The sequence below is a fragment of the Mytilus galloprovincialis genome, chromosome 4 (assembly GCF_965363235.1).
Source record: "Mytilus galloprovincialis chromosome 4, xbMytGall1.hap1.1, whole genome shotgun sequence".
NCBI classification, from domain to species: domain Eukaryota; kingdom Metazoa; phylum Mollusca; class Bivalvia; order Mytilida; family Mytilidae; genus Mytilus; species Mytilus galloprovincialis.
In genome coordinates this window covers 82,957,780-83,018,727 of record NC_134841.1, presented here as the reverse complement: position 1 = coordinate 83,018,727, position 60,948 = coordinate 82,957,780, and the positions used below count along the sequence as shown (strand labels likewise).

Genomic DNA, 60,948 nt, shown 5'->3' with positions numbered 1-60,948 from the left:
CATGTTTTCAATTTGTTTCTTAATCCGTTATAAATCAAGAGGACTTGAGCGGCCAATCAATACACGTACAGTTTCATTCCCTGACATTCCTCATGTGTAAAATAAAGGTCATTTTCATTCTAAGATAGGTTGATGTGTGGGTAGAACCGCACTTACATTAAAATGTTTTTTCACAAGACGACGGGCGTATCATGCGCTCATGGCGCAGCTGTTTATTTAAATATTGATCCAGTCGAAATGCTATCTAAAACACTTACCACTCATTCAAAAAAGAAGGGTCTGACTTGTTTTTATCATACTGCTTTTATTACATTATAGATGTCTGTTTCCGTTGATTCCGTTAAATACCAATTCCTCAGAGCAATTGGTACTTTGCGGAACGGAACGGAACGGAAAAATAAATTAAAAAGTTTAAATCAGATTCAACTTGATCACTGTCTCTAATCATCGTCGGAACGGGCTGTTGAAGGCCTCTTTTTTATACGCCCGTCAAAATTTTGACGGGACGTATTATGGTATACAAATGTCCTGTGTCCGTCCGTCCGTCTGTCTGTCCGGCGTAAACATGTCGCACCGTAACTTGAGAACGACTTATCCAAATTTCATGAAACTTAACATGTTTCTTATGATGGTCAAATGATCTGTATACTTTTTGGTAAAAATAAGATTAAAACTTTTTAAGTTACGACACTTTGTAACTAAAACAGGGGTGTGTTTTTTTCACATGTCGCACCGTATCTCAAAAACGATTCTTGATTATGGCTTAAAACTTTAAACACTTCTTAGTTATATTAATCTTAATATCTGTATACTTTTTGGTGATGATTTAAAATTTTATTTTTGAGTTATAAGTATTTTGTAAAAAAGGGGGAGGTTTTTTTTACATGTCGCACCATATCTCATAAACGATTTATGATTATGTCTTAAAACTTTACACATGTCTTTGTTATATTAATCTAAAGATCTGTATACTTTTTGGTGATGATTCAAAATTTCATTTTTGAGTTATTGAGTATTTTGTAAAAAAAGGGGGAGGGTTTTTTTTTACATGTTGTGCCATATCTCAAAAACAATTTATGATTATTGCTTAAAACTTTACACACTTCTTTGTTATATTAATCTAAAGATCTGCATACTTTTTGTTGATGATTCAAAACTTTATTTTGGAGTTATTGAGTATTTTGTTAAACAGGGGAGGGTTTTTTTACGTGTCGCGCTGTATCTCAAAAATAATTTATTATTATTGCTTAAAACTTTACACACTTCTTTGTTATATTAATCTAAAGATCTGTATACTTTTTGGTTTTGATTCAAAATTTTATTGTAGTGATATTTAGTTTTTTGTAAAAAAAAATACAGGGTTGGGGGTTTCACATGTCCCGCCGTGTCTCAAAAACAATATATGGTTATTGCTTAAAACTTTCTCAGAAACTATTTATGATTATTGCATTAAACTTCCACACAAGACGTCGGGCGTATCATGCGCTCATGGCGCAGCTGTTTATTAAAATATAATTACCGATGGAAGGAGAAAGACTTTTTGTGTAACCTGCCTTTGTGTTAAATTTTGTATTATTGATCAAGTCGAAAATGCTATCTAAAACACATACCACTCATGCAAAAAGAGGTGTCAGACAATTTTTGTTATCATACTGCTTTAATTACATTAAAGATGTCTGTTTCCGTTTTTTCCGTTAAATACCAATTCCTCAGAGCAATTGGTACTTTGCGGAACGGAACGGAACGGAAAAATAAATTAAAAAGTTTAAATCAGATTCAATTTGATCACTGTCTCTAATCATCGTCGGAACAGGCTGTTGAAGTCCTCTTTTTTAAAATATAATTACCGATGGAAGGAGAAAGACTTTTTGTGTAACCTGCCTCTGTGTTAAATTTTTTATTATTGATCAAGTCGAAAATGCTATCTAAAACACATACCACTCATGCAAAAAGAGTGTCAGACAATTTTTGTTATCATACTGCTTTTATTACATTAAAGATGTCTGTTTCCGTTTTTTCCGTTAAATACCAATTCCTCAGAGCAATTGGTACTTTGCGGAACGGAACGGAACGGAAAAATAAATTAAAAGATTTAATAAAGATTCAACTTGATCACTGTCTCTAATCATCGTCGGAACGGGCTGTTGAAGGCCTCTTTTTTAAAATATAATTACCGATGGAAGGAGAAAGACTTTTTGTGTAACCTGCCTCTGTGTTAAATTTTTTATTATTGATCAAGTCGAAAATGCTATCTAAAACACATACCACTCATGCAAAAAGAGTGTCAGACAATTTTTGTTATCATACTGCTTTTATTACATTAAAGATGTCTGTTTCCGTTTTTTCCGTTAAATACCAATTCCTCAGAGCAATTGGTACTTTGCGGAACGGAACGGAACGGAAAAATAAATTAAAAGATTTAATAAAGATTCAACTTGATCACTGTCTCTAATCATCGTCGGAACGGGCTGTTGAAGGCCTCTTTTTTTAAAATATAATTACCGATGGAAGGCGAAAGACTTTTTGTGTAACCTGCCTTTGTGTTAAATTTTGTATTATTGATCAAGTCGAAAATGCTATCTAAAACACATACCACTCATGCAAAAAGAGGTGTCAGACAATTTTTGTTATCATACAGCTTTAATTACATTAAAGATGTCTGTTTCCGTTTTTTCCGTTAAATACCAATTCCTCAGAGCAATTGGTACTTTGCGGAACGGAACGGAACGGAAAAATAAATTAATAAGTTTAAATCAGATTCAACTTGATCACTGTCTCTAATCAAGGACGACGTGAGGTCAGTCTAGATATCATAATGCATGACTTGCAAATGCGTTAATTTCATGATAATTTATCAGGACAATCCGACATATTCATCTACAGAGTATTTCCCGATGTTATACATTATTACACATTTCACCTGTGAAGATGAGATTTAGTATACATTTGTGTTATTTGTATATGGAAAACCGTAAAACACAGAAATTTTAAAGTTTGTTTTGTTTTAAAGATTTTTCGAAATTTTGATAAATGCCCCCTTTGGATACCTTAAATGAAATTCTTTTCCGTTCCGTTCCGTTCCGTTCCGTTCCGTAAAGTACCAATAGCCCATTAAAACAATAAACTCAAAGCACCAAAATTAGACTACTAGTAGTTACGGTTATATCAACTGCAATTTATACAACAAATTGTTTATTTCAATTTTGGAATCCATAATGGTCATTGGTTTAAGAGAAAAATTTCCAAACCAGTTACTGGAAAATATTTATAATAGGAAAAGTGGGCTGAAACAATCAATTGAAAAAAGTTGGAATTGTATAAATAATTACCAGGCTCATGTGCTTTAATTTGAAGTTATTTTAAATTTATCAAGAAAACTATGTTTTTTCTCTAACTGAAAATAGTGCAAGTATTACATGTATTATTAGGAAACTTATTAACCAGATGACTAGAAATTAGATGTGGTATATGAGTGACAATGAGACAACTCTCAATGTATTGCAATGTGTAAAAAATATATATAGGTCAAGGTACGGTCTTCATCACGGAGGGTTGACTCACACTGAACAGTAAGCTATAAAGAATAAAAAAAAATGGCTATTGTAATACAATTGAGAATGGAAAATTCAAATGGGGAATGTGTCAAAGAGACAACAACCCGACCATAGAAAAACAACAGCAGAAGGTCACCAACAGGTCTTCAATGTAGCGAGAAATTCCCACACCCGGAGGCGTCCTTCATCGTCTTCAGGGCGATCAATTTTGGGAAATAGTTCAGAATAACAATATGCCATAATAATTTGAACTATTTCATACTGCTATATGAAATTTTGTTGCAATCCTCCAAAATTTTATTTAGTCTATTAACCTATTAACCGGTAATGAACAGAGCTTTGTTAACATATAATGTCTGCCGTTGTTTTTTGAAATTGATATTGAATATTGGTATGATTGGTCCGAAATATTGGTATGATTGCGATTTTTTCTACGACCGTGAGAACGGTTTTTACGAACAGGTTTAGAAACTATATCCAAAACTTTAACGGAATCGGTTCTTGATATATTACCAATTCCCATGATATTATCATTAAGACCGAGAGGGTAGACTGTCTGTAATTTTTTAATCCAATTAAATTCAATTATTTTCCGTGATCGTACAAATTTTGAATGAGATTCACCAGGTTGCTTGTTTACTACTTCTAAAGGTTGAACTGCTAAATATTTAATAGGATGATTGTGCTTCTTAAGGTGTTGATAAATGATACTTTTGAATTTAATGGGTCTTTTAAAACGATACAGATGTTCTTGAGTGCGTTTAGATAAATATCGTCCAGTTTCACTTACGTACTGAATACCACATCCCGGTTTGTTTCATGTGAGTAAATAAATAATACTGTTTGTTTTTCAAGTTATATCCGTTTCAAAATTTAAAGAAAATGTGCGACCATTAAACTTGGACCTTACCGTATTGTTGGTGGAAAGATGGGGACATGTAAGTCATTTTTCGGCACGACACTTACCGATAGAAGGACCGTAACCACGATTTTTATTGTTAAAAATGTTAGCGATGGTAGTATTTTTAGATAACCGATTTTGAAGGTTGAGACGTGAGATCATACCCTTTGAACGAGTTTAGTATTTAATATTTTTCCATTTCTGAGTCCAATTTTACCATTTTCCCATGTCTAAGTCCAATTTTACCAGGAGAACCAACGGTCTGACCTATATATATATATATATATATATATATATATATATATATATATATATATATATATATATATATATATATATGTAGGACTCAAATCTATGGTTGGTTCCAAATCTATGGCAGATTCCTAATCTATGGTAAATGTGACGTTATGCCACCCAAATCTATGGGAGATTTTTTACAATCCTAATCTATGGCAAGTTTTGTAATTTCCTAATCTATGGCGGATTTTTGTTGTTTCCAAATCTATGGCAGATTTTGTGCAAATGTAGAACAAGGCAGTGAATATACGATCACTAACTTGTCTTAAATAAATTGACATGTACAACAACCGGAGCATGTCTAAATCATTTGTGAAATAAAAATTCCATTATGGTCAACCAAATCGTGATGTCAAACATAAAAAAGTGTAAAAGTGATATACCATAATATCGAAATTAGGATTAAAATGATCTTTCCTGGGAAAATAAGCATTTCTTAATCTGTGCATTGTACCAGTTTAGTCCATTTATTAAAACAACTAGAAAAGAAGTCCATTAAAAGAGGGACGAAAGATACCAAAGGTACAGTCAAACTCATAAATCTAAAACAAACTGACAACGCCATGGCTAAAAATGAAAAGGACAAACAAACAAGAGCACACAAGAGACATTAACAAACAAGAAAGCAGTTTTTATATAAAAAAGAATTAAATAGTTTGACTTTTCACATAATATTTAATTTAACGTTAATCAATCGTTTTTAACTGGTGACGATTTGAGTTAACTTGGTGGTATCCTGTAATTTCATTTTCTCACATTTAAAAATAATTTGCTAGCCGTAGACGCTAAAATATTTACTATAAATCCATTCCCCAAATATCCACTACTAAAAAAGCTGTGCCTTTCTTCATCGCGGGATTCGGATGGTATATCAAATAATTATTATCCATTCTATAGATAAAAGATCACATCTTTCTTTAAATTATCGGCAAATTGTTCTAGATGGAAATTTTTAAACACAGGACTTCAGGAAAGTTTCTGAAGTCGGCGACGACTTATATATGGCGTTATTTTATTGTGACGTTATATTTTACTCTTTTTCCTGGAAAATTACGTAATTCATAAATCTGCCATAGATTAGGAGAAAACAAAAATCTACCATAGATTTGACGTTTGTAACGTCATATTTGCCATAGATTAGGAATCTGCCATAGATTTGGAACCCTCCATAGATTTGAGTCCTACATATATATACAATGTATATATATATAAAAAGAGAAATACTTATGAACCACATCAGCAAACGACAACCTCTGAACACCAGATTCAGATTCCTGACTGAAGCATTGATTTTCCAAAAAAAAAAAAAAAAAAAATGGGGTTCATGTATGATTAAAGTAGAAAAATATGTTTGTTCCACGTGAAAAGGGGGGGGGGGTGCACTCCAACGATGAAATATGAGATAAAAGGCTATAAATATCAACAGTTAACACATTGTTAATGTTCATGAACAATTAAAAAAAGAACACAAACAAAAATTAGGTTGCATATTAAAAAAAGTTATACAGATGTTCTTAATAAAAGACAATCATTAATATAATTTATGGTGATTTTTTTTTATGACTGGTAGACTGCTATTTAAAAGTACAGTCAAATGATTTAGTGTTATAGTGGACTGCAATTTAATAAAATTGAAATTAAGATTTTTATTAATATTTTGTATATAGGTATCCCTTAATGATTTATAGCATGGACAGATTGAGAAGAAATGGTATTCATCCTCAATTTCTTGTCTGTTACAGGATAAGCAAAATGCGTTTACTTCTTTCAATGTTGGTATAACGCCCTCTTTCAATTACTAGGGAATGCACACTTAGAGATTATAGAGAAAAAGGAATACAATCCATTCCTCTTAAAACAAAGGTTTCATATATACATGTCCCAAGATAACCCCGTAATCCATTCGATCTTCTGGATAAGAGATAAAAATAGAAAAGCTGAATGATGCAAAATATTGCAATCATTAATAAACAAGAAAATCCATTGATTATTTATAGAATATATAACATAACATATTACTGCGCCGATTTGTATTTCACAAATTGCCCTTTAACTCCTTATATTTCAGAACTGAATTTAATACTAATAATATATAAGTATTGGTCCGATTGTGGTGAGCAGATATTTATGTTTTGTCTTTTTCATTACATATATATTTGAGGATTACTTTCGGTCGTAACTATCCAAATGTTTCTTTAACTACCATCCGAGTTTCATTTTGTTGTGCAATCCCCTAAACCGAAAGTACACGCCTTCGTCACTAATCTTATAAAGAATGTGTGTTAAACTTCAAACACATTTAAAACGAGAATGAACACAAGAAATTAAAGCTATTTGGATCTTATTTTGTTAGTTATCTTATATAAAAGTTTTCGTACAAATTTTATTTAAAATGTCTGTAAGAGGAAGAGGTCGTGGTAGAGGAGGGTCAAATCGAGGCAGAGGAGGAAGAGGTCGTGGTAGAGGAGGGTCAAATCGTGGCCGAGGAGGTAGACGGGGTCGTGGAGGATTTGGTCGCCGAGCTTCAAGATCACATAATCGCGATAGGTCGCGATCCCCATTACCTGTCGCTACGACAGAAGTGACAGAACCTTCGATGGATAATGTGAAGTCGTTTTTTATGGGGAAAGTATCTTTTGAGCAGCACTATCAAGGACAAGAGGAAAATAGAGATAAATATGCTGCTGCTATATCTACAATGATGAACAGTGGTGTAGATGTTGTACAAAGTAAGTAAAATTATATTTTTAATTATTTCTCATTAATATTTTTATGAAGACATTAAACATGTTTAATAATGACTTGTACCTGACCAACTTTTGATTTTTATATATCAAACTCATTCTTAAATTCTCAGTTTACTTGAATTTTTTGGATGAAATTCTAGAGTACGCTTTCCGAAAAATTGATTCTGAAAACACTCGCAAGTATCCGAAAAAGTAGCAAGTGGTATGAAAAAGGTTTGTCCCCTTAATTCTCCCAAAGAACAATGTACCTACCTTTACTTAAATCATATTAAAACAATATTTATTGCTAGCATAGGCGGATCCAGTGAGTGCCCGGCCCCCCTTTCGTGGGAAAAATTAAGTTGATATATGGAATCACTTAAGTGTGACTGGAGCCCTCTCCCCCGTTACAAAAAGTTCGTGAGCCGTCACTGGCCAGTAGAATAATGATATGCTATAAATGACACCGGTGGGGGGATTTCTGAAACATGAGCATGAAGGGACGCAATTGGAAACAAGCTTTAGACCTTTCATGGGTTATCCCTGATAAAATATCAGCAAATTTGTTCATACTGCACTCATAATAATGCCAATATATTTTACCATATATGTGTTAGTATTGTCTTTATATATCGTATATATTGTGTATTGTAATTATAAATATGCTTGATATTTTTATATTGAATAAAATATTATTAGGTCTTTCCACTTTTCTGTAAACGAATACTTTTCTTTGTAGGAGTTATCTCCCCAAACACTGTTTTCCTTGTTAGCGCATCTCCTTCGCAACCGTAAAAGATTATGACAAATTTATTTTACAAAATTGCTCGTTATATCCTTCGCATGATTTGTCCTATTTTGACCGAAGCGATATGACCGCTCCATATGAGAGTTATTTCCCCTTATGCATCTGATATAAGTGATATGAATTTCTATCTTATAAATCATAAGTGATAGAGACCTAGGATCTTTTGATTTGAGGTCCTTGGTCCCAAAAAATGAAAATTAGGTCAAGGTCAAAGGTCAAGGTCATATTCTATTATTTGAATTTGGCTTATTTTCACTTATATCCAAAGACTGTATAAGATATCAACAAATTATTTTTACTAAATTGTTAGTTGCGACATGTCTTAAGATGTAAATTTTGATTGCAAGCGTACGTTGAATGTAAAAGGGAGTTTTCTCCCCTCTTGTATTTAAAAATACGCGTTTGGTGATATAACTCATTAACTAAATATAATAAAGACCTATGGTCTTTTGATTTGAGGTCCTTGGTTTATGACCTTGAAACTGATCTCAAGGTCATAGCTTAATTTGACGTTCTAGATTTTGACCTTTGCTTTTATTCTATATGTATACATGATAAAGATATACAACTTTTAGAAAAAGATATCAAACCATTTAACCTTGTAAAAAACAACCGGAAGTGACCTTTTGTAAACCGGAAATAGCTATTTTTTTGTACTTTTTAATATAAAAGTATATAGAACCAGATATTTTTGGAATCAGTGTCAAGTAAATATTCTAATATAATCGGAAGTAACATTTTTCAAACCGGAAGTAACAAATTATCTCCCTTATTTAAAAAAAATGTATGGAAACAATATATTTTTGGAATCAGCTTACTAGGAGCTATCATTTGACGATTGAAATGACATTTTAAACTTAGTTTCACAACTTTTCATATCAAAATACATTGTTTTGATGGAAAGACCTTCAATTGTTCTCTGAACAATTGGTTTTTAATTATTATTATTATTATTATTGCATAGCAATATAATATTTCCCACAGAAAGTAACTAAAAGTAAGTGTGCAATAAATTCTATTATTGCATAGCAATATAATATTTCCCACAGAAAGTAACCAAAAGTTAGCGTGCAATAAATTCGAATATTGCACTAGTGCAATAAATCTTCAAAAATTTATGACGTCATCAACAACAAAATCTTAGTTTAAACCAATTTTTACTTTCACATCTTATATTACTATACAATAAAAGGGTTATTGCATGAATATTGGGGAATATTCATGCAATAACCCTATAATATTCCACTAGTGCATTAAATCTTCATAAATTCATTACGTAATCAATGACAAAATATTAGTTTATACCAATTTTTATACGACCGCAAAAATTGAAAATTTTTTGGTCGTATATTGGTATGATGTTGGCGTCGTCGTCTGCGTCGTCGTCGTCATCGTCGTCGTCGTCCGAATCATGACTTTTAGTTTTCGCACTCTAACTTTAGTAAAAGTGAATAGAAATCTATGAAATTTTAACACAAGGTTTATGACCACAAAAGGAAGGTTGGGATTGATTTTGGGAGTTTTGGTCCCAACATTTTAGGAATTAGGGGCAAAAAAAGGGGTTCTTTTATATGCCGAATCTAACTGTGTATGTAGATTCTTAATTTTTATACGCCCGTCGTCTTTTAGACGGGACGTATTATGGTATACCTTTGTCCGTCCGTCCGTCCGTCCGTCGTCCACACTTCGGACAATAACTCAAAAACACTTTCACCAATTTCCATGAAACTTAAGTAAATTGTTTATATCTATTGACGTAAGCTCCCTTTCGTTTTTTTTTTAATTTCAGATTTTAAGTTTTGGATTTATGGGGCTTTATTCATAAAAAAGGGGGGATTTTCAACACTTCGGACAATAAATCAAAAAGGCTTTCACCAATGTCCATGAAACTTTGGTGAATTGTTTATATCTATTGATGTAAGCTCCCTTTCAATTTTTATAAATTTCAGATTTTAAGTTTTGCATTTATGGGGCTTTATTCATAAAAAAGGGGGATATTCAACACTTCGGACAATAACTCAAAAAGGCTTTCACCAATGTCCATGAAACTTTGGTGAATTGTTTATATCTATTGATGTAAGCTCCCTTTCAATCTTTATAAATTTCAGATTTTAAGTTTTGCATTTATGGGGCTTTATTCATAAAAAGGGGGATTTTCAACACTTCGGACAATAACTCAAAAAGGCTTTCACCAATGTCCATGAAACTTTGGTGAATTGTTTATATCTATTGATGTAAGCTCCCTTTCAATTTTTATAAATTTCAGATTTTAAGTTTTGGATTTATGGGGCTTTATTCATAAAAAAAGGGGGATTTTCAACACTTCGGACAATAACTCAAAAAGGCTTTCACCAATGTCCATGAAACTTTGGTGAATTGTTTATATCTATTGATGTAAGCTCCCTTTCAATTTTTATAAATTTCAGATTTTACATTTCCGTGTTATGAATTTTTATGCTTAAAAAAGGGGGGATTTTCCAATTTTGGGACAATAACTAACACTTTCACAAAATTTTATGCAACTTTGATAAATTGTTTATATCTATTGACATAAGCTGCCTTTCCATTTTTATAAATTTTAGATTTTACGTTTTCTTAAGGAATGAATTTTTATACTTAAAAAAGGGGGATTTTATGAAGCTTTGGTGAATATATTAATGTAACATCCCTTTTGATTTGTATATATATTTCTAGTTGATCATATAAATTCATTTAAAGCATAAAAGACAAGTTAAAAGAGCAACGGGCGTATAATGCGCTAAAGCGCAGCCCTTTATTGGTCCCGTTTTCAAATTGGTCTACATTAAAGTCCAAAGGGTTCAATATTAAACTAAGTTTGATTTTAACAAAAATTGAATTCTTGGGTTTTTTTGATATGCTGAATCTAAACATGTACTTCAGATTTTTGATAATGGGCCCAGTTTTCAAGTTGGTTCAAATCAGGATCCAAAATTATTATATAAAGTATTGTGGAATAGCAAGAAATTTTCAATTGCACAGTATTCAGCAATAGCAAGAAATCTTCAATTGCACAGTATTGTGCAATAGCAAGAAATTTTCAATTGCCACTATTGCGCAATAGCAAGAAATCTTCAATTGCACAGTATTGTGCAATAGCAAATATTTTCAATTGCACTGTATTGCGCAATAGCATGAAATATCTAATTGCACAATATTGTGCAATAGCAAGAAATTTTCAATTGGAGTTATCTTTCTTTGTCCAGAATAGTAGTTGAATCAACTTAAATCATTGTTTTATACAATATACAATGTATATTCACTTTTACTACCAACTGATAAATTAAAACAATCTTTACCATTCAGTGATAACAAGCACTTAATTTTACATTTTAATATTTTATGATGTATTTAAATGAGTAGTTATTGTTGCAAACTCCATTAGAAATTTGAATTGAGATCAGTTTTAGAAAAAGGGAAAGGGGGATGTGAAAAAAAAATGGTGGGGGGGTTAAATTTTTCTTATTTCAGATTTCATAAATAAAAAGAAAATTTCTTCAAACATTTTTTCAACAGCATAGTGAATTGCTCACAGGCAAAAAAGATATTTTAAGTTCATTAGACCACATTCATTCTGTGTCAGAAACCTATACTGTGTCAACTATTTAATCACAATCCAAATTTAGATCTGAATCCAGCTTGAATGTTGTGTCCATACTTGCCCCAACCGTTCAGGGTTCAATCTCTGCGGTCGTATAAAGCTGCGCCCTGCGGAGCATCTGGTTACCTTCAAATATTATATTGCTATACAAAAAAAGGGTTATTGCATGAATATTATAGTATTAATGAATGGGTGTTTTTATAATGGCCCTGGTATATGTCCAAGGTCTGTAATAATGGTCGAGGAAGTCTGTAATGGCCCAAGGCAACGCCGAGGGCCATTACAGGCATCCGAGGCCATTATTACTTGGCCATTATTACTTGATATTGTATAGCAATATAATATTTGAAGGTAACCAGATGCTCCGCAGGGCGCAGCTTTATACGACCGCAGAGATTGAACCCTGAACGGTTGGGGCAAGTATGGACACAACATTCAAGCTGGTAATATTGTCCCTCGTAGAACATATATTGCACTCGCAAGCTCGTGCAATATAAAATTCTACTCGGGTCAATATTCCCCAATATTCATGCAATAACCCTATATTATTATTATTAGCAGTATGACAAGCAGGTCAATATTGATAAAATGGTACATGATTAAAACAAAAAAAAAAAGCATTTGCAATTTATTTTTCATTCTTAGTATCACCCTTCATTAGTTGAGATTGTTTCGTTTTACAGATAAATTAACCGTAGGTGCAATATAACTCCCGCCATTTCCTGTCTGCTTTGTATAGTAAGTAACTTAAATATATATAGTTACAACCTTGCCGCAGACTTACAACACATACACGTGGATTTTTTATAACATCTTATAGTAAAGACCTATGTTAATTTATTTACAGATGCACGAGTACGTGCGTTAGCAGCAAGCTGGGCAAGAAAGGACCAGGAGCTGGCCGGTGCATTGATTTCCGTCCGCAGTCAATACACATTTGTAGAAGTCTTGAAAGCATTAACTATCTTGGATGCAGGAAGGTCGGCACGTGTTGTTGAGAAAAAAATCAAAAGGCTACAATGTCGGAAAACAAAAGTGTCAGCCGCGAAGCTCGGGAAACTAAAATCAGCGCATGACAATTTGTTAGCTCTTAAACCGAATGTAAGTGTATTTTTATGGCGTTTTTAATACATTGTATGTTTCGGGAATTTCTCGCTATATTGAAGACCTGTTGGTGACCTTCTGCTGTTGTTTTTTCTATGATCGGGTTGTTGTCTCTTTGACACATTCCCCATTTCCATTCTCAATTTTATTCGTTCTTTATCAACACTACAACTTTCAGTAAAAAATAAATTAAAAAACAAAGGTTATTGTTGCAAATAACTGACCTGAGTATTAGTTAGGTTTAACTTCATTTCATATATATATAATAAACTATAGTGTCAATATATTTAAATTTTTAGTATTATTTTTTTTATTCAGATCGGAACAGCAACTGGTGCCGTTGTAAAGCAGGTGAGTAAATGGGTGAAGACGTTTACAAAAGATGAACTAGAGTTTTTTGCTTTACATTTCCCCGTAGACCCTTGGAAGAAGCTAGCGGACATTTGCCACTTCAATCCTGAAAAAGTAAGTACATGTATTCTTAAATAATGCCCACCCTTCCAGAGCATATGGTATCACAGTGTTTATAGTCCAGTGGCGGATCCAGAAATTTTCATAAGTGGGGGCCCACTGACTGACCTAAGTTGCGCTTCAGTGATTCCCTATATAAGCAACCAAATTTTTTCCCAAAAAGGGGGGGCCCGGGTCCCCAGCCCCCCCTAAATCCGCCTCTGTAGTCTACAAAGTCGATGGCGTGTCTGGTTTTGTTGAAATGTTGTTCGGAGTTTTTGCGATCAAATATTGTGCTCGGGACTTTAATTATCCGATTGCACTGTTTAAACATTTGCTCTCATGCTGTATTTATGGACCGACTAGTGCAATTATTGCCTTTTTAGCTCACCGGTGCCCGCAGGACCCCATGTGAGATTATGCCATCACTTGGCGTCCGTCGTCGTCCGTCGTCTGTTGTCGTAAACTATTTAAAAAATCTTCTCCTCTGAAACTACTGGGCCAAATACCTTCAAACTTTAACTAAATGTTTAGTTTAAACATATTTATTTATAGTGGATTGAGAAACAAGTTTTGCAACTTATATTAATCCCTTTCTAAATGTTCCTTAGGGTATCTAGTTTTTAATTGTATCCGAAGTTCTGATCCATTGACAAACATGGCCGCCATGGCTAAAAAATAGAACATAGGGGTCAAATGCAGCTTTTGGTTTATATCTCAAAAACTAAAGCTTTTAGAGCAAATCTGACACTGGGCTTAAATTGTTCAATTGGTCAAGATCTATTAGCCCTGAAATTTTCAGACTAATCGAACAACCCCTTGTTGGGTTGCTGCCACCGATTTGGTAGTTTTAACAATATTTTGCAGTTTTTATACGACCTCAAAAATTTTTGCAGTCGTATATTGGTCGTCATCGTCGTCGTCCGAAGACACATTGGTTTTCGCACTATAACTTTAGTTCAAGTAAATAGAAATATATAAAATTTTAACATAAGGTTAATGACCACAAAAGGAAGGTTGGGATTGATTTTGGGAGGTTTGGGTCCAACAGTTTAAGAATTAGGGACCAAAAAGGGCCCAAATAAGCATTTTTCTTGGTCTGCGCCGTCGCCGTCGTCGTTGTCGTCGTCCGAATACTTTTAGTTTTCGCACTCTAACTTTAGTAAAAGTGAATAGAAATCTATGAAATTTTAACACAAGGTTCATGACCACAAAAGGAAGGTTGGGATTGATTTTGGGAGTTTTGGTCCCAACATTTTAGGAATTAGGGGCCAAAAAGGGCCCAAATAAGCATTTTTCTTGTGTTTCGCACTATAACTTTAGTTTAAGTAAATAGAATTCTATGAAATTTTGACACAAGATTTATGACCACAAAAGGAAGGTTGAGATTGATTTTGGGAGTTTTGGTTCTAACAGTTTAGGAATTAGGGGCCAAAAAAGAGCCCAAATAAGCATTATTCTTGGTTTTCGCACAATAACTTTAGTGTAAGTCAATAGAAATCAATGAAATTTAAACACAAGGTTTATGACCACAAAAAGAAGGTTGGGATTGATTTTGGGAGTTGAGGTCCCAACAGTTTAGGAATAAGGGGCCAAAAAGGGGCCCAAATGAGCATTATTCTTGGTTTTCGCACCAAAACTTTAGTATAAGTAAATAGAAATCTATGAAATTTAAACACAAGGTTTATGACCATAAAAGGAAGGTTGGGTTTGATTTTGGTCCCAACAGTTTAGGAATAAGGGGCCCAAAGGGTCCAAAATTGAACTTTGTTTGATTTCATCAAAAATTGAATAATTGGGGTTCTTTGATATGCCAAATCTAACTGTGTATGTAGATTCTTAATGTTTGGTCCCGTTTTCAAATTGGTCTACATTAAAGTCCAAAGGGTCCAAAATTAAACTTAGTTTGATTTTAACAAAAAATGAATGCTTGGGCTTTTTTGATATGCTGAATCTAAACATGTACTTAGATTTTTGATTATGGGCCCAGTTTTCAAGTTGGTTCAAATCAGGATCCAAAATTATTATATTAAGTATTGTGCAATAGCAAGAAATTTCCAATTGCACAGTATTCAGCAATAGCAAGAAATCTTCAATTGCATAGTATTGTGCAATAGCAAGAAATTTTCAATTGCACAGTATTGTGCAATAGCAAGAAATCTTCAATTGCACAGTATTGTGCAATAGCAAATATTTTCAATTGCACAGTATTGCCCAATAGCAAGAAATATCTAATTGCACAATATTGTGCAATAGCAAGAAATTTTCAATTGGAGTTATCTTTCTTTGTCCAGAAAAGTAGTTGAATCAACTTAAATCAATGTTTTGTACAATATACAATGTATATTCACTTTTACTACCAACTGATAAATTAAAACAATCTTTACCATTCAGTGATAACAAGCACTTTATCTTACAATTTAATATTTTATGATGTATTTAAATGAGTAGTTAGTGTTGCAAACTCCATTAGAAATTTGAATTGAGATCAGTTTTGGAAAACGTTGGTGTATTGTTTATATATATTGACTGAAGCTCCCTTTGTTGCTTATAAAAAAAGTGACCTAAAAGAGTTTGAATATTCTGACTTTTTCTAAATGACCATTTAATGAGGTGTGTGAATTTTTCTTAATAAAACTATGAGGCAAAGTGGTATATAGGGTAGAAAAATCAAAAGCACCAATTATAAGCATGCAATTTATCAAGTACTTCGAACGAATTTTAACACTCTAAAAGCAATTTATTCCACTATTTTCAAAGGCCTTATTTGAATAATTTTTTATCAGCTGAGGTTTTTGATTGTACCAAGTGTACTAGTAAGTAGAATACATAGTTTAGTAGGGAAACAATGGCTTGAAACGAAATACATCTTTGTTTGTAATGAGTTATGTGCAGCTTCGGACCCAAGTTCATGGTTGAAACTTTCATTGTACAATGCATTTGGTTCTGCTTTGAAAAAAATCACAGAGCTGAGTCTGTGTGCCATATTATATAAAAGGTTAAGTGGTTGTTAGGACCTAGTCCTTAATTGAGGTCCTTGTCAGATATTCCTGGCCATATGTTTTCCTTTTTGTCATATTAAGAATTGTTTTAATTTAATATGTTCGTACGGAAAACAAGGAACATTATTCTCATACAAAAAATTAAGATAATTCTAAATACACATTCATAAAAAAAATGGAATTTATTACAACGGATAATCATAAGATATACTTGAATTGTCCTGGACCTCACTTCTGTGATGGGTATATGTTAATGGAATCCTTCTCTGAATACGGGACAACATATTAGTAGTGGTAGACCCCAATGGCCAATGATCTTCAATTTATACCGAATATTGACTGTCAAAAAAAATGCTAACATTCCAATTTTCATTAACAGTTAACAGCAAATACATTATCACAATAACAGATAACAAAAAAACTAAAAGCCCAATAACAGCTAACAAAGAATCAGACAATAACAGCTAACAGCAAATATATTTTCAAAATAACAGATAACAAAGAATTAAATTGCCCCATAACAGCATAACAGTTAAACCCCTTCTCATTATTATAGACAAATATAAACTGTAAGCAGCAATAATGTTCAACACTGTAAGATCTACAAAAAAGTTAATATGACCAAAATTGTCAATTGACCCCTTAAGGAGTTATTGCCCTTTAAAGACAATTTTGCACAATTTGTTCATCAAGTTTGCTAACATTTAAAAATCTTTTCCTCTGAAATACAGGTGAGCGATTCAGGCTCTTGAGAGCCTCTTGTTAATTGAACTACCCTCATTGTTTGATATTGCTATTTTATAGAGCACGGTTTCATGTGAGTTGTTATACTTATAGTGGAACGCGATGTCCTTCAACGTGGGTGACCTTGTCTTGATGATATTGATTGTACGAGTCGTTCGTGTATTGTCCTATTGAGCACAGATAGCAATACATTCAATACGTTTTGTTAGTTCGCGTCACTGGGAACTATGATGTTCAAAATGGTATCTGAAATACAATGCAAATTAAACATGTTTAAATAGGGAAACTTCTGCTTAAATTTATTAAATTAATTTTCGATCAAATTAATTTTTTTAGGACTTTCCAGCGTTGCCATGGTTCCTAGGATTTTGTTTTGGAAACACAGCTCCAGAAGATTCGATTGTACACAGTTGTAAAGATATAAACGAACATAATGTTAATGAATTGGTCCAATCACATCCAGTTCCTTATGGTCACGTGAAAAGTCTGGACAAACACCTTACAGATGACAGTAAGAGAGCTATAGCTTTGAAAGAGAAGAAAATTGACACATTATTATGGTAAGATTGAACACATAAATAGGCGGATTTGTGGAATTAGAAACTCTATTTGTTAATATTTTCTTCAAAATCCTGAACTCGTACTCAAATTTTGCCAGAAACACCACCCTTCTGTGATATAAGCTTACTTGATGATAAAGTTGAATCCAGAAAAGCGCTTCAGACGCAACAAATTTAGATTGATTGATTGGCTAAATTTACTTAATTAAATTAATGCAATAATGTTTATGTTAAAGGTATATATATATAAGGAAAATTTGACCTAACGTTTAAATCTTTATTTTGAAGGTATTATGAAAATTTGACCTGTGCATCGTTTGATAAAGTTTTGATGGAACGGTTAAATGAAGGCGAAAAAGTAACATTGGCAAATGGCAAATTAATGGAACGTTTGTTGATCCTAAAAATGGCCAGAGAGGGCATAAAAGCAAACCCAGGGGAAATATATGACACATGGGATTGGGATGCACAGCCAAATGGACCAAACCTAGAAAATCAGGAAAAAATAGTTGATGAATCGAAAGCTCCTTTTTTAAATCATCTAATAGGGCAAGCTGATGAAAATATCAGCAAAATTAGGTATGTATCAATAGGACATGACATCATTGGCAGGAATGATACGGATATTTAGTATAAAGATAATCTTGAAAATGTACATGTATCAGGGCAAGCGAGATTTATAAATAAGATATGTTTGAACAAATCAAATCAGAGTTTCTATATATTTGAAATGAAAAGAAACTCCTTTTAGATATCAGGATTATGATTTAGAATGGCAGACTCGCGCTTCGTTTCACACAAGACTCGCCATTGACGCTCGTATCAAAACAAAAGAGAGGCCAACTCAATCACAAATTTGTAGAGGTGCCAAATATGGCTAAAGTTATTTATATAATGACTGGTAGAAAAGTTCTCGGCTATAAGTGTATTCTGAAACAAAACGTCTACAAGCAGTTGCATCGAACGGGTCACCCAGTGGTTGCAAAAACTCAACAGATACCAGCCTTATAACTAAGTAAGCCTAATTGTGACACATGTTTTTGTCAAAATAAGACTCACCTTTGGCGCTAGAATCAAAAATCAATAACGAAGTAGAAGAGCACTGCAACGAATAAATACAACAAGTTGTGCATAATCTTGCTAATACAATCTTTGCCCAAAGGTAGGACACCTTACTGTTTCCTTTTACATAATATCCTTTTCCCAGGTGCTTCAAATTGGTTTTTCTCCCATCTTTTTATCAGCAGTAAATTTACAGATAAAAAGCATTATTACCAATAGCCATGTAACGTGGTCATCTATAGATCAAAGGAAGAATCCATGCTTCATGATATACGAAAATGTACCAAGAATCAATTATTTATAATTTATGTTGAGCTGCTTCCAATTTTCCTGCTATTATCAACCATACATACAAGTAAAAACCACTGAATGTTTAGATTCTTACTTTTTTTTATAAACACATTTAATCGATCTTGTTTTTGTTTTTTTTTTTCAGTTTACCACTTGAAGAGCCGATTGTTATAGTTGGTGATGCCTCAGGTTCGATGGAAGTTGCTATCAAAACTAGTGTTATAATTGCTGGAATTTTAACAAAAATTACCTCTGCAAAATTGGTTTTCTTCGACGATCAAACTAGAGATGCCCCTTATCTCCCCGAAAATGTAGAACAAGTTTTAGATTTAGCACTGTCCACCGAAGCTGATAATGCAACAGCACCAGCTGCTAGTCTGTATCCATTCTATAAGAACAAGGAAATTGTGAAAACATTTATCATCGTGACAGATGAAAAAGAAAATGAACAATGCGAGGAATTCTGGTGAGAACTTAAAAATATTTGTAGTGTGTAAAGTTCAGAATCTACCACCCTGTGTTAAAGAAACAACGTCATGCAATTATCAAACCAATAAAATATGTTTGAAATTTTGAGTACTTTCAAGCGTCAAAAGCCTCATTTAAAAACAAGAACTATCTTTAATCTTTAAAAAAGATATCCGACGTATTTAAATTTTAGTATATGTTTAAAACTATCATTTCGATAACCTTCAGAAGCACAAAGATACCATTTAAATAACGTTTTCTCTGTTTGTGTTCAGTATTCTCGGTCTTCGTATCTTTCTGTTTACATTCACCAAAACCCCTCGGAAATCTCACATACGTAGGTGCGTTCTAAAAGTCATGTACGTTCGTACAACAAAGTTTACATTAAAATTTATATAATTGTCCCGAATAAACAGCTGTCACGGATGCAAAGAGCTATTGGAGTCTCAGAAAAAAAATATTTTAATAAAAATATAAATCTTTGTAAGATCTAGTTCAAATATTTATAGTTTTTCACGTGCTTTCCATCACGATATAATTAACGAGACGTTTTTTTTCAAACACAACCAAATCACCCACCATGACAGCATTTTCTCCAATAGAAAGGATTTTCGAGCATGCGTATTCTGTTGCCATAGTTAAACGTCCTTAAGTTCAAAGGGCACAAACCGAAACTATACCGACTACGTCGGAAAAAGTTGTTTTAAACGTAATAACCAAATAACCCAGACAATAGCCTCTAGATTCTCAATAATTAAGTTGAAACAAATAATTAAGGTGTTTAATTCTGCTATAGCTTAAAATTACAAAAGTTGTAGTCAGAAATATTTCACTTTACTAGTTTATAATTTTTATATTTTCAGGTTTGCAGAGTTATTTGACAAATACTACAAAGAGGTATTCCCAGCTAGACTTGTCTTTGTGTCGTTTTTACCACAACATAGTGAAGGGGAGATGGTCAGAGCGCTCAAGGATAAGGGGTATAGTCCACTCCAGTTTAAACTTGATGACCACAAACCAGACTTAACTAAACTCGATAGTCTTATAGCTTTATTGTCCCTCGAGACTACAGACTTTGACAAGGAGGTCTCGACAACAGAACAGAAAATTAAATTAAACGGACTATATTCGGTGTTTTGAATTTCAGAATTGAATTTAAAATGAAATCAAATGTTTGTGTACTTAACAGTAGTTTGATCATGTTGAGATAACCAAAGATAACCAGCCAATACTCTAGTGCAGGGAAAGCTTGTTCGCGACCTAGAATTTTGAGTGGGTCAAGCGTTAAATTAAAATTCATGCGAGAATATGCGAGATTTGGATGAACTCGGGGCAAAGTCATATATGGTATACATCCATATTCCATATTTATTAGGACGCCCGCCGCTTTCCCGTCTTCCTGTGAAATTGTTGAGTGTCATCTGTTTTTTGTTTGTTTGTGTTTATTTATAGTAAAGTAAAATAAAAAATATTGTGAAAAATTTCGAGACGTGTTGAAAATTACGGGAGAAAATTGAGAAAGAAATTTGATGGAAACTTGAAAATTACGACTTGCAAGTAACCAAAACGAAATGTTTGATAAAGAAGCTTCTGTCCCAATTTCCTGAAATTCCATTATGTTTGACAACGATTTTGATGTAAAACAAAACTTTAACCACAGACTGAACCAAAATGCTGACGACGGAATCTAGGATCGCCAAGTATCGCTTTCGCGAAATTTTGTGAAAAAGAAGGATGTATGTCAAAAGATCCAAGTAGGCAGTAATTTCACCCATAAATCTTAAAGACCTCCTTGCTTTCGACAAGACGACAATGATTGTTGTTTTTCAGTTTGTCTAGGGGGGGGTCTTTTTTCTATAGTAATTGTAATATACCAATATTTTTTATATTTAGTATCATTTTTCTACCTATTAACGTGAATTTTCTGACACAAAAATAAATATACGACAGAACTGTTCATTAAAAGTATGTAATCAAATGTCAAACTATATATATGTGTGAAAATTCACTTTCTGAAGATACAACAAAAAATATAAAGTATCTTTTATTCTGTTTAAGATCTTATTAAATCTCATTGAAATTAATTAGATATTCTGTATACAATATTATGTATGCTTCACAATATGTCAAAATAAAATGCTGAACGACCCAGATCCCCTTTTTTTCAAAAATTGTCAATCGCATGCAATCGGGGCTAGGCTAGCATTTTGAAAATATATTTTAATGGTACCTAACTGTCAGAACATGATTATGATTATTAAGGGTATATTAATTGTGTCTAACTGTCGCCTGGTGAGATTAGAGACATATAATACATCTCTTGTATTATATGCCTCTGGTGAGATTAACAGTTTAAGGTAAAACTTTATGATACCATATGGCCTAGATGTTGATTGACTTTTATTTTTATGACCTAAGATCAGTGCCTAAGATATGGTAATGAAATAGCACCCGTAACTTCTTGAATAAATAGACGATCTGCAAAGTGAACATCACAGCATGAATCTGTCCATTTTTGCGTGAAGGTAAGTAACACTCAAAGTCAGGTGACATATCAAACCGTTCCCTTTGTAATTAATATTGATTAACATAACGGTCAGAATAGTCTGTTTGAATATGTCAGTGTAATCTTCAGCTTAAGAAGAATGTAACAAACTTTGTATTTATAAACGATATAAACTACAATTTGGTTTTGAAATATACTTAGATTTTCATCGTAATGTATCTATATTAACAAAATTGCGTAGCGGCACACTTAGATTAAATGTTGAAGTTGGTCGTAATCTAAATACTCAAAGAGTATTTGTATATGTTGCATTATGAATGTTTTGGAGGACGAATATCATTTTGTTTTATCATGTCCAACGTATAGATCTGTGCGTATAGAATGTTATATTTATTCTACTGTTCTTGGCCAAATCGGCACGAGTTAGTCTAGATAATTTATTCTAAATCTCTGACAGTAAAACTATGCAATTATTTAAATGCAGCTTGGAAAATTAGATCACATATATTAGCATAAAATTATTGTATACTCTTTAACTTCTGTTCTCTGCTGTCTTTTGTTTGTCATATATTGTATATATTGTCGTTTGCCATATCATGTATATGCTTCTTGAAAATAAATTATTCATTAATTTGACTACAGTAATAACGATGCCGATCTGATAAATCCTGAACTAGAGTATCAGTGGCGGATCCAGGGGGGTCCGGGGGTTGGACCCCCCTTTTTTTTGGTCGATCAATGCATTTGAATGGGAGCATATAGTTGGAACCCCCCCCCCCCCTTTTTAAAATGTCTGGATCCGCCACTGAGTATTGCTTACAGCGTGAATGAAGAGAGGAATTTGTCTGACAAACACTTAGTGTCTAAAAAAAGACGGGAAGTGCAATATGTTATCTCCTAATTTCCAGTAATATGTACCATTGGGCTTTCAGTCACTAACTCAGGTTGAAATTTTATTAATTAATGAAGTTATATTATATTTAGCTGTTATGATTTTATACTTACTACTCCATATTTAAAAGCAGACGTTTCTTCGGTACTCAAAAAGAATATCTATATATATATTAAATGTGAACACCATGCTAAATAAGGGTGACTGAATTATACAGAAATACATGTACGGGCACTTTTAGTCTTTTCCCAACCGACTATAAATGGACATCTTGCCAAAGTCCGTTTACTTGTGATGAATGTATAAATTCGCAGCCACGTTCTGTCCGATGCCTCATGTTTTGATAGTGTCATGCTCCCTGTACGCGAAAATATAAAAAAAATATATTAATTTTTGAGGAGTTCGTCCTTGGCGGAAACGTTGCCCGATCCATCACAACATTGTTTTTAAGTGGCTGTCCAAATTTCCCGCCCTTTAACCCGGTCGACCTCAATTACGTGACCGACTTATTGTATTTATATTGTTAATTGGTTCCAAGTGCTGAACATAAATGTAATTGTTACCACTGAGCCTAAAGCTTATGACAATCACCAATCATATAATAGTTAGCTGATATCTTTATTGAATTGATTGATTGGTTGTTTGTTTGTGTTTTACGTTACTTTCAGCAATATTGGCTATATAGTGGTGTTCAAATTGTATTTGTGGAGGAAACCAGAGTTGTCGGAGAGAAGCACCGACCTTCAGAAGAAAAACTAACAATAATAGTCTACTGAGATTGGAGTCTTGGACGCTACTGCCGCGTGAAAGGTTCTAACTTACAGCCACAGTGTGGAGAGACTAGTGATACAGTAGATAGACTACTTCGAATACTCGGCAACATAGGTCCTTATTTCTATACATTTGATATTACAATGTACATATATATATATATAGTATATTTATCCACACAAAGAAATAAATACAGTTCTTTTTTACATGTATATAGATCTACATGAAATTTGCATACTTGTTCTAAAAACTCCTTTTAAGACTGTGAAACTACTGGGTTTTTTTCCCCGACGCCTAGTATGTGAGCAATATGCCCCTCAATGTTAATTCTTTTCTAGTCGTTTTGTCTCCGAACTTGTACATGTACATTATTTCCAATTCTAATCACATTACATCTTTTTTTCTGAAATTTTCAACATTTAGTCCAAAATTTGCGGCCAAGAACAATATTAGTATGAATATTTATTCCAGCACCGTCTTATATTTCATGTTTTTAGTCTAATTTTGACCCGGTCAAATATTAAGTAGAAAGTTCTTGCCAAGTGACAGTAATATATTTGCGAAGTTGATAAGGAAGTCCATTCCAGCGACACATCTATATGTACCATAATACAGGAAGTGACACACCCCTTCACAGGTTTGGTGACCAGTACAGTAAACAAACATGTTTATTCGAGGCTGGGAACAGTATATATGTTCCTGTTCGAGGTCACCTCTATATAAAACTGAGTCCCTGGTATACATGCCATATAAAACAAACAATGTATTTTTCTATTCCTTTTCTTTTATATGTATGTGCTGTACATAATTGATTTACATTACTTAGGTATATATTCCATATGGTGTATTTCGGTGCTCCTACTTACAGGAGGCTTATACACATAAGAAGAAACCGAACGCCATCTGTCGTCATAATGATCGTTAGTAACATGATACAACGATGTCATATTACACACATTTCACGCATTGACATTTAACGAATCGACATGTTACAAGTTACAAAACATCAATATAAAAATTGACAATTTTATATTTACCAATTAAGAATTATGAAATTAAGCAGATACAAGTTACAAATTGACAATTAACGAATTAAGAATTTTGAAATGACGAAGATACAAGTTACAAATTGACAATTTACAAATTAAGAATTTGTGTACAAAGATACAAGTTACAAATTAACAATTTACGAATATAGAATTTTGAAATTACACAGTTGCAAGTTACAAAATGATAAATTGACTAAGCTATCAAGGGCCCCAAAATTACTAGTGTAAAATCATTCAAATGGGAAAACCAACGGTCTAATCTATATAAAAAAACGAGAAACGAGAAACAGTATAAATTTCAAAAACAAACGACAACTACTCTACATCATGGCAGAATCCTGACTTAGGACAGGTGCAAAATTTAGAATATATTTTTTTCACATTTTTATACGACCGCAAAAATTTTAATTTTTCGTCGTATATTGCTATCACGTTGGCGTCGTCGTCGTCCGAATACTTTTAGTTTTCGCACTCTAACTTTAGTAAAAGTGAATAGAAATCTATGAATTTTAACACAAGGTTTATAACCACAAAAGGAAGGTTGGGATTGATTTTGGGAGTTTTGGTCCCAAAATTTTAGGAATTAGGGGCCAAAAAAGGCCCAAATAAGCATTTTCTTGGTTTTGGCACCATAACTTTAGTATAAGTAAATAGAAATCTTTGAAATTTAAACACAAGGTTTATGACCACAAAAGGAAGGTTGGGATTGATTTTAGGAGTTTTGGTCCCAAAATTTTAGGAATTAGGGGCCAAAAAGGACCCAAATAAGCATTTTCTTTATTTTCGCACTATAACTTTAGTTTAAGTGAATAGAAATCTATGAAATTTGGACACAAGGTTTATGACCACAAAAGGAAGGTTGGGATTGATTTTGGGAGTTTTAGTTTTAACAGTTTAGGAATTAGGGGCCAAAAAAGGGCCCAAATAAGCATTATTCTTGGTTTTCGCACAATAACTTTAGTATAAGTAAATAAAAATCAGTGAAATTTAAACACAAGGTTTATGACCACAAAAAGAAGGTTGGGATTAATTTTGGGAGTTGAGGTCCCAACAGGTTAGGAATTAGGGGTCAAAAAGGGGCCCAAATAAGCATTATTCTTGGTTTTCGCACCATAACTTAAGTATAAGTAAATAGAAATCTATGAAATTTAAACACAAGGTTTATGACCATAAAAGGAAGGTTGGGTTTGATTTTGGGAGTTTTGGTCCCAACAGTTTAGGAATAAGGGGCCCAAAAGGGTCCAAAATTGAACTTTGTTTGATTTCATCAAAAATTGAATAATTGGGGTTCTTTGGTATACTGAATCTAACTGTGTATGTAGATTCTTAATTTTTGGTCCCGTTTTCAAATTGGTCTACATTAAGGTCCAAAGGGTCCAAAATTAAACTTAGTTTGATTTTAACAAAAATTGAATCCTTGGGGTTCTTTAATATGTTGAATCTAAAAATGTACTTAGATTTTTTATTATTGGCCCAGTTTTCAAGTTGGTCCAAATCGGGGTCCAAAATTAAACTTTGTTTGATTTCATTAAAAATTGAATAATTTGGGTTCTTTGATATGCAAAATCTAACTGTGTATGTAGATTCTTAATTTTTGGTCCCGTTTTCAAATTGGTCTACATTAAAGTTCAGAGGGTCCAAAAATAACTAAATTTGATTTAAACAAAAATTGAATTCTTGGGCTTTTTTGATATGCTGAATCTAAACATGTACTTAGATTTTTGTTTATGGGCCCAGTTTTCAAGTTGGTTCAAATCAGGATTCAAAATTATTATTTTAAGTATTGTGCAATAGCAAGAAATTTTCAATTGCACAGTATTCACCAATAGCAAGAAATCTTCAATTGCACAGTATTGTGCAATAGCAAGAAATTTTCAATTGCTCAGTATTGCGCAATATCAAGAAATCTTCAATTGCACAGTATTGTGCAATAGCAAATATTTCCAATTGCACAGTATTGTGCAATAGCCAGAAATATCTAATTGCACAATATTGTGCAATAGCAAGAAATTTTCAATTGATTGGAGTTATCTTTCTTTGTCCAGAATAGTAGTTGAGTCAACTTAAATCATTGTTTTATACAATATACAATGTATATTCACTTTTACTACCAACTGATAAATTAAAACAATCTTTACCATTCAGTGATAACAAGCACCTTTTGTTACATTTTAATATTTTATGATGTATTTAAATGTGTAGTTATTGTTGCAAACTCCATTAGAAATTTGAATTGAGATCAGTTTTGGAAAAAGGGAAAGGGGTATGTGAAAAAAAAATGTGGAGGGGGGGGGGGGGAGGTTAAATTTTTCTCATTTCAGATTTCATAAATAAAAAGAAAATTTCTTCAAACATTTTTTTGAGAGGATTAATATTCAACAGCAAAGTGAATTGCTCAAAGGCAAAACAAATATTTTAAGTTCATAAGACCACATTCATTCTGTGTCAGAAACCTATGCTGTGTCAACTATTTAATCACAATCCAAATTTAGAGCTGTATCCAGCTTGAATGTTGTGTCCATACTTGCCCAACCGTTCAGGGTTCAACCTCTGCGGTCGTATAAAGCTGCGCCCTGCGGAGCATCTGGTTAGTCCCGTTTTCAAATTGGTCTACATTAAATACCAAAGGGTCCAAAATTAAACTAAGTTTGATTTTAACAAAAATTGAATTCTTGGGCTTTTTTGATATGCTGAATTTAATCATGTACTTAGATTTTTGATTATGGGCCCAGTTTTCAAGTTGGTTCAAATCAGGATTCAAAATTATTATATTAAGTTTTGTGCAATAGCAAGAAATTTTCAATTGCACAGTGTTCAGCAATAGCAAGAAATCTTCAATTGCACAGTATTGTGCAATAGCAAGAAATTTTCAATTGCACAGTATTGCGCAATAGCAAGAAATCTTCAATTGCACAGTATTGTGCAATAGCAAATATTTTCAATTGCACAGTATTGCACAATAGCAAGAAATATCTAATTCCACAATATTGTGCAATAGCAAGAAATTTTCAATTGATTGGAGTTATCTTTCTTTGTCCAGAACAGTAGTTGAATCAACTTAATTCATTGTTTTATACAATACACAATGTATATTCACTTTTACTACCAACTGATAAATAAAAACAATTTTTACCATTCAGTGATAACAAGCACTTTTTGTTACATTTTAATATTTTATGATGTATTTAAATGAGTAGTTATTGTTGCAAACTCCATTAGAAATTTGAATTGAGATCAGTTTTGAATAAAGGGAAAGGGGGATGTGAAAAAAAATTGGGGGGGGGGGGGGGTAAATTTTTCTCATTTCAGATTTCATAAATAAAAAGAAAATTTCTTCAAACATTTTTTTGAGAGGATTAAACAGCATAGTGATTGCTCAAAGGCAAAAAAATTATTTTAAGTTCATTAAACCACATTCATTCTGTGTCCAAAACCTATGCTGTGTCAACTATTTAATCACAATCCAAATTTAGAGCTGAATCCAGCTTGAATGTTGTGTCCATACTTACCCCAACCTTTCAGGGTTCAACCTCTGAGGTCGTATAAAGCTGCACCCTGTGGAGCATCTGGTTTTAGTTTTAGGTTCCACCTAGCTACCATATTAGAAAACTTGGATTTCAATGCTAGTCTATTAGAGGGATATTTCCAGTGGCGAATCCAAAAATTTTCATAACTGGGTGCCCACTGACTGCCTAAGAGAGGACCTGCTCCGGTCATGCTCCAGTGTTTCTCTATATAATCAAACCATATTTTTTTTCAGAAAAGGGGGGGGGGGGCTATAAATTCGCATGAAGTCAGATTTGAACACGACTTGGGGAGTGAAGGTGTAGTAAAGACCGAATGTCAAGTTTTTATTATTATGTATGTACTTCAATTTTAGTCTTAATGTACATATGGGTACATATATCGCTGATTCAGTGGCGATGGTGAATAGTTATATATAGACACTGACAAGTCTTAGATAATATTTTATAGTTTAGAATGTTTCTTCATCAGTTGACTAAAATTAGGTGGAGGTATGTTTTTTTTTCCAACAGAGGGACACTCATGATCAACCTATATCAATTTGTGCATGCAGCGATTGATAGTTGCCAGATACTGAATTATTTTACAACAAATTTGTGAAAAATTCAAACTGTGCATATATACTTAAAATAGTTATACGATAAAAAAAATCATGTCTTTTTTAGGACTTCTGATCCAACCATGTAGTATGGCATGTTATTGAGATATGGTTCTGTTTGATGGATGTTCATGAAGGACCTGCATGGAGTACAAAGTATATCACTGGATTGAGCTCTCTGTCTAAGTGTATTATAAAAGTGCTTTGCTTTGAGCTCGGTTCATTGTTATGCAATTCATTCTTTGTGAAATAAAGATTTGACAGACAACTCTCATGTACAATGATTTCTCAAAGTAGTATCATTTCTATGTACAATGTAAGTAATAGGGAGATAAAGCATTTTATTTTGATTTGAACCAAACATTATTTGTCCATATACCAGATTTAAAAAAAAGAACAAATTTACCCGACAATGCTACTCCCGCTACTAGCAATATGATGCTAGGTTGTATTAATACTGCCTACTGATGACTCGGTCCTGCGTGTAAATAGTCATTCAATTATGTCAAAAGTAAGACCAAAATTTATAAGGCCTATCTGGCTTAATTGATTTCTGAAACTATATTTCATTGTACATGTTCAACATTTTTCACTCATTTGTTTATTTCTTAATTTGTGTGAATTAACATTGTAACAGTAAATGTTAATTACAACAGACTTACAGTAACACTTTCATACCACAACAAATACTGTATTGGTATCACTTATATTTGTATCTACATAACCAAAAAAAAAAAAATGAAAAGAGAATAATTTTGCAATACCATTTTCATATTGAATACTATAACTTTTTAGATATTTAGACATATTAAGTAAATGTTCATAATATCCACTTAACATTTTCATATTGGTCAAAACTTTTTTTTTTGCTTTGCCGGACCAGCATTGAAGGAGATATTATCAAAGAATTGATCAAAAAAAAAAACAGCACAGAAGCTTACTTTCCAGCTCATCAGGCCCAAGCATCATGTCAGGCATTGTCATTACTAAAACCAATAAATGTCTTCTAATCTGACAGAGGATCAATTCGACATTTTAACGAAGTGTTTTACTAATGATTCTGACGATCCACCACAAAGTAATATAGATAGAACCATACAAATAGTTAGCAAATACATGTAAAAAAGATGCGATATGATTGCCAATGAGACAATTATCCACAACAGACCAAAATGACACAGAAATTAACAATTACAGGTCACCGTACGGCCTGCAACAATGAGCAAAGCCAATACATCATAGTCGGCTATAAAAGGTCCCGAAATGACAATGTAAAACAATACAAAGGAGAAAAATAACTGGCCTATTTATGTACAAAAAATAAACGAAAAACAAATATGTAACACATAAACAAACGACAACCATTTAATTACAGGCTCCTTATATCATTTTCTGAGATATAAGCTCCCATTTAAAAAATTCACACGACGAAAAATTTAACCTATTATGTGTTGCTCTCCTAGCTATAAAATGTATCCAAAATCAAACATGTGGTCTGGAACATATTCTATCATAATCATTTGGTAACTAATACAATTAGTGTCTCTTCCATGCGCGTCTTGAACATAAAAACTAAACTAAATATAAAATGAACAACACTCCTAAGGCTCATGTTGGTTGTCATCGTGCAACACGTAGCTACGTTTACGTCAAAACGCCCGGGCGTACACTTGAATTTGGTAAAAAAAAATATTTTCATCTAAATAAAAATCGGACAGAATTGGTTAACAGTACATCAACCTTCTACGTCTTTCTTCAATGGCTTGTAATTGCGAATAAAAGTGACGAAAATTAGTATCATTTTATATATCTGTTCATTTTCTGTCAAAGTCTTAATCTACCGTGAATTCTAATTCACTTTCCTTCTTTTTTAAAAAACAATCAATTATGTGCTAAGATTCGATATCTGGTTTGAATTTTTTGTCGAGTCATTGACATTTATGTCACGACAGAGACATTTTGGTCCAAACTTTCGTCGGCGGTGCCAATAATATAACTATGTACATGTAGGTTCATTACGCGGTTATAGTTTCGTAAAATTTTACGATAGCTGGACAAAAACTGTTTATGGTCAAACGAGTATGGAGAGCAAAGTGACGAAATTATCATATGATGAGTTTTCCCGTATTTTATGAATAAAAGGAATTTCTTTTTGAATTTACAGGTTAAAGTTAAAATTTGTTACATATCAATTACTTTTTTTAAACGTTCGTCGAATTTAATTAAACTTTCTTGATTTTTTTTTCATGGTTAATTTCTGAAGCAACATTTTGTTCGTTCATTTTATATGCTTATATTCCAAATATATATGTATATGCCTCTATTGTTGTTGTTACCAATTATGTAAATCAATTGTATCTGATTTTATGCCCTTTATGGGCCCTGTAATTTGGGAAATAAAAATATTCTATTATATATTTGGTGGTGTTTAACGACCTTGACTGGCTATACAGCCCTCGCAGGGTCGGCTCGGTGCCCGAAGACGTTTGGTGAGCTTTAACATATTTTGATGCCGTGGGTCAGGAACAAGTAGTGGAGGTCGCAATATGTAGGAAGTAGATACATTGAAAAGATGGTAGTTGAACTTTTGGACATGCTTTAGTGAATTGAGAGTAGATTACCGTGAAGAGGAACACTGTGGGGATTATGAAATTAGTTTAGTGTATAAGGAAAATATTCACTGAATCGATTCATATAAGGTAGGGATTTTTAGCATTAAGTTGAAGGGTAGAAAAAGCGTCCCAAGCGGAGACTGTCGTGACCTAAAAAAAAATTTCGTTAGCCACCTTCTTCTATTTATATGGATAGTCGACCTTCGTATGGATAGAAACAAGTGCCTGTGTGATGGAGTACTGGTAGATGATCTCGGACGTAGTTCGAAAGATGACAGGAAGCGTTATCAGGACCAAAGCCGTGAGGCAGTGAAATGAAGGTCGTATCACCCAACAGCCTAGGATACAGCCCTCGGACGTTAATCAGCATAACACTCCCCATGATACAATGGTTTTGGAGTGCATGTTAACGCGGGTACGCCAACTACTACGTCTATCTGTACGGCATGGATTGGTTTCTGTCATCTTAAGTAGTAAGTCGTTGATATCTAACTGTAAACCCTCATCGAAGATAGCGGGTAAAGGAGAGCTGGCCCAGCACGTCCGTTCAGCTGTAATGACTGAGACGTGACTGAATTGGATTATATATTCTATTCTATTCTATTCTATTCTATAGTTTTATACCATCAGGTGGTCGTATTTTTGTGCAATTTAAATCAGACGATCTGGCCACCGGTTAATAACATATTGCACAGGTAGGCAAGCTTTCGAATACTTTCTTTCATTGAAATTAGATTACGACTTCGGCTGAGAGGGCATATCAGTGGTATATATATATTGTACATTACATATATCACCGTGTAGAACGCCACATGCGGGGTGTCGGCTATGTTTGACATGGGGTGGCAATTTTGAAGCGACGAAAAAGTAACAAGGTAAGTTCAAGCATCAAAATTTCTTATTTTTAGAAATCTCAGTACCATATAATGTATTGCACGGAAGGAACCTCAACATAATCTATTTCCTGAAAGCAGAAGCAGTCGTTTTCAGTGCTCCGTTTTCTCAAACACCTCGCCCTAGTTTTCCGTGTTGCCGATTTTGAGCCTTTATATGCAAATTTTGGTATAAAAACTACTTTACACAGCTTTCCTCCGTATCGTTTATATAGAATTGTATTCCTCTCATTGACCTATACCAAATACCAGTTTCTTAGTTAAAATCAATTGGTTTTAAAACTGTTATTCATCAAAATATAAAGTGTCGCTCGGGGTGTCAGATTTTGCGTCGCAAGGGGTAGAGGCTTGTCATACAAAAATACATATTTGAATGTAAATTAGTCTTCATGTGATACAGTTTATTGCAAACACATCTTGTTTACCATGACAAAATAAGGTTTTTTTCATTTTGCCTGTTTTTGGTCTTATAAAACATGTGCTTTTGATTTCATTCATAGTAAAAACTGGCTCAAAATAGTTTAGTTTTCAAGCTGGTAAACGATTTCTTTTCCTTTTTAGTCACTATATATATCATGGTAAAAAAAGGTCAAGGCTATGACTCAATAAGCCAAAACATGGTGGAAAATCACAAAATACGTTTATGCATTTACATAATGTCTAAACAACAATTAATCTATTTGGGCGTCTGGGCGTCGATCAGTTTGTGAAAATAAACTGATACAGTTACTAAATAAAAATTATATAAAAATCATTTACGATCTCGAATATACATTTGCATTTACGAATTTGAAAACAATATCATGGACAGATTCAAGATTTATATGTTCATAGCATTTAATTAAGTGTATTCCTATTCAACTCAATTTAAATCATTAATGATTTGATAATTAATCGGGTACACCCTTCTTCATTCATACGTGTAATTTTCATATTCTTACGTCCATTTGTCAATATTTTTGTATTTCAAAGGTATAATATAAAACAAACAACATTACACTTCTATTCATATCCAATAATTTTTCTACTTTGAGGCTTTATTTGCTATGTTTATCAATAAAAATGCACCTTACTTAAAAGACTAAAATATGGACCAAATGACATACCTTAACAGTTTGTAATTTGTCATCATAACAGTGTAGGTGTGTTTGAATTAAAAAGTATCAGATAGAGATCGATTTATAAGACAATTTGTTCTTTTTATGACAAGCCTCTACCCCTTGCGACGCAAAATCTGACACCCCGAGCGACACTTTATATTTTGATGAATAACAGTTTTAAAACTAATTGATTTTAACTAAGAAACTGGTATTTGGTATAAGTCAATGAGAGGAATACAATTCCATATTAATGATACGGAGGGTAGCAGTGTAAAGTAGTTTTTTATACCAAAATTTGCATATAAAGGCTCAAAATCGGCAACACGGAAAACTAGGGCGAGGTGTTTGAGAAAACGGAGCACTGAAAACGACTGCTTCTGCTTTCAGGAAATAGATTATGTTGCGGTTCCTTCCGTGCAATACATTATATGGTACTGAAAGATCTAAAAATAAGAAATTTTGATGCTTGAACTTACCTTGTTACTTTTTTGTCGCTTCAAAATTGCCACCCCATGTCAAACATAGCCGACACCCCGCATGTGGCGTTCTACACGGTGTATATTAACAACACTTTGTACACAAGTAAAATATTCTTTTTGAAGACGAAAACAGCTAGATTAACTAAACGGAACTATCTGTCACATTGATATACGAATGAGTCGAGGGTCTGGATTGGGGGCAACAGGGAGTTTTTTTTTGTTTTTTTGTTTGTTTTTTTTTTTGGGGGGGGGGGGGGGGTCAAAATTTCTATATTTCTTTGTTCTGTCATTCTTTTGGTCATTCTTATCTATTCAGTAAGCAATATGCTTATTCTTTAAATTATGTGTCCCTTTTGAATTTGCCAATGTACTACGCAAATGAAACCATGTATCAAATTTTATTAATATCTGATTGAAACCAAACACGGAAAAATATAAATATTTCGATTTATATATGATAAATTGGATATAATGTAAAACAATCAACAGATCAGCTGAAATTAGTTATGTCACCCTGATGGAGGTTGGGTGACATATTGTTATTGTACGATTCTTTTTTCCTTCAGGACCCTCATCGAGGTTCGGGCGTACAAGTAAAAATGGCCTAGCTACGACACTGTAATTTCTATTCAGTGAAATTAATAGAGATTATAGAGAAAATACAATCCATTCCTCTTTAAAAAAATATATAATAAAGGTTTCATATGCATGTCCAAAGATGACTCCGTAATCCATCATCCGACCTTTTGGCTTGTGGATAAGAGATAAAAATAGAAAAGCTGAATGATGCAAAATATTGCAATCATGAATAAACAAGAAAATCCATTGATTATTTATAGAATATATAACATAACATATTACTGCGCCGATTTGTGTATTTCACAAATTGCCCTTTAACTCCTTATTTTTCAGTACTGAATTTAATACTAATAAGATATAAGTATTGGTCCGATTGTAGTGAGCAGATACTTATGTTTTGTCTTTTTCATTACATGTATATTGAGGATTACTTTCGGTCGTAACTATTTTCTTTAACGACCATCCTAGTTTCAATTTGTTGTGCAATCCCCTAAACCGAAAGTACACGCCTCCGTCAATAATCTTATAAAGAATGTGTGTTAAGTTTCAAACACATTTAAAACGAGAATGAACACAAGAAATTAAAGCTTTTGGATCTTATTTTGTTAGTTATCTTATATATAAGTTTTCTTACAAATTTTAAAATGTCTGGAAGAGGAAGAGGGCGTGGTAGAGGAGGGTCGAATCGTGGCCGAGGAGGTAGACGGGGTCGTGGAGGATTTGGTCGCAGCCGAATTTCAAGATCACATAATTGTAGGTCGCAATCCCCATCACCTGTCGCTACTACTGAAGTGGCAGAACCTTCGATGGATGATGTGAAGTCGTTTTTTATGGGGAAAGTATCTTTTGAGCAGCACTATCAAGGACAAGAGGAAAATAGAGATAAATATGCTGCTGCTATATCTACAATGATGAACAGTGGTGTAGATGTTGTACAAAGTAAGTAAAATTCTATTTTTAATTATTTCTCATTAATATTTTTATGAAGACATTAAACATGTTAATGACTTGTACGAATACTAACTGACCAACTTTTGATTTTTACATATGAAACTCATTCTTAAATTTTTTGGATGAAATTCTTGAGTACGCTTTCCGAAAAATTGATCTGAAAACACTCGCAAGTATCCGAAAAAGTAGTAAGTGGTATGAAAAAGGTTTGTCCCCTCAATTCTCCCAAAGAACAATGTACCTACCTTTACTTAAATCATATTGAAACAATATTTATTGCTAGCATAGGCGGATCCAGTGCTGCACTCATAATAATGCCAATATATTTTACCATATATGTGTTAGTATTGTCTTTATGTATCGTATATATTGTGTATTGTAATTATAAATATGCTTGATATTTTATTGAATAAAATATTATTATTATTATTATTATTATTATTATTGTAGTTGTTATTAGCAGTATGACAAGCAGGTCAATATTGATAAAATGGTACATGATTAAAACAAAAAAAGCATTTGCAATTTATTTTTCATTCTTAGTATCACCCTTCATTAGTTGAGATTGTTTCGATTTACAGATAAATTAACAGTAAGTGCAATATAACTCCCGCCATTTCCTGTCTGCTTTGTATAGTAAGTAACTTAAATATATATAGTTACAACACATACACGTGGATTTTTTTATAACATCTTAATTAAAGACCTATGTTAATTTATTTACAGATGCACGAGTACGTGCGTTAGCAGCAAGCTGGGCAAGAAAGGACCAGGAACTGGCCAGTGCATTGATTTCTGTCCGCAGTCAATACACATTTGTAGAAGTCTTGAAAGCATTAACTATCTTGGATGCAGGAAGGTCGGCACGTGTTGTTGAGAAAAAAATCAAAAGGCTACAATGTCAGAAAACAAAAGTGTCAGCCGCGAAGCTCGGGAAACTAAAATCAGAGCATGACAATTTGTTAGCTCTTAAACCGAATGTAAGTGTATTTTTATGGCGTTTTTAATACATTGTATGTTTCGTTCTTTATCAACACTGCAACTTTCAGTAAAAAAATAAATAAAAAAAAACAAAGGTTATTGTTGCAAATAACTGACTATAGTGTCAATATAATTAAATTTTTAGTATTATTTTTTCCATTCAGATCGGAACAGCAACTGGTGCCGTTGTAAAGCAGGTGAGTAAATGGGTGAAGACGTTTACAAAAGATGAACTAGAGTTCTTTGCTTTACATTTCCCTGTAGACCCTTGGAAGAAGCTAGCGGACATTTGCCACTTCAATCCTGAAAAAGTAAGTACATGTATTCTTAAATAATGCCCACCCTTCCAGAGCATATGGTATCACAGTTTTTATAGTCTACAAAGTTGATGGCGCGTCTGGTTTTGTTGAACAGTTGCTCGGAGTTTTTGCGATGAAATTTTGTTTTCGGGACTTTAATTATCCTATTGCACTGTTTAAATTACATTTGCTCTCATGCTGTATTTATGGACCGACTAGTGCAATTATTGCCAATATTAGCTAACCGGTGCACGAAGGGCCCCATGTGAGATTATGCCATCACTTGACGTCCGTCGTCGTCCGTCGTCTGTCGTCGTAAACTATTTAAAAAATCTTCTCCTCTGAAACAGTTAACTACTGGGCCAAATACCTTCAAACTGTTACTAAATGTTCCTTAGGGTATCTAGTTTTTAATTGTATCCGAAGTTCTGATCCATTGACAAACATGGCCGCCATGGCTAAAAAATAGAACATAGGGGTCAAATGCAGTTTTTGGCTTATATCTCAAAAACTAAAGCTTTTAGAGCAAATCTGACATGGGGCTTAAATTGTTCAATTGGTCAAGATCTATCAGCCCTGAAATTTTCAGACTAATCGAACAACCTATTGTTGGGTTGCTGCCACCGATTTGGTAGTTTTAACAATATTTGGGAGTTTTGGGTCCAAACAGTTTAGGAGTTAGGGGTCAGAAAGGGGCCCAAATAAGCATTTTACTTGGTTTTCGCACCATAACTTTGGTATGAGTAAATAAAAATCTATCAAATTTAAACACAAGGTTTATGACCTTTTGGGAGTTTGGTCCCAACAGTTTAGAAATTAGGGGCCCAAAGGGTCCAAAATTAAACTTTGTTTGATTTCATCAAAAATTGAATAATTAGGGTTCTTTGATATGCCGAATCTAACTGTGTATAAAGATTCTTAATATTTGGTCCCCGTTTTCAAATTGGCCTACATTAAGGTCCAAAGGGTCCAAAATTAAACTTAGTTTGATTTTAACAAAAATTGAATTCTTTGGGTTCTTTGATATGCTGAATCTAAACATGTATTAAGAATTTTGCTTATGGGGCTAGTTTTCAAGTTGGTCCAAATCGGGGTCCAAAATTAAACTTTGTTTGATATCAGCAAAAATTGAATCCTTGGGGTTCTTTGATATGCTGAATCTACACATGTATTTAGATTTTTATACGACCGCAAAATTTAAAATTTTTTTGGTCGTATATTGGTATCACGTTGGCGTCGTCGTCTGCGTCGTCGTCTGCGTCGTCGTCGTCGTCGTCGTCCGAATACTTTTAGTTTTCGCACTCTAACTTTAGTAAAAGTGAATAGAAATCTATGAAATTTTAACACAAGGTTTATGACCACAAAAGGAAGGTTGGGATTGATTTTGGGAGTTTTGGTCCCAACATTTTAGGAAATAGGGGCCAAAAAGGGCCCAAATAAGCATTTTCTTGGTTTTCGCACTATAACTTTAGTTTAAGTAAATAGAAATCTATGAAATTTTGACACAAGGTTTATGACTACAAAAGGAAGGTTGGGATTGATTTTTGGAGTTTTAGTTCAAACAGTTTAGGAATTAGGGGCCAAAAAGGGCCCAAATAAGCATTAATCTTGGTTTTCGCACTCTAACTTTAGTAAAAGTGAATAGAAATCTATGAAATTTTAACACAAGGTTTATGACCACAAAAGGAAGGTTGGGATTGATTTTGGGAGTTTTGGTCCCAACATTTTAGGAAATAGGGGCCAAAAAGGGCCCAAATGAGCATTATTCTTGGTTTTCGCACTATAACTTTAGTTTAAGTAAATAGAAATCTATGAAATTTTGACACAAGGTTTATGACTACAAAAGGAAGGTTGGGATTGATTTTTGGAGTTTTAGTTCAAACAGTTTAGGAATTAGGGGCCAAAAAGGGCCCAAATAAGCATTAATCTTGGTTTTCGCACAATAACTTTAGCATAAGTTAATAGAAATCTATGAAATTTAAACACAAGGTTTATGATCACTAAAGGAAGGTTGGGTTTGATTTTGGGAGTTTTGGTCCCAAAAGTTTAGGAATAAGGGGCCCAAAGGGTCCAAAATTGAACTTTGTTTGATTTCATCAAAAATTGAATAATTGGGTTTCTTTGATATGCCGAATCTAATTGTGTATGTAGATTCTTAATTTTTGGTCCCGTTTTCAAATTGGTCTATATTAAGGTCAAAAGGGTCCAAAATTAAACTTAGTTTGATTTTAACAAAAATTGAATCCTTGGGGTTCTTTGATATGCTGAATCTAAAAATGTACTTAGATTTTTGATTATTGGCCCAGTTTTCAACTTGGTCCAAATCGGGATCCAAAATTAAACTTTGTTTGATTTCATCAAAAATTGAATAATTGGGGTTCTTTGATATGCCAAATCTAACTGTGTATGTAGTTTCTTTAATTTTTAGTCCCGTTTTCAAATTGGTCTACATTAAAGTCCAAAGGGTCCAAAATTAAACTAAGTTTGATTTTAACAAAAATTGAATTCTTGGGCTTTTTTGATATGCTGAATCTAAACATGTACTTAGATTTTTGATTATGGGCCCAGTTTTTAAGTTGGTTCAAAACAGGATCCAAAATTATTATATTAAGTATTGTGCAATAGCAGGAAATTTTCAATTGCACAGTATTCAGCAATAGCAAGAAATCTTCAATTGCACAGTATTGCGCAATAGCAAGAAATTTTCAATTGCACAGTATTGTGCAATAGTATAACCCCGTGAAATTGCGGCATAAGTCCCGATGATGAACTTTAGCACGGGTTACATTAAAGTCTGTAGGTCTATAATCGACACTATGGCTGCTTTAAACGCAAGACCGTATAAAATATATATACAAATTTATTTACAAGTTTACAGTTCGAAAGCTAGGGGAAGACTGCTCCAGCAACAGTTTACAAAACATATAAATTAAGTCCAAGATAAGGGTATTAAAACATTATAAAAGGTTCTCATGAAATATATCTATCATTGTCTAATCTTATGTAATAATAAACGGATTATTGTCCTCCGGCTTAAGGTAGCACTACAGTCTAACAATGATTTTTTGAAGATAATTTTTTTATCACATAATTTTCAAATAAGTATTATTCTGGACAGTTTGTAAAAATCTTAAAGTCATTATCATATCACAACAGGGAGTAAATTGATAATGAACTTATGTAAATAAAAGCACATGGTAATTGTCTAAATATATAGGCATTTGGGAGGGGCTAATATGTCAATCATCTGTTGATACCAGTGTCCAGCTGCTTATCCCTGACCACAAGGTACATATTGTAGTCTTATCTCATTGTTTTGCAACAAAAAGTATTTATATAACATGGAAGTGAACAAAGAAAAAGAAAAAACTAAAGGGAAAAAATCTACCAAAAATGAAAAAAAAAAATTCTATGGAAAAGAGTGGGAAATTATTTTTAAAAGCCTCTGACTGCCTGTATAAATTTCTACTCTTTGGTCTTCTTCATTTAAATACAGTTTTATGCATTTTTGAATAACTTATTTTCAGTTTATGTGTAATTTTTCAGTTCCATTAAATTAAAAAATCATGTGGGAAAGTGTATTTTCAAGAAAACGGTGTTCTTGATCTTTTTATGAACATGTTTTGTGATGCACACTTTTAATGTTCTAGCTAATTTCAGAAATAGTTTATTTCTTTTTTAAAATTCAAATGAAAATCATTTTTGTATATTTTGAGAATAATTATGTTAAACATTGATTAAATGCAGCTGGCCAATCATGTTATTCTCTTATCTTAGAATGTCTGGAAAGAGGCGGAGCTTTGTCTATGTTGGTCAAATCTGTGACGTCAAACTCCAGCCAAATGCCAAGTTAGTGTTGGACAGTTCACATATAATGCAAAATTTACAGCATTAGAGCATCAAAGACACGAAGTGTGTGGTTCTATTAATATAGTAATGGTATCAGAACACTCATGGGGTGTTCCCAGTGGAATGTTTGTATTTATATTGACTTTATAGGGGTTTTAAGGGGGAAATTTGGTTTTTAGGTCATTTCTCAGAACAATTTTTCATGAGAATTGTAAGGAAAAAATGAAAATAGAAACTTTATGGGTACCCCCTTTGGCTTGACCTTGATATATATGAATAAAGGGTGTATTTTCTACAATACCGTGTCCCAGTTTTTGGATAATTTGTTTCTAAATGAATTTATAGGTCTCCAAAGATGAAAGGTGAAATGAGGTTTGGCACCCAGCAGTTAAATCAATATATCTTCTTACTGGAGGCATATATCAAAAATCTAAGACATGGTTTTGGAGATTGTATATGGTTGATTAAAGGGATGAAAACAAATGTTTACTACCATTTGACATGAATGTGCCATTTTCATCCAAGTTGGAAGACCACTTTTTTGGCAATTAATGAGCTATATTTTGAGATTAATCAAACCAAAAATAAATTTATATATAGATTAAGAAAGAGTTATATTTCAGCTTTAAAATGAGTTAAAGATTTTAAAAATCCATTGAGCAGTTCTGGAGAAATTAATCTTTAAAGACTGTTGATTGGAGTCAGAAAATTCTGACTGTAGTGCTACCTTAACTTAGCAAAATAGCGATAATTGCCTCTTTTGAAGTTGAGTGTAAGTTTAGCACTTTTGACAGCCATCGGATTAAGTTGTAAAATAGTAAATCTATAATCTCTTTGGATATTTGAAATAAGAAACATTATGTTTAAGAATAAAGAAACATTTAAAACAAGAAATATTCAACCATGTCAACTTAAAACTAAAACCAGAAATAATCAATTTAAAACGAAAGTTCATATAAATATTCAAAACGAGAGTTCATATAACTATTCAAAACGAGAGTTCATATACATATTCAATTCAAAACGAGAGTTCCTATAAAGCACTTTGAAAATTATAGTAAAAGTTCCCAATGTCACTTTTCTTCCGGTTATAATAGCAAGAAATCTTCAATTGCACAGTATTGTGCAATAGCAAATATTTTCAATTGCACAGTATTGCACAATAGCAAGAAATATCTAATTGCATAATATTGTGCAATAGCAAGAAATTTTCAATTGATTGGAGTTATCTTTCTTTGTCCAGAATAGTAGTTGAATCAACTTAAATCATTGTTTTATACAATAAACAATGTATATTCACTAAAACTACCAACTGATAAATTAAAACAATCTTTACCATTCAGTGATAACAAGCACCTTTTGTTACATTTTAATATTTTATGATGTATTTAAATGAGTAGTTATTGTTTCAAACTCCATTAGAAATTTGAATTGAGATCAGTTTTGGAAAAAGGGAAAGGGGGATGTGAAAAAAAATTGGGGGGGGGGGGGTTAAATTTTTCTCATTTCAGATTTAATAACTAAAAAGAAAATTTCTTCAAACATTTTTTGGAGAGGATTAATATTCAACAGCATAGTGAATTGCTCAAAAGCAAACAAAATATTTTAAGTTCATTAGACCACGTTCATTCTGTGTCCGAAATCTATGCTGTGTCAACTATTTAATCACAATCCAAATTTAGGGCTGAATCCAGCTTGAATGCTGTGTCCATACTTGCCCCAACCGTTTAGGGTTCAACCTCTGCGGTCGTATAAAGCTGCGCCCTGCGGAGCATCTGGTTGATTATAGGCCTAGTTTTCAAGTTGGTCCAAATCGGGGTCCAAAATTAAACTTTGTTTGATTTCAACAAACATTGAATATATGGGGTTCTTTGATATATGCTGAATCAAACCGTGTATTTGGATTTTTGATATTTGGACCCGGTTATCAAATTGGTCCACATTGAGGTCTAAAGGGGTTCAAAATTGAACTTTATTTGATTTCATCAAAAATTGAATTCTTGGGGTTCTTTGATATGCTGAATCTAACCATGTATTTAGATTTGGGATATGGGACCATAATAGGTAAATGTTCAATTTAAAAGTTTTTAAGTTTTTAAGTTTAAGTTCTTAGACCACATTCATTCTGTGTCAAAAACCTATGTTGAGTCAACTATTTAATCACAATCGAAATTCAGAGCTGAATCAAGCTTGAATGTTGTGTCTATACTTACCCCAACTGTTCAGGGTTCGAACTCTGCGGTCGTATAAAGCTGCGCCCTGCGGAGCATCTGTTTTGTTATTATCTTGAATATTAATATAGATAGGTATAAACTGTAAGCAGCAATAATGTTCAGCACTGTAAGATCTACAAAAAAGTTAATATGACCAAAATTGTCAATTGATCCCTTAAGGAGTTATTGCCCTTTAAAGACAATTTTGCACAATTTGTTCATCAAGTTTGCTAACATTTAAAAATCTTCTCCTCTGAAATACAGGTGAGCGATTCAGGCTCTTGAGAGCCTTTTGTTCATTGAACTACCCTCATTGGTTTGATATTGCTATTTTATAGAGCACGGTTTCATTTTAACTATACCAGTTGTTTAATAGAATACGTTGTCCCTTGTCATGTGCGTTGTTATACTTATAGTGGAACGCGATGTCCATCAACGTTGGTGTTGATGATATTGATTGTACCAGTCGTTCGTGTATTGTCCTATTGAGCACAGATAGCAATACATTCAATACGTTTTGTTAGTTCGCGTCACTGGGAACTATGATGTTCAAAATGGTAACTGAAATACAATGCAAATTAAACATGTTTAAATAGGGAAACTTCTGCTTAAATTTATTAAATTAATTTTCGATCAAATTTATGTTTTTAGGACTTTCCAGCGTTACCATGGTTCCTAGGATTTTGTTTTGGAAACACAGCTCCAGAAGATTCAATTGTACACAGTTGTAAAGATATAAACGAACATAATGTAAATGAATTGGTCCAATCACATCCAGTTCCGTATGGTCACGTGAAAAGTCTAGACAAACACCTTACAGGTGACAGTAAGAGAGCTATAGCTTTGAAAGAGAAGAAAATTGACACATTATTGTGGTAAGATTGAACACATGAATAGGCGGATTTGTTGAATAGAAACTCCATTTGGTAATATTTTCTTCAAAATCGTGAACTCGTACTCATATTTTGCCAGAAACACCATACTTCTGTCCTTATTTTATTTTATGTAAAAGTTGAATCCAGAAAAGCGCTTCAGACGCCACAAATTTAGATTGATTGATTGATTGATTGATTGATTGACTAAATTGACTTATTTAAGTTAATGTAATACTGTTTATTTTAAAGGTATATGTATATATATATATATATATATATATATATATATATATATATATATATATATTTAAATTTGATCTAACGTTAAAATCTTTATTTTGAAGGTATTATGAAAATTTGACCTGTGCATCGTTTGATGAAGTTTTGATGGAACGGTTAAATGAAGGCGAAAAAGTAACATTGGCAAATGGCAAATTAATGGAACGTTTATTGATCCTAAAAATGGCCAGAGAGGGCATAAAAGCAAACCCAGAGGAAATATATTACACATGGGATTGGGATGCACAGCCAAACGGACCAAACCTAGAAAATCAGGAAAATATAGTTGATGAATCGAAAGCTCCTTTTTTAAATCATCTAATCGGACAAGCTGATGAAAATATCAGCAAAATTAGGTATGTATCAATAGGACATGACATCATTGACAGGAATGATACGGATATTTAGTATAAAGATAATCTTGAAAATGTACATGTATCAGGGCAAGCGAGATTTATAAATAAGATATGTTTGAACAAATCAAATCAGAGTTTCTATATACTTGAAATGAAAAGAAACTCCTTTTAGATTTCAGGATTATGATTTAGAATGCCAAACTCACGCTTCGTTTACACAAGACTCGCCTCGCCATTGACGCTCGTATCAAAACAAAAGAGAGGCTAACTCAATCATAAAGTTGAAGAAGTGCCAAATATGGCTAAAGTTATTTATATAATGACTGGTAGAAAAGTTCTCGGCTATAAGTGTATTCTGAAACAAAACGTCTACAAGCAGTTGCATCGACTGGGTCACCCAGTGGTTGCGAAAACTCAACAGATACCAGCCTTATAACTAAGCCTGATTGTGACACATGTTTTTGTCAAAATAAGACTCACCTTTGGCGCTAGAATCAAAAATCAATAACGAAGTAGAAGAGCAATGCAACGAATAAATACAACAAGTTGTGCATAATCTTGCTAATACAATCTTTGCCCAAAGGTAGGACACCTTACTGTTTCCTTTTACACAATATCCTTTTCCCAGGTGCTTCAAATTGGTTTTTCAGCAGTGAATTTACAAGTAAAAAGCATTTATTACCAAAGCCATGTAACTTGGTCATCTATAGACCAAAGGAAGAATCCATGCGTCATGATATACGAAAATGTACCAAGAATCAATTCTTTATAATTTATGTTGATCTGCTTCCAATTTTCCTGCTATTATCAACCATACATACAAGTAAAAACCACTGACTGTTTAGATTCTTACTTTTTTTATATGATACATTTCATCGATCTTGTTTCAGTTTACCACTTGAAGAGCCGATTGTTATAGTTGGTGATGCCTCAGGTTCGATGGAAGTTGCTATCAAAACTAGTGTTATAATTGCTGGAATTTTAACAAAAATTACCTCTGCAAAATTGGTTTTCTTCGACGATCAAACTAGAGATGCCCCTTATCTCCCCGAAAATGTAGAACAAGTTTTAGATTTAGCACTGTCCACCAAAGCTGATAATGCAACAGCACCAGCTGCTAGTCTGTATCCATTCTATAAGAAAAGGGAAATTGTGAAAACATTTATCATCGTGACAGATGAAGAAGAAAATGAACAATGCGAGGAATTCTGGTGAGAACTTAAAAATATTTGTAGTGTGTAAACTTCAGAATCTACCACCCTGTGTTAAAGAAACGCAACATGCAATTATCAAACCAATAAAATTGTTTAAAACATGTTTGAAATTTTGAGTACTTTCAAGGTCAAAAGCCTCATTTAAAAAAAGTTGTTTTAAACGTAATAACCAAATAACCCAGACAATAGCCTCTAGATTCTCAATAATTAAGTTGAAACAAATAATTAAGGTGTTTAATTCTGCTATAGCTTAAAATTACAAAAGTTGTAGTCAGAAATATTTCACTTTACTAGTTTATAATTTGTATATTTTCAGGTTTGCAGAGTTATTTGACAAATACTACAAAGAGGTATTCCCAGCTAGACTTGTCTTTGTGTCGTTTTTACCGCAACATAGTGAAGGTCAGATGGTCAGAGCGCTCAAGGATAAGGGGTATAGTCCACTCCAGTTTAAACTTGATGACCACAAACCAGACTTAACTAAACTCGATAGTCTTATAGCTTTATTGTCCCTCGAGACTACAGACTTTGACGATGAGGTCTTGACAACAGAACAGAAAATTAAATTAAACGGACTATGTTCGGTGTTTTCAGAATTGAATTTAAAATGAAATTAAATGTTTGTGTACTTAACAGTAGTTTGATCATCTTGAGATCACCAAAGATAACCAGCCAATTGCTTACAGCGTCCATGGTTGGGTCTTGGAATGTTTTAAGAAGTGAATGTGTATACATTGGCTATTATATAAAAAGAGAGGAATTTGTCTGACAAACACTTAGCGTCTAAAAAAAAGACGGGAAAAGTGCAATATGTTATCTCCTAATTTTCTGTAATATGTACCGTTGGGCTTTCAGTCACTAACTCAGGTTGAAAGTTTATTAATTAATGAAGTTATATTATATTTAGCTGTTATGATTTTATACTTAATTACTACTCCATATTTAAAAGCAGACTGTGGCTGTAAGTTAGAACCTTTCACGCGGCAGTAGCGTCCAAGACTCCAATCTCAATTGACTATTATTGTTAGTTTTTCTTCTGAAGGTCGGTGCTTCTCTCCGACAACTCTGGTTTCCTCCACAAATAAAATTTGAACGCCACTATATAGGCAATATTTCTTAGCCACAGTGTGGAGAGAGAAGTGATACAGTAGATAGACTACTTCGAATACACGGCCACATAGGTCCTTATTTCTTATAGATTAAATGCACCCATGCGAGAGGCGGCTAATTTGAAACCAAATTATATCTTAGTCCGTCTGTCCAATTAATATTTCGACACATTTCTCCGGTATTACTGGAACTTGAGAGTCTCTTAATTTTTGAACTGCATGCCATCTTTTCGGCACACATTTCTTCTGTACTACCCAACCTAACGACTTCATATTATATGGTCTGCATATTGAAAATGATGATTAATTACGTTAACTAAGTAAGTGACGAAAGATAAAAAAAAAAAAAAAAAAAAAACACAGGACAACAGGAAATTTGGCAGAAAACTATAACGATTAAATCCAAAAACCTAACATCAATCTGGAAGCGACCTCTGCTGGGTGAAAAGGTATTAAGCAGTTCCTTATCTTCTTGTGTTACCTGTTGTGTTGTTATGTGTACTTCATGAATTCGCATTCGAAGTAATTTGTGACTTTTTAGAAGTGTGGACATTCGTGCCACGCAGTATAACCACATCTCAAAACAAAAAAAGCATTGCAAACCGCAAGGTTTCATATACATATATAGGAAAGCATAACAGCGTGTCACCTAAACACATCTTAAAAACATAATATATTACTCATTAGCTTTACTTTAATTCAAAATTGAAAAAAAATCCATTCTCCCAATATGAAAATTAATCTAAAATATAGTTGAATTCTTTCTTTAGTCTAAAATTAAAAGGTATCTATCTTGTTAAACTGGTTTTTTTCAGCCAATTTAATCAAAGCATAAGTATGCTGTCGATCTCACAAACAATTTAAATAATTCAAACTTGCACCTTCAAAATAACGCAGGAAAATAAAAACTCGACTTCTGCAAGAAGGGACGATCGGTTTACAACCCGATGATTCCAGTAGGCCAGTCGGCTAATATTAGATGACTGCGCCAGGTTGCGCTTTGATCTTCATAACTCAATTTAATAGTTTGATGTTTAGTTTTGATTAAATATATTTTCTTTATATTTTGTTGTTATTGATTCCATTATTATAAGATATATATTTGTACACAGCTGTTTCTGTAAAAACTTAAATAAATCGACAACATTTGTCTTGGTGTCATCTTATCCTGCTCAAGGCCTTACATACATATGACTATGATATATGAATATGTTAGTATTGACATTTTTCATGAATATGTATTATTTTTTTTATAAACACTATCTGCATGTGTGTTTACTTCGGATTGTCTGTATGTCTTCATTGATAAATAAGGTAAGTTTTGATATGTTTGTATATGATTTATTATAATTATTTCTAATGAGTATATAACGCTTTTTGCTCGGACATCAATCTGTATTCAATCGAACTACTTTTCATGGTTATTGTACAGGTTCAAAGTCAAACGATTGTACCTTATAACTTTTACACATTTATGATGTGCATTTCTACAGTTAATTAAAATGACAAACTTTTCACACTTGTGGTCTGGCATATTGTTTGCCTTTTGATATTAAAAGAAAACTTTCTTGATTCAGATATAAAATCAGAAGTATACACTGTTTCATTAAAAAAATGATTTTAATTCGTTATCAAAGGTACCAGGCTTATAATTTAATATGCCAAACGAGTGGTTCGTCTGCAAAAGACACATCAGTGAGGGTCAGATCAAAAAAGTTATAAAGCCAAACAAGTACAAAGTTGAAGAGCATTGAGGACCCAAAATCCCCAAAAGATGTGCCAAATACGGCTTAGGTATATAATCTATGCCTGCATGGGATAAGAAAATCCTTAGTATTTCAAAGAATTCACACTTTGTAAACAGGAAAATAAAAAAGACCATATAATTGATATTCATGTCTATATCGAAGTGCTGACTACTGCACTAAAATTGAATTGTCTGCCTTCAAATATAAACTTTAAGAAAAATACTGATCTTATTATTGTAAAAGAAAACAAGCGAATGTTATAGTTAATGTCAAAGATTTTTTTTAGAATTGATATTAATATTAACAATTTAATAAAATAAATTACCAGCTATGTGACTTAAATCGCCTATTATTTTATCTATTTAATCTATAAACACAATCTTTCAACCATGATTGTGATTATTGCTTATTTAACATTCAATGGAAACCATTTCATACATATCCAGTTTACAATAAATCTAGTAGGACGATCTGCAAAGGTTCGATTCTAAGAGTTTGCAGGGTTGGAAATTTGAACTGCTTCTGCATGAATAATGAGTTATTATAGTTATTAACAGAAAAGAGGGGCGAAAGATATCAGAGGGTCGGTCAAACTCATAGATAAAAAATAAACTGACAACGCCATGGCTAAAAAGGAAAAAGACAGACAGACAAATAATAGTACACAAGACACAACATAGAAAACTAAAGACTAAGCAACACAACCCCACCAAAACTGGGGTTGATCTCAGGTGCTCCGGAAGGATAAGCAGATCCTGCTCCATATAAGACACCCGCCGTGTTGCTCATGTTATTACAAACCCGGTAAATAGTCCAATTCGGTATATAGCAAAAATTACGCCTCTTTTCACAGAGAGAAACTGCTGGAAAAAAACTTAGTCTTGTTGTGTCTATGATATCCGGGGACCCTCGGTTTGGATCATGAAAACAAATGTCAATAAAAAATACTACTAATAAACTAAACTGGCTGCAAGGAACTGATCGGCAGTTGATTAATCTAACAGTTAAATGATTTATAACAAATTCGAAAACTATGACATATAATAGTAATTCATCAAATGTACTCTAACTAAATAGATCAATCAATAGGTCCATGCACTTTTTAAAATGTCACATATATTTTTTTATAAGATCAGTATGTTCTTTATAAAAGCCCTTAAGATGTTGTTCAATGTGATTTTATAGACGAACTTGCATTAAATATATAGGTAAATATATTTACATGTTAATCATATAATAGTCATAATGTGGGATTTTCTCGCTGCGTTGAAGACCCATTGGTGGCCTCCGGCTTTTATATATTATGGAAGATGTGAACGGGGAAATAAATAATCGATTGATTGATTATTGGTATTTAAAGCCACTTTTAGCACATTTTGCTATATTGCGGCGACCGGGTTTTAATGGTGAAGGAAACCGGAGTAACTGGGGAGAACAACAGGCCTTTGATAAGAAAACTGGCAACCCTATTCAGAGTCAGATGCACCTTGTCACGAGCGGGATTCCCGCGAACTCACATTCTCAAAGTTGACATGCTTTTGATATCTGAAGATGAACTAAGATGCAACCACTGCGACTTGTCACGAGCGGGATTCCCGCAAACTTACATCCTCAGTGTTGACATGCTTTTGATATCTGAAGATGAACTGAGATGCAACCACTGCGACCAAAACAAAACCCAGAGAAAAGACACAAACAATAGTCAGTGATGGATTCGAGTAGGGGCGAAGTGCATACAAATTTTCCCAAAATAAATTGCATTGCTACGGTCGCTGCCATATTTACAAGTTCGATATCCATGCCCCCATTTCTCGAATCTTAGATGATATCTTGGTAGTTCCATAAGCATTAAATAGAAAACTGACGATCGAACAACACGAAAACTATTAACAGTATATATAAGATTATTATTTGGCATACTTTATTAGCATTAAAAAGAATAAGAAAGTATGGAAATAAGGTATGATTATCAAAGTTTTCTTCGGTTTTGGCAGTTCTGAAGGAATACACATGCATGGGGCTAAAATCGACTAAACTGATTGTTTAAAAATAAACTTAAAAATTGAATCGTTAAATGGCAAATACGTTTTTTTGAATGTTTTAATAACAACTGATTAGTCTAAATAAAATCGAGCTACAAGGTTTAACATATCCAAACACCACTGAATCGAATGACACAAAAACAAAAAAATATATATATTTCTGGGTAAACATGTGATCTTGTTAAATCATTTGACATTCTTGAACAGAAAAACATGTACAGGCAAATACAAAAATTTCATAAAGGAAAGCTGTTTGCATTAAATGAATATTTTACACAATCAAATTTATATTTCAGTCCAGCTAAATGACGAACTCTACTCCACATAGTGATTCCACCATGGAACCAGTTTCAGTATTTTTGAGTTTTGCAATAGTATTTGATGTGTTCCAGTTTCTGGTGATTATCACGTCTCTCTGTGGAGGTCTTATCCTGCTTCTTGTATTGCCCATTATCAAAAGACGGAACTTTTGTACACTATGGTTACTCATTCTCTTCGGATTCTTACATGAATTTTACAGCGTTATTCTATTAATGGCGTTGAAATCAAAGATACAACCAGCAATACATTGTGTAGATATTCGTATTATGTCGATGCTTGTAACAACTTTTATTCTATGCAACATAATGACATCAGCACTAAAAGTTTTGACCAAATCGTGTTTTCTACGAATCTTCGTATGGATTTATGTCTTGTGCATAACTTCATTTTTATCTAGTAGAAAACTGAGTGAAAACAACAGCAAAGACCTTAAAGTAGACGTACAACCTACATTTCACCTCCGTTTGACGTCATGTGGAACTAATTTGCCTATTCCATATTATTTGTGTTATGAATACCTTTTAATCTATATACCGATGCTGATAACTTTCATTTTAATCAGAAAGTTTCAACCAAGTACAGGTAAGTCATCTTTTAAGATTTGTTTAATAATTTCCAATAAGAACAAGGAGCACAATATTTAAACTACTGTTATTGTAATATCAGGGAATCATGATAATCTAACAACTTTGTTGCGTTAAAAAAGACGAATAAAGGAGATGTGGGGTACATGTCAATGAGACAGCTAACTAACGACACGGCACACACACAAAAAAAGGTTTTGGCGTAGATGTAAATTTTGAATGCTATATATGTACAATATGTACATATGTATTTACATACACATTTCTTAAAATCGGGCGATTAGAGCTTCAGCTGTTGACTGTGCGAACCATGTCTCATTTAACGCATACGGACACATTTCCTTTTTATATTGATGAAAAAATCGAAATGCAAAAAAAAAACAAACTAGCTTATATTGCCTCGAGTTTAGAAATAAATGAACACAGAGTATCAAAGATCAGACATCAGCTACAAATTGAAGGACAACACATCTAGTTTTACTGTAAAGACAACTATTCACTGATGAGATTTACAACTTCGAACATTTATACATACACCAAAAACAACGAAACACGTATTTTCATACTGCATTATAAGGAAACGTAAAATGAAAGCAGTAACCGAACGCAAGCTTATATGCAATACTCAACAACAAAAAGCTGTAACAGTTGTAGAAATCCTAAGTAATATACGCTAATATCGACAGCTTTTCCTTGTATTGGGGTATATTTCAAAATATACAAAGTCGAAACTCCTTTAGAAGAGAAAATTTGTCTCTTGTGACTTTCAAAAGTAGCAGACGATCTCCATATCATGATTAAATGTACAAAACTAAGCACAACTAAACACATTTATTTCTGAAATTTCCAACAGTTCTATCTTTTTTTAAACTATGACTAATGACTAATGAAGCTACAACTGTATTAAATAGAAAAAGACAAATATTAACTGTGTAGTACATATAATACTGACAATTTTGTACTTATTACTGACAACTTTGTACATATTACTGACAAAATTTCTACATATAACTGACAATTTTGTGCATATCACTGTCAATTTTGTAGATTAACTATTCTCCGTATTTCTGATAGTAAGAAACTGCAAAGAGAAATCAAATGGTCTTCTTTTTCATAAGAGTTACAATGTAAGCTTTACTAATTGAATATTTTTTCATTTCAGATTTCCGTTTCTGGAATGTACCTTTTTTGTCTGACAACTCACCTAGTGGTTTGTGCAGCAGATGCTCAAAGGAAAACAAAGCTATACAAATAACTTTAGTATACTTAAGTGCCACTGTTTATATTATTCGTCCATTAATGGTTGTTTACCATCTCGTATATGGAGGGTCTTATTATGATATCGTCACTAGTATAGTTGTGATGGGCACATACTGCTTTTTGTGCATAGAAACCTTTATCGGGATTGGAAGATGCAAAGCTGGTTATTTATTTAGTGAAAAATTTACATTATGACATTGATGTTGGAAGAAATGATTATACAATGGGAATAATGTTAATAAATTCTAGTTGATTGATTGTGTGGATATGATATTTATTAAAAAATGTTTTAGATGAAGTAAATTTATGTCAAATTTATGTGCAAACATAATAAATGACAGAAAAAGGTATCTTCTCAGCATACCAATATGAAGTAGTAAGATATATTTTTAAAAATACTGAAGTAAACAAATTGATGTATTTTCAGAAAAAAAAAAGCCTCAGTGGATACCGCCTCCGGATACGGGATTTCTCGTTGTGTTGATGCTCCATCTGTGGCCTTGTCTTTTTTTCTGCTCTTTGTTCAGACTCTTGTCTCTTACACATATTCATCGTTTTAATTCTCAATATATACAATATGCACTATACCACTTTCAGTTTAGGCCAAGCAGTCCCTAAACAATACTGTATACATACTAGTTCAGCGAAGTGAACGCCACACTTAACTCCGAACTAGTCCGAGATTACTCTGACGTCCAACGGCTAAAAACAGCCGTTGGACGTCAGAGCAATCTGGGACTAACTCCGAACCTGATAAATGCATGAATCAAAAGATTACCACACTAGGCAAACACAAGACTAACAAAGGCTAGAAGTTCCTGATTTAGGACAGGCGCAAATATGCGGCGGGGTTTAACATGTTTTGTGACTTATCAATCCTTCCCTATAACTCTAGTCAATGTGGAATGAACAAACTCATAGAATAATTTATACACAGTAAAACTCCGAGAAGTCCGAGTCAGATGTGTGAATAAAAATACAAGACACTACGAAAATGTCAATGATCAATATAAATCTTTAATCTAGGACTAATAACAGTTACTGAAATGTCACTGGGAAACCTTATTTACACTGACCGAAAGATTATGTCAGCGTCCTTTGAAAATCAAGCACAATCCCTCCCCTTATGAATTTAGTATCACGCCATTGATTGTAAATTTTACGAGAAGAACAAACCAATATCCTGCCAACAACTGGTTTTATGAGCTGCAAAATACAAAAATCGCAAACAACAGTGGCGGATCCAGAAATTTTCATAAGTGGGGGCCCACTGACTGACCTAAGAGGGGGCCCGCTCCAGTCACGCTTCAGTGATTCCTTATATAAGCAACCAATTTTTTTCCCAAAAAGGGGGGGCCCGGGCCCCCTGCCCCCCCCCCTAAATCCGCCTCTGAACAACAATCAACGACAACCAAACCATTGAATAACAGACTCCGGCACATCAAGAATGTGGCGGGATTAAACAAATGTGTATGCGCTCAACCATGTCAATGCTTTTAATTTATTAATAAAGCCACGGCCGACACTCGGCTAACCGTGAGATTAGTCGGTTAATCTATATTGAGTATGCGGCTATATCGGCGGTTGGTCTGTTAATCGGGTTGGCTAAAGTCTGTTAATCAGGTGTTATCGAGAAAATCATTGAAAGTTCAGCATGTTTCATTGTATAACTTTCTAAATATATTTTAGTCATAAAAAGTATTCATGTCTAACAAAACAATTCAATGTACTGAATTCAGTGGTGTAATTATTATTTTTCTAGCTTCGATGTACGATCTATAAAATGAAAAGGCGGGTTACTCATCAATAAATTTATACACATTTTACACACATAAAATGTACACAAAATGACACATTGGTTAAATTTACTTGCATTCAATATTTTGAACATCGAAAAAAAGAAAGGCATTATGTTTGTTAACCATATTGATATCATTGTGTGAAAGATCTACACGAAAATCTGTATTTAAATTTTGTTGACATAAATCAATCTTTATTTAAAACCTGGTCTGTTAATGGGTCGGATGTATAAAACCCGGTCTGTTTATTGGTCTGTTAAGAGTTATGAATCGCAATAAAAGTATAATTGTATTGTTATGTGGCGTGTTATCGGATCAAATGAGTAGGCTCAAGACGCGCGGCTAAAATATACGAAAACAACACATGAGCAATGAAACATTACATATTTATAGGTTTCATAACGAGTGAGAATTAGATATCGATTGATATCAAGTCGAGTTATTTAATTTCAATAATAATAAACGAGCCTATGGCGAGTTTATTATTATTGAAATTAAATAACGAGAATTAGATATCGATTGATATCAAATCGAGTTATTTAATTTCAATAATAATAAACGAGCCTATGGCGAGTTTATTATTATTGAAATTAAATAACGAGAGTTGATATCAAGCGATATCTAATTCTCACAAGTTGTTAAACCTATTTCTCTTATGGGAAAAAGTTGTATGTGCGTGGCCTATTTGTTGCGAGTTGTGTTGCTACGGCCGTTTTTCTTTGCAACGCGTACTGATCTGTATACTTTTTGAACTAATATGGTTTTATTTTATTGTGTTGTATGTTCTTGTGTGAACAGAATACTGTTCCATTGACTCCCAGATATATCTTCTTTTTTTTTATATTTTTATAGGTTTCATAACGAGTGCACGGGTTCCTTTCTTTATTTCTTCGTCCATGATAAGATTTATATTAGATAATGCAGACGATAAAGCAGACGAAAATCGTGAAAACCGGAAGTAAACAATCAGTTGTCAAGAAAAAAAGTAGTCCCGGCATGACCTTTTCCAGTGAATAATGACCTGATCAACGGCCAATGAAAATATTGGAAATTTACGAGATAAGCCAATCAAATTAACGTAATTTTGATATCACTTTTTCATATCACACTCCGTACGGTGTGATACGAAAAATGTCTATTCACGTGGGAGTCCCCAACCGTAAGAGAAAGGAAAACAACACATGAAATTGAAAATTGATAAAAATGGTTTCAAAAAGTGTAATATTAAAGTAATATCAATTTCATCCAAGAATGATCGCATATATCATGTTGATTCTGTTTAATTGTCATGAATGACACAAATTTCTCATCTACATTGGTAACCACTATGTAAATCAGAGATAAACGTCGTAATGTAACTAAACATCAGTAGGTAAAATATATTGGGATGACAAAATATGAAAAATAAAGAAAGAATAATGAGTAAGATAAATAAAATGTAGAAAAAAATGATATAACAATTTAAAGAATACAGAAATAAACAATACCCCCAATCCGGACCCTCATGGTATACACGAGAATCTCAGTGGATGGAAACGCAGAATATAGAATAATATATGAGGACAGTAGAGAGTGATACATTGCAAAAAACGAGAGAAAAATAATACTTGTTTAAGAATACACACATGAAACACCGATGGCTGTTGAAACAGTAACGGGTTGCGATGTAGTTATATTGGTGACAAATTATAGAAGTTTACATGCGGACAACTCAGTGTTGTGGCAGGTTAATGCCATTTTGCGTTTAAGTGCTTTAGCGTTTTCGCCTTACATATTCTATATGGCGATTCGCCAGTTGGGGTAATTTTAATTGTAATCATTAATCAGCTGTAATTGATTACAATTTTCCAAGTAATCAGTGTAATCATTAATCAGCCAAAAATCTGATTACATGTAATTTAATTTAATCAATTACTTTTCAAAATCCCTTGTAATCCTGATTACTTTTTGAGTACATTCTGATTACAATGGAAAAAAAATTGTGTGAACATTTTTAAGTTGTACAGATGCTGTATCTTACATACAAAGACAACTTCTATAGATAAGGATCAATATTTTATATGTTTGATTTATTAGGTTTATCTGGGGTTAATGAGGTCAAATTTAAAAGACCCCGAGTTTAATTTTTTATTGAATAAATCAAAAGAAATATGAATTATATTGATAATCATAGGATTTAAAAATCTACGTTTCTTATATGATTATGGAAGTTTTTTTCAAGGAATAAATATTTTATTGATCATAGGTTTTTATCATAAATTCTTAATGCAAGTATTAGATTAGATTTAATTTATTCATTTACTTCATTAAAAATAAACTTTTGCATTATTGAAAGTCCTTTTTTCTCCTATGTAATATTTTTTTATACATAATATTTACAATTAAAAGATATTTATTCATATTATACTTTTCTTAAACCCTGAATTATAATCCTTTTGTTGTATTGTGATTATTGTCACCTTCGAATTGACAGGTATGTGACCAATTAAAGAATGTTTTTATTTCAATTACCTATTCTGGACTTAATTAGGGCTGTATGATAAAAGATAAAAGAAAATTTATCTAATTAGCACAAACAAAATTGTGACAAATATGTTGTATATATAAATAAATGTTGGTACATAATTAAATGTACGATGCAATGATTATTAAACAATACTATTACAATTTTAGAGATGTTTTTGACTGATAACTGAAATACATATAAAATCGGTAGTATGTCAGCAAAACAATAATCAAGCGAAAGCCTCTTTACAAACATTTATTCTGTCGAAATGTCAAAATATTTCAAAGATTAATAATTATATAATATTAAAGTGTAAAGGGCCATGACCAGTGACAAAATGTTCATCTATATATGTTGTGAATCTTTGTGGTATATTAAATCAATGAATTTTGAACTTATCATTTAAAAACATCAAAAAGTAAAATAACAAAATAAACGTACTCCGTTATGTCCATGGAAAATTCAAAATGGAAAATGAAAAGTTCAAACATAAAATGAATGGATTACAAACTATATTCCTGACTTAGTACATGCATTTCCTAATGTAGACAATTTTTTGTTCAAATATAATCCGTTCTCAAAACATGCCTCAGCTATAATCTATATATATATATTAACATCTTTCATATGGGCAATTTTGAAATTCATTGTAATCAGATGTAATCATGATTACTTGCCAATGTAATCATTTAATTTAATGTAATCAGCTTCTTTGGGAAATGATGTAATCATTAATCTAATTTAATCGTACAATTGACAAAGTAATTGTAATTTAATCAATTACATTGAAAGTAATCGAACCCATCTCTGATGGCGAAAACGCGAAATTGCAATGTCGAAAACGCGAAAACGCGAAAACGCGAAACCGAGTTCTCGTTTTCGACTTCGCGTTTTCTCGTTTTCGTGTTTTCGGCTTCGCGATTTCGCCTTTTCGCCCTACAGAATATGAAAGGCGAAATCGCGAAAACGCGAAATGGACTTCACCGGCCACCATAAACAACTGTAGTTCTCTGCACTTATGTAGAAAGGAACTAAACGGAATAAAATGAATTGAAACTTAAAATAACCAAATGTAGCTGCATTCGCTCCTTTCCGTTTACTTCTTTAGAGTGATTTGTAAACAACATATGATTACGTAATAGAAGAAAAGAACCAATTGGATGATGCTAACGAATTAGGGTTTAACGTCCAGTGACAAATATCATGTTAATATGTGAACGAGAACACGTTATATGTACCCTGTGTTGTATTAGAAAGACATTTCAAGTTCAGTCGGAATTGAGAACGTGTTACTTCGAACAAACACAAAAATTAAGGCTGATTGAAAACGTCAATAAAAAATTCATGCATGTTCCAGAGGTCAATCCATATCACGTTATATTGAAGTGACACACCCTTTAATAAAATGCAAAGAAAGTCAAAATAAAAATGCTCTTTCTAGGATACTGTGGCACCGTATTGTCATTTTTGTTTACTCAGGAACATCTCATTCTTGAATTTTTCAAGGGGAAAATATAAAGGTAACAAAATTATTGTCGTGGCTAAATAACTCTTAACTGACACAATTTCAATTGTCCAACCCATTAACAGACTTTATTCCCATAATTTTCCCTAAAACGTGGTATTATTCACGTTATTTTACAATTATGAAATATTTACTAATGTCAATTTATTTTTTAGAACCACAGTACTATTTTTTGTCCTTTAAATGATATCTAAATTTGTTTGTTTCGCCTTTTATTAAAAAAATTGCTATGCGTATAAGCATAAATACTACATAATTGCGCCTTTTAGTTTTACTGAAAACTGCGCAGACTTAGAAATGTTTTTACAAGTGCAAAATGTTCTATGATAGATATCATTTTTTCAGACACTTTTCTTTCTTTCTTTTTTTTTTGATTTGGTTCTTATAACATGCCAAAATCTGTATATTTAATAAAGTTCAACATTAAATTAAACGTTTTACTCTTAACAGACGTATAACCAACCCGATTAACAGACCAATCGCCCATATAGCCGCATACTCAATATAGATTAACCGACCAATCTCGCGGTTAGCCGAGTGTCGGCCGTGAAAGCACGACGCGTTTGAACTCTACAAAAAGGATCAAAAAGGTCTGGTTGTAACATTTGTTTGATTTATGTTACAAATTTATCGATTCGTTTTTCATAATCTAATAAAAAAAAATCAAATGCTCAAAATGTACAGCAATATACAAACTTCAGCGCATTTGCATAAAAATGAGTATGCATGAGTCCTAGCGAACATCTGAGCACATTATGATGAACGAGTACGACTATTTATCATCTATTATACGAATGACACGTAAATGTTAATAAAACACACACAAAAAAAAAATATGACACCGATTTAGTCTGTTACACTTAATTTCTGTTTTTGTTACTTGATAGTCGGATCAAAACAATTGATTAAATTCTGTCTATTGTCGACAATTAATAAAGTTATCTTGAGTTTGATTCTATTCAGCATAACACCATAACAACAACGCAAGATATGCTGATTTTACCAGTCTTGTGTCCACTTTTCAAATCGATTTTTTATATCTATGGATCAATATCACGGGTTGTATGACACCGATTTAGTCTGTTACACTTAATTTCTGTTTTTGTTACTTGATAGTCGGATCAAAACAATTGATTAAATTCTGTCTATTGTCGACAATTAATAAAGTTATCTTGAGTTTGATTCTATTCAGCATAACACCATAACAACAACGCAAGATATGTTGATTTTACCAGTCTTGTGTCCACTTTTCAAATCGATTTTTTATATCTCTATGGATCAATATCACGGGTTGTAACCTCGTCATGTCGAGGAGCGTTTATTACAGTGATTTTGTTATAGTTTGGTTTGCTGAACATGGTTAAGTTAAGTTACTTCATGGAACAATTGTCTCACAGTTCTATTCAAACGAGCAAGTAACAAGCAAAATCAGATGTTTAAATCTGTATTGTTAGTCGAACGATCCACATTGGAATTGTTTTTTTTCTTCAAGATTTTAATGCATAATAAGCAAACTATCGAATTTGCTATGAATTGGTTAGGTGGTTATAAAATAGCTACTAATTGCTAGAGAGGTAATAAAGTCGTCTGCACAGTTTCATGGTTTTAATACAACTGATAAACTAATACAAGTTACACACATGATAAGACGCGATTATAACGGTCTGCATCTGTTAAAGTAATTAAGTTCTGTAGTGACCTTAGATAAACAATTTCAATACATTACATCTCTCTCTCCCTTTCTAGATTAAAATTTATCAGTCAGTAGAATAAAAAAAAATGAAATAAAATTAATGAATTGTTAAATTAGCCATAAAATTAATTTTCTTTAATACATTAACGATGTCCATAAAACAGCGGTGTAATAATGTCCAAATGTTGTATACACAGTTCTCAGTGCGGTAAACATAGGGCATAATGTATTGTATGGAGTGGAGTGTTGGAGTGGAGTATTGGAGTGGAGTGTTGGAGTGAACTTTTGGAGTGAGATTTTGGAGTGAAATTTTTGGAGTGATATTTTGGAGTGAAATTTGATGAAAAACTTTGTAGTGAATAATTTAAAATCAAACTATACTGAAATAGAAATAAAAAAAATGCATGCAGTGAAGTATTCGAATAATAATGTGAACGCCCTCATATCAACAGTCCTTTATAAACAATATTTCAAATTATCCTGATCTACTGATGCATAACTAAGAGTTATATAATTATTTAGCATTGTGATTTCCCAATCTCTGAAGAATCTGGCAGCATCCTCATTATGAGAATTTTACATGCTCGTGTATTAGGTTTAAATTAGTCCCCATTTCCATTCTTTATTATATTATATTATTTTGTAAAATGAACAAAAAAATCTTCACATTATCATGTTTAAAAGTATCATATTTATTGTTTTTGCACTGTAGTTTTTAGTTTTTTAAATGATTTACAAATTAATTGACTTGAGC

The 60,948-nt window shown here is 32.9% G+C and overlaps 2 protein-coding genes and 1 long non-coding RNA gene across 3 annotated transcripts; all 3 read left to right on the top strand.

Moving 5' to 3' along the window:
- Window positions 1-7,003: 7,003 nt before the first annotated feature.
- On the top strand, window positions 7,004-22,728 carry LOC143073168 (uncharacterized). Its single transcript, XM_076248504.1, has 7 exons — window positions 7,004-7,481; window positions 12,753-13,006; window positions 13,328-13,474; window positions 17,542-17,765; window positions 18,054-18,344; window positions 19,264-19,584; window positions 20,450-22,728. Exons 1-7 carry the CDS (start codon window positions 7,145-7,147, stop codon window positions 20,724-20,726), a joined length of 1,851 nt encoding a protein of 616 aa, XP_076104619.1. The 5' UTR covers window positions 7,004-7,144; the 3' UTR covers window positions 20,727-22,728.
- A 12,387-nt stretch (window positions 22,729-35,115) lies between these two features.
- On the top strand, window positions 35,116-46,240 carry LOC143073169 (uncharacterized). Its single transcript, XM_076248505.1, has 7 exons — window positions 35,116-35,529; window positions 36,268-36,521; window positions 36,687-36,833; window positions 43,535-43,758; window positions 44,103-44,393; window positions 45,284-45,604; window positions 45,924-46,240. The coding sequence occupies exons 1-7, from the start codon at window positions 35,235-35,237 to the stop codon at window positions 46,216-46,218; spliced, it is 1,827 nt and encodes a 608-aa protein (XP_076104620.1). The 5' UTR covers window positions 35,116-35,234; the 3' UTR covers window positions 46,219-46,240.
- Window positions 46,241-47,890: 1,650 nt separating this feature from the next.
- On the top strand, window positions 47,891-52,929 carry LOC143073167 (uncharacterized). The gene is made up of 3 exons (XR_012977415.1): window positions 47,891-48,030; window positions 50,803-51,409; window positions 52,574-52,929. It is a non-coding gene; the product is annotated as an uncharacterized LOC143073167 (long non-coding RNA).
- The last annotated feature ends 8,019 nt before the right edge of the window (window positions 52,930-60,948 follow it).

Bases quoted from the DNA above. Each gene is read 5' to 3' on its own strand.
- LOC143073168 (XM_076248504.1), top strand. From the start codon at position 7,145: ATGTCTGTAAGAGGAAGAGGTCGTGGTAGAGGAGGGTCAAATCGAGGC. The intron at 13,007-13,327 runs GTAAGTGTATTT...TTTTTTATTCAG, and splicing joins TGTTAGCTCTTAAACCGAAT to ATCGGAACAGCAACTGGTGC. The intron at 18,345-19,263 runs GTATGTATCAAT...TTTTTTTTTCAG, and splicing joins GAAAATATCAGCAAAATTAG to TTTACCACTTGAAGAGCCGA.
- LOC143073169 (XM_076248505.1), top strand. From the start codon at position 35,235: ATGTCTGGAAGAGGAAGAGGGCGTGGTAGAGGAGGGTCGAATCGTGGC. The intron at 35,530-36,267 runs GTAAGTAAAATT...ATTTATTTACAG, and splicing joins TGGTGTAGATGTTGTACAAA to ATGCACGAGTACGTGCGTTA. The intron at 43,759-44,102 runs GTAAGATTGAAC...TTTATTTTGAAG, and splicing joins AAAATTGACACATTATTGTG to GTATTATGAAAATTTGACCT.